Below are 72,089 nucleotides of genomic sequence, written 5' to 3' on the forward strand. Positions count from 1 at the left end.
TTACAGAAATAATCTGTGGCAAACAAGTTGCAGAAGATTTTTTTTCCCTCAGTCAGATCATATTCTTTCTTTCCAACACTGCATAATAATTTCCATGAAAAGAAGCTGTATAATGTAGCTCTGATCATTGTTTTGAGTTGGTAAGAGCGAATGGCAAGGAAAAACCATAAGGTTGGGGAACATAACCACCTCCGAATATGATTGTTATAAAGAAGATGGTCTCACTGTTCTCTGGGCTCAGTAAGAGAAGAAATCAGACTAATTTTCAGGAAAGAGAGGTGTAGTTTTTGTATCCGTTGGGAAAATAGAAAAAATATGGATAGTGAAAAGGTGAAACTATGGAGCTACCTCAGGAGGTTGTGGAATTTCCATCAGTGGATGATTTTAGGAACAGAGGGTAAATGAATGTGTAGGAATAGCCTAGGTATGTGGTTGCCCAACTTGCCCACAGTGCCACAAGGATCTGGGAGGGACTGTGAAAGGTGGCTGAGGAGACAAGTTTGTATGTGTTACATCGCAGCCCATTTCGGGGAAGTCTAAAGTGGCCGCATCTCCCCTGGAAAAAAGCATGGCAAGGTCCAGAGATTTTGGAAGATTTTTAAAGTGCTTGATCCTGCATCAGGGCACAACATGGAGGAGATGACCCCAAAGTCCCTTCTGACCCTACAGTTCTGTCGCTCTATAAAGTAACTTATCAGAAATGTGTGTTTGGATATGAGTGCATTGGTAATCCACGGGAATTATTAAAAAAGAGACAAATATTTAGACTATTCCTATATAGTATTGCTAAACACTTTTGCAACAACATTTCAAAACACATTTTTCAGGAGCACTGGAAAATAGTATTAGACAGTTTTTGAAAAAGGTTTTAGTAACATTTTCTTGTTTATGGTGGTGGTATGAACAGTGTTTACATTGAACAGTCTAACTTCTTAGCTTCCAGAGCTTATGTTAATCACACGTACTTTAAAGATCATAAAACCTTTGTCAAAGTACAGCTTTTAAACGGACAGTTTCTAAGCATAACAAACTACTTAACAGTATTCACTAGACTCATGATCTAGCAACAGATGAAAGAAATGCAAAAGCACTGTGGACTTGAGTTGGGCATATATAAATAAAACCAGTATTCTTGTATTCGTCATAACCATCCTGATTCAGCAAAGCACTTAGATACCTACGTTCTCTAGATATCACAGGGACATAAGCATCTGAGTATTCAAGTATTCAAGCATGCCTGCCATTTAGGACTCAAGACCATGTCTTAAACTCCAGTTTTAGTTCCTAATAAGAGAGGCTTGAAATGACAGAAGAGGCAGCATAAATCTGTGGTAGAAAGAGATCAAACAGCAGAGAATCCCATCACTACATCCTGGTGATCAGTTAAAAATCTGCATGTTATTAATAAGGCTGATACTTGAACTGCTAAGAAGTTGAAGAAAATCAGAACTGAGGTTCTCTGAGGGACCTAGGCTCTCCTTCTGGCTCCCACACTCAGTCTTCCAGAGTTTCCCATGACATGGTAAGATGGAGAAGGGATTGGCATTTTTTCTGCAGAGAAACTGAAACTTTTCTCTAAACCGTTACTGCCTCAAAACACTAGCTGTATTTACGTGTACACATAACACTTTCCTATTAATATGTCCTTTGCTGCTTCATAAGAGAACAAACCAGTATCATTATGGCGTATCATGGTACACTTGGGCACAGTGCAGGGTAAAGAACATCCTTCTTGTACTGGGGAATGCAGTCTGCCTTTGATAACCTTGGGATGACTAACATGGGATTGGAAAAGCTAAGAGCAATGATACAGGAATAGCAGAAATGGTGTGGCTGCAGCTCTGGGCTCAATAGGATTTTAGGGCAAAGAGAAGCAGGTCATCTCCTCGTCACAGTGAAAACAAGCATGAATTTCAGAAAGGGTAAAGACAAGGGAAAACTGAAGAGGAAAAGCTGGAACAGGTGCCACAGGTCAGAGGTGCAGGAGGTCACCATGTCAAACAGTACCAGAGAGAAACTTGAGTTAAACCAACTGTGGCACAGGACAATGGCACACAGAGGTTTGAAGCCCAGCTCTGAAAAAGAAGAACCAGGGAAAGTATTCAGAAGAGTCAGGGATGTGTGACATGACTGCAACAGGCTTTTGAGTGTGCCACCGTAAAATGTTGCCAGCCTGTTATTATAGCAAATGAATCTGTGTGTCTGCCTGTTTTGTCCTCAGAAATGGTTGTGTGGATTTTCTTCAGCTTCAGCACATGGAGCCACACACATGCATGCCCACACACATGTCCTTTCTGAACTAAAAAGAAGTATGAGCAATGTCATCCCTCGAGTGTTCCTTTTAAAAAGCTTTAAACCGCTTAAATTAGGTTCCTAAATGACAAAGTAGTCTCAAGAGTAGAGTTGGTAGATTAAAGGTAGCGTGGAGTGCAGGATAATAACTGAATAATTGCAAAGTTGGAAATGTATCCAAAGAAGCCAGGATTTATTAGAGAATTCTTTTTTTCTTTTGCTTACACAAACTTTATAATAGCTGTTTTCTCTGACTGTCCTTTTGCATGAACTGGGAGCAGCCTCTGGGCTGCTCTCAAATTTACTTTGGCTTCTGCAATAGCAATTAAGAATTACTGGAACTGTGCAGTCTCTGGCCATGCCTTCAGTGTTGTCGGAGGCCGGGGCACAGAGCCATCCCGCTCCCTTGGGCAGCGGTGGGGCTGCTCCCTCCAACCACCTGCTCGGTCCCTGCCTACTCCCAGCTGGGGGGGGCCGCACGCTGCTCACGGGGAGGGATGAAGCTTGCACGAAGCCCTTGCTCCAGCGGAGCAAGCAACTTCACCCTCAGCCATTAAACTAACATATGAAGGGCTTAGGTTTTTTAAAAGAAATTATGTTATGTAAATCAAATGGCTAAAAGTTTTCATAGAATTGAAAATACTTAAGCAATGAGAAATTCCACGTGAAAGGGCAGTATTTTCTGCCTAAGTTTTACTTCACGTAGCGGGATTGGAGTATGAACTGCTGTGTATGACCTGATGTGTCTTGCCCAGAGACATCACCCTGTATGTGTAAGGGCACAGCAGTCTGCGGGCATGCTGAATATTACAGTCTCGACACCTTGAAATGAAAATGTCCTCTGAATTTGGGCACTGTATTTACAGAAAAGAAAATACAATTGCCCTGTGGTAAAGTGCTTTAGCATTAAAGTGCTCCAATGCTAACAATGCAAAGGAGAGCAAAGGGGAAAATTCTTGTACCCAGATGTGGGTATGTAAACATATTTTAAACTAAGTATACATTTATATACAATGCATCCACTGTTTACAGTTATTTTAAAGTGCCATATGTAATTAAAATTATGCAAATATTTGTAAAAATACCTTAGCCTGGGTAAGGTATGTACCGCACTTAATATTTCAATAAGTGTGCATGCAGTGCTTGTATAGCAGTGCCAAACATAACATTTTGAAAAATGAACCTTTAGTAAAACCGTCAGACGCAGAGTGGTGAGTTCTGTGGAGGATATCACTGGGAGAAGCGACACAATACTGGGGTCTCTATCTGGATTAACCAAGGAACTTGTGAAAAATTTAACATCAGCTCAGTATTGATGGGTTTCCTAGTCAGTAATCTGCTGGACTGGCAATAGCTATTTTGAGCCCTTTCCGTTCTGGGCAAGGGAGTTTCACTTGCACAAAGCGGATGGGCAGGTGCCCTTCAATCTGTCGTCAAAGGGCTCGTGGCCCGGCGGGTCCCGCAGAGGCGATGCCGGGTGCTCCGCACCGCTGCCCCGCTCCGGCCCCGCCGCTGGGCGGGGGGAGACGCCCCCGCGCCCCGCCTGCGCTCGCAGTATTTGCCGTTTACCTGCAAATCGCAGACGGTGGAGCCATGAAAGCCCGAGCGCTGCTTATAAACGCATAAAGCATGGAGGGAAGGCAGCATGTCTGAGGGCGGGCGGCGGGCGCTGCTGCGGCGAGCGGGCTGGCAGGCTCGCCCGTGGCGGATCGGGGCGCCGAGGAGGTGAGGGGGGAACAGGGTCTGGGGGAAACCATCGCCTTCCCAGCACCTCTCCGCGCTGGCCGTGCCCGGGGGAACGGGGCGGGGGCTGCCCACCCGTGGGCTTTAGTGGGACACTGCCGGGGCAGGGGGGGGGGCGCAGCGACCCCACCCCCGCGGTGAGCTCAGGAAAAAAAAAAACAGCAAACAAACCAAACAAAAAACCGTCGGGGTGTGGGTGGGAAAAACCCTTCATTGTTGCCGTGGCTGCTCCTCACCTCCCAGGCGGCGCTCCGCGGTGCCAGGATTTCCCTGCAGCCCGGCCGCCCCGCCGGCAGCGCCGCCTCCCCGCGGCTCCGCTCGCCGCCCGCGGCCCCGCGCCGCGCCCCCGGGACACGGGGCGCCGCCGCCGCCGCCCGCGCACTGACAGGCGCTCACAGGTGCCGCGCTCGACCCGAGTCGCGGAGGGGCGGCCCCGCTGCCCTCCCGGCTCCGCACCGGCGGGAGGGAGGTAGCTCGGGAGGGAGGAGCGGCGGGGGAGCAGCCGGCAGCGCCGTAAGTCGGGGAGCGGGGGCGGCGTGTGCGCCGAGCGGGGCGCGGAGTGGAGCGGGGCCCGGCACGGCCCCTCGTCCCCTGCGGAGCGGCGGCGGGGCCGCACCGCGCCCGCTCGGCGGGCAGGGAGGGAGCCTCCGGGGGAGCGGGGGCACCTGGGGGTGGCCGGGGAGAGCATCCATTAATGCGCGTGTTCGGCGGCGGGGGGATTTGTACCGGAGCCATCGCATCGCCAAGACGGTCTGGGGGTGTTCCTACATCCCTGAAACCCCCAGCTGAAACTCGCCCCTCGGCTTAAATTTTCTTCCTGTCGTGTTGTGACCTACGTGATTCCGTGCCCTCGCCTGGGAGGCGGAAGGCATACGTACCTACATCGCCCCGAAACAGCGCGGCGGTTCTAATGCGGGATGTCCCCTCCTGCCGCGCCTTTCTGCGTGGGTTTAAAAATAGCCGGGGGGCTGCGGGGGCCGCACCTGGGGCGGGCAGGGGGCTGGGGGCAGGCAGCGGCCCCCGGTGCTGCTGGGTGCCGAACAAAGAGTTCCGAGTCGGGAAGTCAAATACGAATTTGTATTGGGTTGCTAATGAAGACATGCGGGCGGTATGTTAATAAGAGGGACTTGATTTATTTTCGCCTGAAATTAAAAAGAGGCCAGAATAGAGGAAGTAATTAATTTAGGACTTGCGTCACTGTAGATTGTTGTTACGTTTTAAAAATAGGAAGAGGGCTTATTATGAAATGTTTAATGTAACAAATACGATCCTGATCTCTTACTTTCCTTTGTAAAATATCTGGGGGAGGAAGGCAAAGGAGAGCTCCCGGGAGTGTAATTACTCACGCATGGACCATTATGTTTGGTTACATACAGCCTATAAGTATGTAACGTTGTTCAGCGAAGCACAGGGGAAAAAATCTGAGGCTTTAAGGTATGAAAATCTAAAGCCGAACAATTCTTAAGATGGACGGTACCAGAAATCTTATAATCCATGTGCTGTGGTTCAGACGTGTAGAGGAATGACAGAGATACCAAAAAAGGCATCATGATACTCAGCTCAATTCCAGGAGCAGAATTTTCTCCTTCCCTAACAGAAAAGGAAAGCCCATTTCTGGAAGCAAGAAGTGACAGATGTGGCATCTCAGCAGCTGGCTAAACATAAAAGCATGTATCAGTAGGTGATTACTGTTGCATGGATTTATTTTTAAAGTGTCTTTTACTGAAAGGATCCAGCCTTTTTTAGTGTTAGCATTAAGATTTACTTTAGCTCTATGGCACGTTAAAAATAGTCTTTCAGCAGAAGCATTCAGAAAAGTAAGGGAAAACGCCTATGTTCAAGACACTCTTGCTTTGAACGTTTGTTTTTTGTTACAGCATGCAGAGGAGAGGAATGAGCAGGTTCTTCAGTTGGCAGGATAATACTGAAGGGAATGATTTTTCCTGGCCTCAGCATAAGCCAACGGTATCTGGGAAGGAAACAATGTGGCCTATCTCCTCCTTAGATTAGAGATAATCATAGTTACTGTTCTCTCAGGGACACCTTGTGCATCCACAGAAGTGAAAATCAGGCTGCAGAAACTACCTCTGTGGTTCTGCCTCTTCAGTGATGGGTAAAGCCAGCCAGAATCACCAGGAGGTGGCCTGGGTGAATTTCAGAAAGGAAAGAGATGATATCACCTAAGAGGCAGCCCAGAGCCATTCTTTCCCTGAGGCAGCGCGGCTCTGCTCTGTCCCTATTTGACTGTTGTGGCTAAATGTCACATTGACTTCAAAGAGGCGTCTAAAACTGTTCCAAACCACTTATATCAGCTTTACTGTAACCAAAGAAAGCCACGGTTCATGGCAAAACATGTTTTGTGCTCAGCTTTTCATAATTGGGTATGCTGCTTTGGTTTATAGTCTTCTAAGCTAGATTACTTCTTATAGAAGAAATTCTGATGCTCTGCCCAAGTCTTGAGAAATAGTTTGGAGTAGGAGAGGGAAATGGCATTGAAGAACAAATATCCCTGTGCCATGCAGAATTTACCATCAAGTTATCCTTCTCTTCTTGCCAGTGACCTCTATCCTAGGGGCTCAGTAATGCTCTCTGACCAGTTCTTTTCCTCCTATTCCTCACCCTCACTGACAGAATTGCAGTGGATCAAGTCTGGTCCCTTTTTGGGGGGATCACCTGGTGCCCGTTTTGGCCTTTCACAATGATGTAAAACACCACAGGCTTTGGCTCTCCTGCATGTAAATGTTACTTTTTGAAAACAAATAAAAAGCATAGCTTCTTTACTACTCCCCCCCAACCCGCCCCCATTATGATCAAGGCAGAGCAAATGTATTTTCTCAAGATCTGAACCATCTTGGGAAGAACTGACAGCCTCTCCCTCCCCCAGCAGTAAAACTGAACTTGTTGGGTGGTCTGTGCCTAATAGGCGCAGCCATGCTGCAGATATTGTATCCCCAGGGGTACAGCCCTCACAGGGGGTGGCAGTTGGCTGAAGGTGTATCTTGTGATGGGTTGGTTGGTTTTCTGTGTGATAGCAAGGTGAATTTCCCAAATAAATTCAAGTCTGAGCTTACATGGGGATGTGGGGAGTATTGTATTCAGGTGTTGGATGGCGAACTTTTTAAATTATTTCCTCTCGCTGCAAAGCAGACTTGTTACCAGCTTGTGAAAGTAGCTAGCTGGTGCTGATGGATGTGCCTGGGTAGAGCAGTGAGAGCAGATTCAAAGCACCACCTATGCAGGGGAGGGTTTTGTGTGAAGCAGAATGGCAGGCTGAGGTGCAACTACTGAGTACAAGCTCAGGTGAAGTTCACGCTGAAGAAGAGATTTACTTCTAGTGCTATGTTAAATAAGATTTCTGGATGATGTTCATGAAGATAAACATTGCTTACAGTATTTTACAATGTTCCGTATTTACATTTGTAATGTTATTGAGCAAAGATATTGATCCAGTGTGGTGGCTGGTGTGGGGAGGTGAGTATAACTGCAGCAGCTGGAACTGGCTGACAAGAAGACTAGCTTCCTCATAGTTTAAGGGTTAAATCAAGATATGCAGTAAAGCTTCAGGAAACACACTGCCAAGATAAAATGAGATGATTACAAATGGACAGAGTTGGCCAGGGTGACCAAGATATATTTATACCTTTACTTGGGTTTCATTGACATTTATGGAATAGTCGGGTGTAGAAACAGATGTTTGTCTTACAGTTCTGCCACTATTTAAGGCCGCAAGAGCACAGTTAGTTAATAGTTTTTGTAAGCAACTCTAAGATTTCTCTTTTGAGAGGCTAGTGAACTGTTGAATGTGTCTTACTCCTTTTTGTTTGTGTTGTGGGTTTTGTTTTTATTTTGGGTGTCTAATTTTTTAAGGAGGGAGGTAAGCTGTTTACAGCCTTCTGAGTGGCACATTTTAATGCCTAAAGCTCTGACAATGTGAAAGCAATAGCTGAATACTCAAACTAAATTGTATCTTCATGACCATAGTAGCTTTTTATGTGAGAGCATTTATTGAAAGGTACGTTTAGCAAAAGTAATTTGAAATAGTTATCTTAGAAATTATACAAGTTGCGCAATACTCAAGCAAAACCTGATGACTAGTATCTCATGAATGCCAGGGAGCCACATTAAGGGTTTCAACCCCCACTATGTGTGGGACCACAACATACAACTTAACTATGTAAATGTGTTAATGTTGTTTACTTGCACTGAATAATAGAAGGCGGCTCACAGAGTCTGATACACTGCTTTGATTTCTATCATAAAGGTCAACAGGGAACAAGTTAGATAAGAAACTAAATGGACTGATATAGTAAGTTATTGTGCTGGGGCTTATTTTGAATGAGCTAAGTGAACTTTTCTGTGATTATGTGTAAATAGCAGCTGACCTTCTGCAGAGATACAAGTGCTGATGGTGAGCTGTGGTCACTGAAACTAGGCATGAGTTGCTTAGTCAGGCCTGCAGACTTGTTTAGATCCATTTAGATAGCAATTAATTATTTTTTCTTTTTTAGGACATCTGTAGAGAACTTTCTAAAAATAAATACTTCTTCATGTCTTTGCTTGGAAGATCTAAAACGTAGAGCCTGGTGTATTTTTTTAATTCTGTCCTTTGAAATACCAGATGTTTCAATTCCAGTTCTCATTGTTTTGCTGTAGAAGTTTTAGGTGTATCTGAATATTTGTGTTGTGCCTTAAACAAAGGAAATGGGTGTTGAGTCTTCATTCCAAATGTTTTTTCACATTAGAATATTAGGAATGACCATAAAATAGTAAATAAAAGCAAACTATTAGCTTTTTATAAAAAATAGACTTCAGACTAACTCTTTAAAAGGTCTGTGCTGTGTAACAGTAAAGTTAGGCAAACCCCAAAACCTAAAGCCTGTTTTGCTGGCAAAATCAAGTATCTGTAAGTTGGAAAAATGCCTGTAGAAAATGGTGATATATATGTAAGTGCATTATGGTCACATTATTTCTCATAGCCCTCTTGCCTCAAACAGTATGTGGGGCAAATGAGATGAGAAGTAACAAAAAGAGAGGATCTGTTTGAAATTCTGTGCCAAAGCTGAAGGTCCTGCTCTGTCATAGTCCTTTTGTTTGGTGCCGAGCAACATTGTAATACAGGTGGTAAAGGAACCAAATAATGGTTGCACGAGTAATGTAATCTTGGGATTTCCTAACTTTGCATTCTTTGACTTTTCAACCTTAGTGTTCCACATACGATATTTCTAATTATGGGGTTCAGAATTCTCAGTGATACTCTGCAAGGAAGATCAAAGGTGCTTTGCTGCCACCACAGTCAGCATGTATGAAGCACTTCTCCAAAGAGGTTGTGAAACAAGCTTTCTGGCCGGCAGAGCTCTGTCATGATCTTCACAGAGTGAAGCCCTGAAAGAGTATGAGTAATATTATTTCAGATCTTCAGCAGAAAGCAAGGAAGAGTCAGGAAGGAGGTGGTAGACAAAATTTGAGGCTTAAGTCTTTAGTGAAGAACAGGCTGATGGATCTTGTTGCTTTGACAAAGACTTTCTATTTCTTCTATTCTAGTTAAGCTACTTACTGACTTCTAAGAAGGTGGTTTTCCCAAGCCATACAACTGGGTCAGCTCCTGTGTAGTAGACAGTGTTTTGTTTGGTTGGTTTGTCTAGTGCTTGAGTGGAGCACTAGTACTATGTGATGTACAGCAATATAATGCCAGTGTTACTGGGGATTTCCTCCCCCACATTTACATTCTTGCCTTTTTGTTTATTTTTTCCCTTAATTCATTTACATTGTCAGAAATTACATGACATCACTAATGGATTCCTCTCATCAAGAAAGTTTTTAAATTTTACAAAAATCAATATTTCAGTAACTTAGAAGCTTAAAAAGATTTCCTTGTGATACCAGAACAATTTTTGAATGTTCGTCTTCAATCTAATACTTACTAAATCTAACCTTTCAAATTGTATTCATTGAGATATTGTGGTCAGAAACAAGTTCCATTCTCTCTCCCTTCTGTGTGTATCTCCAGTTCTAGTCAAGTAAAACCTAAACCATGTGTTTACATATATCTTTTTTCATGAAGGCCTAAGTATTTTCTAGAAACCTCTAACTTCACCTTTTTCCTTCTGTTAATATGGTTCGGTGTATACTTTGATCTAGTTTGACTTTAATTCTGTTTATTCATGAGATTGGATACATTAGATCTGAAACTCTGGCAAAAATTACTTCAAGATGTGGTGGAGTTTAAGGTGAATGTTTTGGTTTGTTTTTTCTCTCCCCTTTTCTGTGCTTGAGATGCACACCATAAATATCCTGTCTTCAATGTGACAGACCACCATTAAGGAACGGCATTGTGTTCAGGAACTCTTGCCACTGCTTCTAATGATGAATTCTGTTGGGGAATGGTCACCAGTATTATTTTTTTGGCCTTTATTTTTGTATTATTTGGTAAACTGCCTTTTTGAAACTGAAGCATAGTTTCAATTTGGTTAAAATTTATCTCCAGAGAATGGTCAGGCCAATCTTTTCAATGTTCAGGTTTGAAATGATAACTTAATCTATTTTAATTTTACAAGCTCTCAGTCATTTGAAGCATTAATGTGACTCATTGATTCTTTGAAAGTACACATTTCTGTAACCACAAAGAATAAAACCAAAAGCATCTCTGACACCCGACACTAAAAGCTACATGTGCCACAGTTAAGGGTGAAGGAAAAAGGAAATGCAGGTTCTGCCTTTTGTAGTCTGATGTAAAGGCCAGCCACACCATTTCTCCCCAGCTCTGCAGTCCTTGCAAAGGCACTGTTCTGTAGCTTTTCCTTGAGTTTTCTGTATTCATTTGGAGAATGGTATGTGGCTGTGTAGTCTTTGGTGTTTCCCTTTTAAGGTTGCATGGCTTCTTCAAATAATGTTAGGGGTTAGCCCAGTTTAAGGAAGACTTAAACAGTAGGAAAGCTACATGTTGAGTGAAAGAGTGACAAGGAGAGAATAGTGCCATTGATTGTCCTGCATGTCAGATGCAGCTCACATGTTCTTGCTCCAGATACAAAAGATTACTGCTCTTCATCAAGTTTAAGCTGGTTCTTTGCTTGCTTATGGCTCTCTAGCAGATGACCTTGGAAGAATAACCACAGTTCATGAAAGGGTAAGATGCAGTGTATCTGGGGATCGCTTCTGCTTGGATGTTAAAAAAACATATGGGAATATGAAGGTAAAGAATGGAGTAGTGTGTTGACGCATAGGCTGTATATATGGCACAAAGAATTGTATTTTACTTCAGTCCAAACGCTTGGAGTGGAAAGCTGAAATAGGAGGGAGGTGGTGCTCACAATAGTTACAATTCTGTTGCAAAGGTAACAGCACTCTCTTCCCCAAAAGACGCAACAACTGGAAATATTTTTTGTGAGATTCTGCTGTTGTTGTTTTATGTCTGCATAATTCTTAGTATACTAGGTACTTGGCTTGTGATTAGGTCTTCTGATGCTACAATAGTACAAATTTATAGTAATACATTGCTCAGTTTGGTCATCTTGCCTGGAAGTAAATTGCAGAATCTAGTCAGTTTGAAGAAAACCTTAAATGAAAAGGTTGGATTGGTAATGTTATCATATCTGTTTTAAACTTGTTTCTTATTAATGATATGCAAAGTAATTAGTGGTACAGAGAAGTCCTACAGACTGAATAGAAAATCTGTTGTTAGGAACAACATAGTGGACTGAGCAGACAAGTAATTTGTATGGCAGCTGCTCTGTTCCTGTATGTCCCTGTCCCACTTGCACAGCATGATTCTTAGTGAGGAGGGAGGCTATGTTTCTTCTGATTTTGTCTGTATGCACTCTCTGGCATGATGAACACCCATCTCAATCTCCAGAGTCTTTTAGATAAGATCCGCTAAGGTCAAAAGCATAGAATCATAAAACTGTTTTGGTTGGAAAAGACCTTTAAGATCATCAAGTCCAACCCTTAGACAACAAAATTATCCATTTTGTGGCAGTGGGCTGAACAACTCTCTTAAAAATACATATTTCTAGTTCCAAAGAAGAAAAGTTGTAATAGCAAAAGCCCAAGTAGGTTAGGAATCTGTAGGAGTTCCTAAAGGAATTTGTGAGGACAAAAATTAAACACACCTTTCCAAATGAAAGCAATGAACAATCAAGCAGTTTATGCTGCAGACAGCTTTCAGATTTTTGTCTAAGAATTAATTTCACTTTTAGTTGCAGTAGTTATTTTAACTTGAGACTACAACAGTACCTCAATACTTTGGCAGAGGACTATGCAACAGTATAACAGTTGAGTTGCTGAGATATGCTCTGACAACTTATAGGAAGAAGAGACAGGAGTAGTATCTAATGAAGCAACAGCAGAGAAGTTGGAAGCTTTTTTACACTGGCTTTGGTAAGAACAGTATATCCATTGAAATGTAAATCCTTAAGTGTATTCAAGTGATCACTGAAAATACAGTTATAATCAACACAAAACTGATGAAACTGTAAGGAAAGAAGTAGGCCTCAATGTCCAAATGAGCAGTCTAAACATGAAATTAACTCCTGTTGCTGAATTCCAGCTAATTTTCATGCATCAAGCCTGCTTACCTGTCTTTCTCCCTTGCATCTATGCATAAGGGTCTATGACTTAGCCACTTCCACTGTCCTCCATCTCTACATCCCTATGCAGAGGTTCTGTCCTTCCTCTGAATTTAGGTTGATGGTTATTCCTTTGTGTTGAGTTGTTTGTGGGTATAGAGCAATGTAAGCAGGAGGGGTGGTATTTTTAATGGAGAGGGGATTTTGGAAGACTAGCTGGCAGACATGAAGCTACTGAATCTCACAAAAATTATAGTTAAAAAACCTCAAAACTGACTGTCCTGGTAATTCACAGTGACAGGAAAAGACACATTCCCAGACACAAATTTGAATGTCAGGACTAGCTTTAACAGCACAGAAGTGTCAGAACATTTTAGTAAGGCTGTGAATTTTGATGGGTGATGTATGCATAGGAGTAAAAGCTGTTACAGTAGACCAGGGGAGTAGAAATAAGTAATTTTGGTTTGTCTCAGTAGAGGAACAGTTTAACAACTTCAGTTAAAATTCTCCCACCTGTTTATAATCTTCCCAATAAACAAACATATACAGATTGCTGCAGATGAAAGGTAGAAAGTGTTGGCTTGAATGGCATAGTCTGATATTTACAAACAACTCTGAAAATGAGCTTTAAAATGGAAGCTTCCAAGACATCTGAAGAGTAGGTGGACATGTTAAAAAGGCATCATTTAAGAAATTGTGTGTATACTCTCTGTAATAAAACAGTGTGGTATCTGTGGAAGTAGGAGCAGCTGTGTGTGTATGTTAAAAAATCTGTGTACGTTAAAAATCCTCGTCTGAAATGGTACCAGATAATTTTTCAGGTGCTCTGATTCAGTGTGTTTTTTCAGTCCATCTGGCGAAGTAGCTGTCTTGGCTTTCTGCATTTCAGAGTTTGTAGGTTTTGGGTTAATGTCCTGAATGTACAAATATGGTCCCAAAGTCAAGTTTAACGATAGAAATAATATATAGATGTGGCTTGAAAAGAAAGGATAGAGTATTATCAAATTCAAGAACTATGTCAATTTCTGTTGAGTAAAAGGGAATGAAGCCACATGACATTTTTTCATTGTGCTTTTCTTCGAAAGTAAGTACCTGAAGTTGGACACTGGATTCTGCTCAGTCATGGATTTGAGATACCATTGTTAGAAAGTTGTACTTTAAAATGTCTGTAACTTAAATTTAGTCTACCTTGTTCACTAACCAGGCTAAGTTGTTGTGAAATGTGTGCCCTTCTGCTTGCACAGCATCAGAAGAGAAACAGCTTTTAAAGCTTGCAGATCTCAAACTGTTCGTGGCAATTTGACAGGAAAGAGTTTATTCAGTTCTACATGCAGGATGTGAAGTAGTGTCAAACATAGATATCTATTTTTTTTTCTTTCTATTTGGTGCTGAAAGACAAGAATTCTCCAAACACAACAGTTTAGATCAGAGCTCTATTTTGCTAACTTCCAGGAGATTTGCCCTTTCAACCTTTGTAACCATCTTGATGGCCAAGAAAACAATCTGTGGACAAAAGGACTCTAAAAATTTAGTATGGCTTTCCCTAGATAAAAATGTTTTTCAAAATATTATTAAGAGAAATGTCACATATTTGGGGAAGAATACTGTTTATATCTTGAATGATAAAAGCCAGAATAGACCATTGGGAACTTGCCTGTCACGAGTTTTAGGCCTTTTCTAAATTGTTACCCAGTTCTGTCAGTACATCTGATTCAAACAATTCAGGCAGAGCTAGGAGTCAATGGGCAGGTTTTAGATGTTTTGTTGGGGTTTTTTAACAAAAATCCAAATAACACAGAATCCATCACAAGCCTTGGTAAATTGTTCTACTGTCAAGAAAAAGTACATTTTCTTTCTTACCCTGCTTTGTTTAGCTTCAGTCTAGCAGACATAAATGATAGTATTGGTCTTGTGGCTCTTCTGAAAATTATTTTTTTTTTTTTGGTGACATTCTCCTGGAATTGTGGCTACCAGGACTGGACATGGTGATGGCCAAACACAGAATTGCTGGACCTTACCTTTTCCTTGTCAGTACCCTCTTATGCAGCAGGGAATTGCAATAGCCTCCTGTGACTACAGCACAAAACCATGAGGTGTAACACCAAGTGACTCAAGCAGTTAATCTTTATTGTTTTTTAAGCTATCAGAAAAGTGTCATTAGTAGCCGTCAAGTGCTATAATGTTTTGACATGTTAATTTTGTTTCATTCTTGCTTCCTGCATCTACTATTGGAATACTCTAGGAAAAAGAACAGAAATAGGAGTTCATTGTACTTCCTGGGGTGAGGGCTGTTGCTTTCCAAATGCAGCGTGCATACCAAGATGTTCATTATATGGGTAAAACCCTTTTTTGCACTCTGCTGAGGGCATGAATGCTAAGTTTGACCAAGGAGCAAATTGCTATATCCAGGTGCCTAGTAAATGACAGCCTTTCAGTGAAAAGTCCAAGAAGAACATTTTGGTGTCTGGAAAGACATATCAGAAAAATTTCTGTATCTTCTGCATAAGAACGATGACTAGCAAAAGGCATAATTTATTAAGCTTAATCAAGTTCTAAATCAGTCCTTGGTTCATCTTGTTGAATAGTAAGCCACTGGGAATGTAACAGCCAAAATGCAAGGCAGATTAAGAGCCTCTCTGGATTTTTCAGGTATTTTCGATTTTCAGGTATTCATAATACTTTTGTTTTTAAAGTTGAGATTTCACTTTAAGATGTAATGCTCTTTCAGCCTGTATTGGCACCCTGGGTGAAACTGCCTGCCTCCTTTCAGACAGTCTGAAATATTCACTTTGGGAGCTGTGAACTTTCTTAATCAGCAGCTGCTAACCTGGGAACCTGGCGACTATTAAAAGTTAACTGTTCTACTGCAAGCTGCTAATGTGTTGTATTTGGAGAGTTTTGGTTTACTAATTAGGTGCAGATTTTTTTTTCTTTTCATTGTTGCTTGGGCCTTTCTTCCAATGCTAAATGTCTCTGCCTTCCCACTTTTGTTCTCTAAAGTGAATGGATTATGGTCTTTTCAGGAACGGCAAGAGTTTAACAGTAGTTAGGGTGGCAGGATTTTTGTTTCAGAAAATGTATATATTTAACTTGAATTATTGCAGGATAACCTATATTTAGTGTTCTGCGTTTGAGATTTTAGACTAACAAAACAGCAACAAAATCCCATTTTTCCCCAAGAGTTTAACTTAAGAAGCATAGGACTATAGCAATAGGAGTGTTGACGAATTATTTCCAACATGGATCTTTGTAGCTGTTGGTGAACAGTTTAACAATTTCCTCCAGTAAGGATCTCCTTGGGCTCCTTCCTTGGAGCCCAAGTATGCTGCCCCACTGCTTCCGCAACCAGAAGGAGCATAAGTCTGGTGAATCCTGGTAGCGCCCATGTACAGAGGAGAAGGAATGTCAGTTTGGTAATATCATCGTCCTTTTAGAACTTACTGTAGATGCCTTTTGCTAGGACTGTGTTTCAAAGAATTTTGGTTATGATATTTCTATTCCTTCCCATGTGAGCTATATCCAGAGAGCCAATAATTTCTTCCCATCCAGTACTGAAGGAGCAACACTGAGATGTTGATGCCCTCCTTGGATGCAAGTTCCCTCTTGAATTTCTTGTGTGTACTGTCTCTGGCCATGTGCTCTTCTGTAATTCAGGGAGCTGAAGTGTGTTGCTTCCCTGCATTTTGACAGAGGCTATCTCTGCTAAAGAAACAATATGGACTTTTACAAGAGAAGAGATCCCCACACTATGCCTTAAATTAATGCAATCCGGGTACATTGTTGCTGTATTAAGTGTGTGTGTGTGTTTCTGAATATGGATTGGATTTGCACTTGGGCAATTGACCTCAGTTTTGCTCCCCTTGCCTACTAAGGAGAGCAGGACTAGCTGGCCACTTCTGTGGCTTGGATTCTGACCATCTTTACATTGGTATTGTTTTCAGAGTTGGTGGGATCTTTTTGTCACAGTTATTGTGGTTTTTTGTTTGTTTGTTTTTTGTTCAAGCTGGTGGTTTGTGTTATTTTAGCTTTGATTCCCTCCCCCCAGCCTCGTTTGAACAGAGGTTTTTGTCAGCATTGCAAGTGTCTGTCCTGGGCTGTACAATGTGTGTGTCACTTTTCCTTAAATTTCCAAAGGATGGTAAACCACGCTAATCAACATATCGCTCCTACCATGACTTGAATTCTGACTTCCTGAAGCTTGCAAGAGCCATTAGAAACTTGTTTTAAATAACCTTCATTAAAGCCAGAAGTTAATATTATCTACTTACTGAAGTATTAAGTAAATAAATGTGCCATTTACACAGGAAAGCAGGTCCCCAAATTATGTTCTTCTGTTTTTCTGCCTACACTCCACTGCCTTCCACACTAGCTGTATGAATTAGTACACAAAAGACTTGAGCATGTGGTAACAGCTCATTCTTGGTCAAGACGGAGGTGCACCCATGCCCAAAGGGATTGCTGCACCTCGTTTCTGTACTGCTAGAGTTGTATAAATAAGACATGTGATGACCAAGCAGAGTTAGAACAGTCTAGCAGCAAGTGTCACAATACAGTGTAAGGTCTTGGCATGTGTGTGCTTTGTTTCAGAACTGGCTTCTCTCAACTCTGAAGTAATTAGTGCAACACAGATAAGGTATAGGCTTAGTATATTTAGCTGGTGTTGGTCTAGTCAGACCTAAATATAACTTTTGCCCTGTGCAACTGATTGATTCTCCTATGTGTCCCCCAGTACTCTGTAGCATGAGGGGCAAAATGTCTGAGATTTCCAAGAGGTAAGCTACGGCATTGCTGAAAAGCCAGGTGATTGTTAAATTATGGTTGAATTTGGCTGTTGGACACCTGGTATAGGTCTCCTCAATATCCTGGGAGTGGAGTGTCACTGGTGATCTGTCTTAATTCTGTGGACAATGGTTTTGGCAATGGATTTTATATTTAATGGTCAGCTTCAGGATCTCTCTCCCCTTTGATCTATCTCTGTTGTTGGAAGTAGCATAAGGAACACAGTAACTGGTGCTGAGGAGTAAAAGGGAGTGAAAGGGACCTGCAAATGCAGAGCTGTGCTTCTGAGGTAGGAGCGAGGGAAAAGAGTTGTCTTGTTGAACTTGATGATCTTAAAGGTTTTTTCCAATGTAAATGAGTCTATGCTTCTATTTGGCCTGTGAGGGTTGCAGAGAGGTGCAGCTGCGTGTTGTCATTTGTTACCTAATGTCTAGCCTAGTTTCTGTTGAAATATCTGATTAATTTTGGGGGTTTTATTAATGTGGGTTTTGGAACAAATTAAATGTGACCAAGATCCCAGCAAGGATCTGAAATCTTTCTGCTAAAGAACTCTTTATACAAATTAACACCAATTTGCATCATTAAGCGCACGCTTCACTTGGGCTGCCCAACAGGATTGAACACTGAGACAGAAATTGCCTCTTGCAGTGCCTTTCTTATAAGGTGACAGCCACTCAGGCCCAGGTTGTGCTTTGGCGAGCACGTGCGTGTTCTTTTGCAGCCTTTCTGAGGAGGGGGTAGTTGCTTTACAGCAGTCTGAGTTTGCTGCGATCCTCCTCAAAAGGGCCATGTATCTTCAATTTCTTCAGATACTGACTAGCAGTTGGATATTCCGTGCCTCTCCTTATGTGCCCCGAGGGATTTACAGTGTTTTAAGGTGTGTGAGAAGGTTTGTTCAGGTAGGAGAGCTCATCATAAAAAGTTGTAACTTGTTTCTTGCAACAAAGGCAAGTTGTTGTTTTGGTTGAGTATGGTATTACACCACTGTGTGTGTCAGTGTCAATTTATGCCAGGCTTTAAATAGGATACTTTGTAATGAGTTTGTTTTCTGGTAGCCTGTAATCCTTTCAGGCTAGCTAACATTAATGAGCGGCAGCATTACTGTGGCTGGTTTTCGTTTGATCATGCACAGCCCTAGTCAGGAAATGGGTGAGGAGCATGAGTCATGATTACATTACCCTAATGTGACTGCCTACTTGAAGTTTTCTTTTTGCCGCCAATACGCTTTCCCTTGACACTACTTCTGAAAACAAAATGTCCATTTTGGAGCACTTTGAAATATTGACCTTTAAACAGAGGGATTTATGTTCTCTTGCAGTCCCAAGGCAAAGTTCTAAGTGGGAGCCCCTGCAGAGTGCAGAGAGGACACGAACGTTTGCAAAATGCTTTTCCAAAAAGCTGCAAAGGACAGGACTTGACTTGCAGTACATTAGGTCTGCTTGGGTTCATTGGATCCAGCATGTTTCTCTGACCCATTTAATTATTCTGTCATGTTGCCTGCACATGCAAGCTTGAGGTCCGGTCTTCTCTACACACAGATGCTGTCATCTCATTCACCGTTTGGGTAAGCTGTGTCTTAGAGATGTACTTATCTTTTGAAATATGGCTGCAGTGACGGGAAGATAAGTGCTGAGTGCTGGCTGAGGTAAACCCCTGAGTGTTGAGGAGGTAGCTTTAGTGGGATTTGAGACAGCAGCATTTCAGACAGTTTAATTAAATACATGGGGCTTACAGTTTAAAAGAAATATCAACGGCTAATCAGTAAACTAGCTTTAGCACTGAATTGTCACTGTGCCAATCTGAATATTCAGACAGTATACCTCTGTACAAGTGCTGAGTATATTGATTTCTTTCAAATTAAACTGATCAACTCTGCCTAGTTTTAAGACCAGTATGTGAAACACGACTGTTGGCACAGAGAGTGAATGCACTCTGATACTGCTTGATATATTTCAGAAAAAAAGAAGTCTGATCAATCTGGGACAAGCAACTCAAGTTAACAGAACCAAGCATCTGTGGCAGAGAGATCTCAGGAGGAAATGGGGACCCCTGCGCTGCTGTCCAGCATGATGTGTCCCTATCAGCTGGGGCATGTCACAGGTGCCACTGACATGCTGCGGAGCAAAGCCAGAATATGAGATGTGTTTCAGTTGTCACTTATTCCTCCAGATTCTTACTTCCCTCAAATGGTGCCTTCAAATAGTGAAGTTGTTTTGTTAGGAGTTACACTATAAACTCACAGTGAAGATGGAATTTCTATTGTTTTTCCTTTTGTTTCATATCAGGGTGATAAAACAGTTACTTTAGTTGTATTGGCAATCTACTTCAAATTGCATATAGATTAAAAAAAAAAATAGAAGCTGTATTTACTCCATGATTTCATCCCCATTCCTAGAAGTGGGCATAAGTTGGACCAAAAAAAGAAATTATGTGAAGATTTTTGTAACTCATTGAAGAATCTCCTTTTTTCCATCTACCCCAACCCCATGCTCTTTGATCTCATTTTGATGACCATTCAACTCTCTGAAGGAGGTAAACTGCAACAGAGCAGAGGATTCATCCTTTTTCTATGTAATAAAACAAATGAGTCCTGTGCAACCCTATATTTTTCTGTAGCTTTGTACCTCTACCTGACTGTTAGCCTTCGCATATTGAGGGCTCTTTGGCCTTCAAGTTTGTTTTAAAAATAGTTTATCAGCCACTTCAAGATGGTAAATACTTATTTCAATGGAAGCACTTTGAGAACTGAATAATGGGAGAACTGGTGATTATAATATGCCTATGTCACTTGTGTGTTTCAAGGGGATGATAAAGAATATTTGACTTGGAGATGAAGGGTATTTGAGAGTTGGAGGTGGGGAGTTCAGGGTAGGGGTTCTGGGGGTTTTTTGGTTGGTGGGTTTTTTTGGGTTTTATTTTTTATTGAGATCTTGCAATATGATTTTATTTTAGATTACCTTTTGCCAGGAGCTACTAGTTAAGGTAATGTTAAGCTAGAGATCCTTTTAAAAAAAAAAGTAATAGTATCATCTTAGATATGGTTCAAAAAACTTTCTCAACGTGACAGCAGCCTTGGGAACTGTAAGGCGGAAGCTACTGGACATACCAAGCCATTTTTACAACAGAAGTGAGTGAAATCTGGCTGTAATTCCGTGGACATTTTTTCTTGCAGAAGAGTTGATTAAGAATTGCCCATCCATTCTGCCAGAACTCCATGCTCTCAAAGGGTGGTGTCTCATGAGACAGCTTCATGAGCTTGTTGCAGCTCAAAGTAGCAGTCTTACTCCTAGCCTTGTGATTTTACACCCGTTTCCTATTTAGTTTTCACCCAGTTCAGTGTGCTGAACTGGCTTATAAGGGGTCAAGTGTGTGCATGCAGTAGGGGGGGAAAATGCCTTTCTGACTGCAGCAGTTATATTGAGCTTGAACTCCTTGAAGGATTGCCTTCAGTCACACTGCAGCTGTCAGTAAGCTTTTACTGTAAACTGAGTCAGTGGGGAGAACTGCTGCTGTGAGTGGTTTGCAGCGTGGCTTGTAGGTCTGCCTGGCCACAGAGGGTACAAGGAACTGCGGTGCAGAACTGGGAACCAGCAGCGAGGAGTGAGGAATCCAGGGTGGGAACTCCTTAAACCAGCCTTGAGAGCAGAGCTGGGTTGGGGAACTACACCCTCTGTGTCAAAAGAGAAAGCCATCTATGCTAACCTGCTCAGAACTAAAAAGTGTGTGGATTCATAATCCACTTAAACTGATATGAGTTCTGGCTGACATCAAAAGGGGCAGCACTGCCTGTCTCAATCCACATCTTCCTAAGTTCTTCCATATGACAATACCATCACTTACATGAACATGGCTTGAGCTGCGTCAGGCAGCTGTGCTGGCTAAAAACTGTTCCTTTCTTCTCTCTCAGCAGTTGAGATTTTTCAACCAGAGCAGCCACCTAACCTTTTAGGTGGCACATAAGCTCAGGTTATAGTTGGGGGTGTGGGTGTGCATTGGGGGTGTTCCAGATTTCACAATTGTTTTCCTTTGGCCCAAGAGAACTGATGGACATCTTTTTAAGCCTCTCCATCATGTGACTTATGAGTTTATGGTCCCCAGCTATTTGCTCCTCTAGTCTGCTGGCTTTGTAGGAGGAAAAGTGTGACTGCTTCACTGTACAGTCTGACGTAGCATAACCTCACCTTCAGCGGTTGCATTAGTTAAGGTGCTAGACTTTGTACTGACATGTACCTATGCCTAAATCTGCATGGTCTTGCACTCAGCCAGTTTTTGAAAGCCAATGATAAAACTGAACTATATGGTATTAAATCTGTATATATGAATGTACCAGCCAACAAAGCTAAGGAGAAGGTAATAAAGAGGGACCTTTTTTGGTCCATGGAGCTGAACAACACAATACAGTGAGTTCATTAAATTCCTATCTCTGGAGAAGAGAAAGGGTTTTATTATTCTGGAAAACATGCTAACTGTTAGAAGCTGAAAGAAAGCTGTGACTGAAACCTGATGGAAGGTGAAAAAAATGTTTGCTTGATTAAAAAAAAAAAAAAAGGAATTATTTAAGACATCCTAATAAGTGGTCAAAAGCACAACTGGAAAAGACGACTATAAGGCATTTGACTTAATACTGCATCACAGCCAGTTTTTTAGAATGTTAGTCCTCTGCAGTGGCAACAAAGCAAGTATTAAAAAGCATTTAGAATCTCAGAGTACATATCAGAAAGAAGTCAGTATTAGAGGGACATATTTCTATTGAAATAATGCAGAGGTCTTTTTATACAGCATTGAGCTGCATAGTATTTTTATGAGCTGCCTGTAAATAAGTGTAAAATTGTTGCAGTACAAAGTTGCAGGTGGTCGAGATTGGTGAGGAAGTATCTTCATGAGGAAGATGGAGAAATCTCAACTGATTTATTGATTGACAGCTTGAGCACGTTCAAGTATGATGTTTTCTCTTTCTGAAGTATGGCCTTGCTTTTTATCCTAAACAATATAAATCTAGCTTATTTTCTGGAGAACAATAGCTTGGAAAGCTTTCTTCCCCCAAGGAATAGAGTCTTACTGGATAAACAGTATAATATGAGCACTACCATTGGCTGTGCTGGCAAAGTTTGTTGATTAAATGAATAAATGTGTGTATTCATCCTAAAAAAATAGAATGGGGAAGTCCACTCAGACCTGAGAAATGGTAGTGATAACAACTTTCTGCTTTTGCCAATGTAGTTTATTCTGCTTGGAGAACTCATTTTTGTTACACCAGCGTAAGAACTCTTAAGTGGCTTGTAATATTATCCTAACTTGTAAATACAGGAAAATTCCTGTTGTAAGATGGTGAGGATAAAAGCAGAAATATGATCTTGTTTATAAACAAGGCAGCAATGATGAGAAGAAAGAAGTGATTTTTATCTGTGTATAAGCTGTTAGGGAGAATGATACTGAAATGTTGTCGCTAATTCTGATGTTCTCTCAAAAGGATGTTGGAAAATTGGAAAGGGTTCAAAGGAGGGAGAGAGGGAGGGAGGGAAAAGTATTTGAAGGCTTAAAATTACTTCCCAGCATCACCACATGAGGAATTCCCCCTGTTCACTTCTATCAAAAATGATGACTGAGAAACAACTCGATTAGTATTCAAGTACCTTAACAGGCATGAAGGTTACTGGTTGATAAAAGGCCTTTGTAATCTCACAGACTGATACAGAATAAAATAATAACTGCAGACTGGGGCCAGTTGCTCAAATTAGACAGCAGCCCCAAATTAGATAACTTCAGCAGCTCCCTCCTGCTGTGTTGGTACAGCTGTCTGAAGGATATAATGAACCATGAAAAAGATTTTTGTTTTTCTTTTTCAAACCAGGTTGGCTTTGTTTCATTTCTTTTTCTTGTAAGGTAAAATGAAAACTCTTAAATAGGTGGAATACCTCCTTCATTTCAATATAATGCACAAGTACTTTAATGGTTTAGAGCTGAAAGTGTTCCCTGATTAATATAATTTACTCTGGCTTTGTCCATTTGAAAGGGTATTATGCAGGGAAAGGTAGCAATATTTAAAGGAGTCAACAATTAAAAATAATTTCAGGAACTTGTTTTTTCTTCATTCATGAACCTAGGTTTTAGCGGGGAAGAGGAGGGTGCTGGAGAAAGGGAAGATACCTGGAGAGAAAGTCACTGGATGCAGCCTGCCCCTGTCTGTGCATTACACTTAATGACAATTAATACTTCAGGTGGACTGCTCAGAGCTAGTGTACTATTTATCTCTGATTTACGTGGGAAAAAGTGTTTGTAGCAAGGGTGATGAAAATGTATCCTTATATGATTTTTCTTACATTTCCCGTTCACTTTCCCTTCTAAAGATGACTGATAATGAATTAATTACTTTGCTTTATTATTATTATTATTTCTCCCCAGCTAGTGTATAGCTGAAGTTTTCCAAGCCTTTCTTGTCATTCGTTAATACACTTGTATTATGGAGCATATTCACATTTTCTTAGTTATCCTGAGCAGACAATTGTTTCAACAATTCAAGCTGCTTCAAATAGCAGTATCTTGGAGTATTTAGCTGCTGTTAATCTGGAAAGATATATCAGGTGGAACTCTGCAGGGCTATCTTCCATCTCTCTTATTTCACAATATTTTCATGAATGATTTCACTGTATGCTTATTACATCAACAGATGATGCTAAAACTGTATGCTGTAGAGGCCCAGATTAAAATTCCAAGTGATCCTGACCATTTGAAGTGTTTGAAATTAATAGAATGCAATACAGTGAGTATGGAGGCTTTGTTACAGGGGCATAGCCAAGAACAAGATGTAGAATAACTGGCTAGACAACAGTTCTTCACTAAAGGAGCTAGGTTTTCAATGGACCACAAACTAAATATAAGCCAACGACATTGTGATGTTGAAAGAAAAATGCAGACACTCTATTAAGAGAGAAATTGAAACCTCTGCTTGAATATTGTGTTTGCTTTTGGTTGTATTTGAAGAAAGATTTGAGCTGAGGGGAGGAAGACCAGAAAAGGAGGTTGAGGGGAAGCAAACTGAGTTCCAGAAAACATGACCTGTGTTGAAAGACTGAAATCTTTGTGGTGTTTAATCTGAAGAAGAAAAGGCTGAAAGGAGATGCATAAAATAATGAACTGCATTCATCAGGGCACAGATTGGAGGGACAAATTGGACAGGGGAGACTTTAGGTGAATCTTGTCTGATGACTAGCCCCTGTGAAGTAAATTAATGTGTGCAGTCTGCAGCTGTAGGGAATTTTAAGAGGAGGGTGGACAAACATCTTCCAGGACTAGCAGAAAGTACCTGAGTCTGCAGGATGACGGAGAAATGAATGAACTGCATCATAGGGTACCCTCTTGACCTGTGTTTCTGGGGACTAGGGATTTTATTTTTTTTTCCTTCACTTTCTGAAAACTGTATATGATAGTGGGATAAAATAGGTTAGATTTGATCTAGGAAAGTAGGTTGAGTGCAGCCTGAGAAAATGAGTTGAAGTGTGATTAACCTGATTTTTTTTTTAAAAGTAATTAAATCTGCAGCTTTAATCAGAAAGGCAAATTCTTTGATGGAGGGAGAAACAAAGGGGTGATGACTTCTAATCTGATCAGGGGAGTTGACTTTAATACAGATGAATTCAAAGGCTGGGCCTCTTATAAACAAGGTACATTTAGATGAACAGTCTGGAGGGAGAAGTGTTACCACCTGGTTAGGTTAAAGTTACTCAGAAGGTGGTGGCTCTATAAGCACAGGCTCGCTGTGGCCTGTCTACAAGCAGCCTTTCATCTTCAGAGGCTGCCAGTTGATAAGGACACTTAAGTCCACAGGAACATGAGAGGCAAGCTCTATGGTGCATCATCTGTTGCTTTTTTCCTACCTGAACACTTGGTTATACTGGGAGTTTGTTTCACCAGCATTCAGGAATTGTGACCGCGTAAGTTCAAGGCTTTTTTAGAAAAACAATAAAAACATGGTTTGCACTGATGTTGTGTCAGGCATAGTGAAAGTAACAGCACTGACAAGGATGTTCTCAACACTATGCTGCTTGAAGGTTACTGGTACCTAAAACGAACCCCTAAAGCCTAATTCTTCTGTGCTTGCAGGTATTTCATTGCATAGAAAAGTTGCAGCAGCTTGTTGCATAGTTTGTGTCTGCCTCTTGCTGTGTTACTGTATTCTCATTTGGATATTTGTATAATGTACATACTTTTTTTTCTTACTGACTAGCACCACAAGATAATTCAATGTTATTTTAAACAATGCTTTGGAAATGAGTTCCTCTGAAGTTCACATGCTTCTACCCATGATGCCTAAGACAAAGCCCAAGGGCTTCTCAGAGCACAGATTTTCTAGTGGTCCTGCTCTGTGGAAACAGGATTTTCTTTCTATCATTTCTGCTTAAGGTTCTAAGCCTCTTGGGATTTGTGCAAAAATAAAATTTTGCACCTTGACCCTCATTTGACTCTGGCTTTGTAAGCTTGGCTGTTGAGATATTTGCTGATAGTTTGTCCTTTTAAAATGGACTGTGGAATAAACTAAGGCATCCATGGAAAACTTTAAGCTGTTTGGAAGGCGATGACTGCTGAGTGGACAGAAGGTTTGTAAGGCAGATTGAGAAGTGCCTCTGAAAATATTAGTCTTTGTTACCAAGCAAAACACTTATGTGAGAGTGTGAAGTGATAGGAATGAAAACGAGCAAGTGTTACAGCCAAACTAAAACTTTAATTTTCACTGGGTTGAAACTTCTCTGACTTGGCACATGCTTGGATCTTGTCAGGAGAGGGTTATGTCTTCAACTGGAATAAAATTAATTTCATGTTGTTTTTCTCTTAAGTTAAGGTTTTCTACTGTAGGCTGGCAGTCTACCATGGACTTTTGGTTATGCATTTGGTTTTCTGGTAATTTCTCATTCAGCTTTCCAGTTTGACTATACATTCCCTTGGTTACTGAGCTGAAATTAGTCAAAACAGAGACTTAGTAGCAAGATCAGAAAAAGGTCTCATTTTCAGACAAAGTGAACTTTACTTTGTGGCCTAGTATCAAGATTGTAGTGTGTTTTGTCCCTTCCCTTAGCCCACGTGTACTGGTGCTTCCATTAAATCTTGCTGAATGGAGGCAGTGTGTAAGGTTCCTGTGAAAATTTTGTGGACTAGTTTTTTCGTTTTGCAGGAGTTGAGCTCTAGGCTTAGTCTCATTAAGCCTTTCTTCATTTGCCAAAGTTGGACTTTTTTCTACTAAAAGCTTTTTTTTTTTTTTTTTTTAAACCATATGTTATATTGATATAGGTTCTTCCTTATTTAATTGTAAATGAAATATGAGTAACAACAGTATTTTAGGCTAAGTGAATATTTCCAGAGTTATGATATATTTCAGCTGTTCAGAGTAGCTTGGAATCTGTACTCCTTTGGACAGTAGTTGACAAAGAGGATAGATATGCAGAAACAAAGTACAGTTGCTCTGAAGCCTATTATGCTGTATGTGGAAATCTTGCTCATATATGAGGGAACCTTTATCTTTTATTTACAAGATGTAATTTGTAGATGTTCACTAAGGTGGCTAGTGAAATCTGCAACAAGGTAGCCTTTGTTTCCAGCAGAGAAAATGGTGCCTGTAGTAAGCATGTAATTGTGAAAGTTCTCTTCTAGTGTAAAGCCTCTTGCACTGGCCAAATGGAAGGCAAGGCTTTCACAGTTGCTGGGACTACTGTATGCAGAGGGATTATTTTTTGACACTGGAGTTTCTTGCAGCATCCTTTAAGGTAGGGTGGTTTTACACTGCCCCTTACTGGGGTGCTCTCATAGTGCAAGAACAAAAGGAGATTTGGATGCCCAAAAAGTTGCTGTGTTTTGGGTGTTTGCATATTCCCCACCCCGAGCTATGAGCTAAATAAACCACAGCGGTCGTCTTGTGTGTCAAAATGGATTATTTATATTTAAAGTTATGTTATGCTTGATTTTAATATTTCTTGATGTTCAGATGTTTCATTATGTCCTTCAGGTTTTTTTGAAACTCTGTGGAGTTTAGTGATAATGGGTGCTGATACACATCGAAACTGGTGGAAGCCACAAAAGCTTTGAATGAACTAGGATTTGTCTTTCATTCTAAACTACTGACCAGCAGGCATGACTCTGAACCACACTGACACTACATTGCCATTCATTCCAGATTAAAAGATCTGAAAGAATGAAGAATTAGAATTAGAAGGAATTTGACTTGTTATTCATGGGAAGTGAGATAGAGCTGGGTTCACTACATAAGCATAAAACAACTTTGCCATTTGGCTGTGTTTGCCAAGATTAGTCTTCTCTTTAGAGTCGAGGACATTTTGTTTAACTAAATGGGTTACTTGGGTAGATTGATAATCAGGGGGAGAAACAATGCAATGATTTTTTCAGCTTAAAACTGAAAGGTAACCCAGTTGATTAACCAGTTCTGTTGCCATTGTGTGTGGCACAAGTACAGATCTTATTTAGGACTGACTTTTGTATCTTACAGTACTGACATTGAGTTAAGATGGTGGAGTTTTGGTACATAATGTGAATCTCCTAATATTCTGTAGATCCTAATAAAATACCATTTTATTGTCTAGAAGGAAGATTTGAAGTGCTTTTGACTGGTTGATGCAATCAATTGTATTTTCGAAATTGAGTTTAGAAGTATAAAATGTCCTCATAACTCATTGAACAGCAAGTTTATTTTGTATGACAGCTTTCATCTGTCTATATCTGTTGTACTTTTGGGGGGAGGGCTTTTCAGTGATATCTGAAGTGTGGTAGATATCTGGTGGGAACCAAAAGAACAAAATACTAACCTGGCTAGATTCCCAGCTCCCCTTGTGATGCACAGTTAAGTAGTCAGCGGTAGGAGCTAATTACTAAGGTTAAAGGATTTGTGAAAATGCTTAAATACTTCTTGACAATCTGGCTGTATAGCCGTACAGTACGAAGCTTTTGAACTGGTGATTTTTACTGGGCTTAATTTGATGAAAGGAAATATCTGCTGGGGCATGGATAAAAGGCAGCAAAAGTAGCTGTTGTTACAGACAGCTTCCCTTCACTTATTGTGTGGAACAGTTTTTCCGTGCAGAAACTACAACCTCCTTTACAGAATATGAATGGTGATGGACAGAGTGTGAGGGACTTGTGTCTGAGTATTCTGGTGAGGAGGAGTGACCTGTAATGCTCTGGCGCTCTATGGACTTAATAGGGGAAAGCACAAAAACACCCAGGAGAAAAAGGCATTTATCCTGGGATTGCTGATAAGTCAGGAACTGGTACTGTAAGGAAGAAATACACCATTAAAGCATTAATGAAGAGTGGTTTGGGTGTGTGTGTAGTGTCCATAACTTTTTGACCCAATAGCCTGTTAACCCTTGTGGACTGCTTTATCAGGCTTTTCAGAAACCACGTTCTAATAGGACAACTTGGTTTGCAAACACTGTTTTGTTTGGTTGCACGGAGCAACTCTTAAGTCATCGTGGCCTCATGGCCTACATAATTCATGAACTAGTCTATAACTAATTGTTATGAAGAATTCCTGTAGTCTAAAGACTGTAGTCACAAGAATCAGTTTCTTTTAAAGACGCCTGCATTTGGCTATTATTAACTAATTGTAAAGACCTGGGCTAGCACTTTTCCAAGTACCTAAACTATCCTATTAAATAGGCAAAATTATCAGAAATGTCGTGGATGACATTTGAGAGTTTCAGGACTGAATGGGGGTATCTGAAGTTCTCTAATCCAAGATGGCCCACTCCATTTCCAAAAACATTTCCAAAAAGGCTCTGTCAGTCTTCCTCAGTCTACCAAAAGCTCAATGTTGTTGATTTGTTATAAATGCGTTTCTGCATGTGCTCTCAAAGGCCAGCATTTTGAATGCCAGAAAAAGGAGAAGAAAGGTTGAGATGGTGATACTTATCAAATGAATTGTGCTCAGCCATTGTATCTAAGGAACTCTGACTTCAAAAAAAGCTATGAAGTCAGAGAAAGGTTAGCTAGCCCTTGTTAATCTAAACTCTTTTATCCTGACTAATGAAGGGAAACAATATCATAAAGCTAATCTGCAGGCTGGAACTGTCAGTACCATTGCTAATAATTTTTTTTGTTTGTAAAACAAAATTGAATTAACCATGACAAAAAAAAAAAAATCAATGATAACCTGATTTTGTATCCCATGCAGGTTTCCTGAAGTTCTGGAAGTAGCAGGGCATTTTGGTTGCTAACTGACCTGAAACTTGCTCTATCTTGAAAAGATCTGCAGTGGGTGACGTTCACTTTCACATACCCCACAGTTCTTTGCATCAGAAGAAAGAGACCTTGTGTGCAAGAGTGGTTCAAGATGATGATGTAATGCTGATAACACTGAAGGACTCCTGAGAATAACTGACTTTGTAAGAGGCTTCTCCCTCCCCTTCCCTTTTTTTTGTTTTGTTTTGTTTTTTTAGTAACTTCTCTCAGAAACTACAAGCAAGATGCCAGCCAAAACACCCATCTACTTGAAAGCTGCTAACAATAAGAAAGGGAAGAAATTCAAACTGAGGGATATCTTATCTCCCGATATGATCAGTCCACCACTTGGAGATTTTCGTCACACCATACACATTGGAAAAGAGGGACAACATGATGTTTTTGGAGACATCTCCTTTTTGCAGGGCAACTATGAGTTATTGCCTGGAAATGAAGGAGAAACCAGAATTAGCCAGTCTGGTGGTCACAATGAATTCTTAAGGGCAAACAGCACTTCTGAATCCATGTTTACAGAAACTCCATCACCAGTGCTCAAAAATGCTATTTCCCTTCCTGCCATTGGGGGTTCTCAAGCCCTTACATTGCCCTTATTGTCACCAGTGACATTTAATTCAAAGCAAGAATCCATCAGGTCATCAAGAAATCCTAGGCTTAGCTGTGAGCCAGTAATAGAAGAAAAATTGCAGGAGAAAAGTAAACAGATGGAGGATGGAGAAACATATAAAGATGACATATGGGAGCAAAATGGTTCCTCTTCGCATTTTATTAATGGTAGAGACAGTCACTCATCCAGCTTTTCTGAACGATGCACTGATTGGCAAACAGTTGATTTATTTGATGACAGTCAACTTTCATGTGAACTAACCAAGACAAAGACTAAGTCAGAAGAATCCCTTTCAGATCTTGCAGGCTCTCTTCTCTCATTACAACTTGACTTGGGACCCTCACTTTTGGATGAGGTCCTCAATGTAATGGACAAGAATAAATCTTAGAACTGGTACTCCCTTGCTTCTTTGTAAGTGATTCACTTAAACAAAAACAAATTAAAAAACACAGTTCAAAAGCAGACACTTAAAAATCAGCTGTATTTGCAGTTGTTTTGACGGGTTTTCTAAAAATATTCTTAAAATACTATTTTTTTACCTATTGTTTTTCATGATTTTTATTACACTAAATTCTCATAGCAGGAAGGTAAATTTTAATAACAGTTTTCAGCATTTTAATAACAGTTTTCAGCAAATATAAAATGTTCTTAAGTACCAGTATTAATGATCAGAAACTTAACAGAGTTAGAGGATGATACTGATTGTGACATTTGGTTAGTTCACTTCTATGGGCTTCTGAATTTATGAGAATCTCTTAAGTGTCAGAAAGGAGACTGATATTAATTATTCACTTTTATAAATTATTACAACATCACTTTACATGTAGGCCTCTTTCTAGAACCTTGTGTTTGAGGGTTTGATAGTGTTTTTCTTCATTTTCCGTAGTACCATTTCTGTTATACCTTCACCGTAACTACTTTCTTGGTCTTAGCCTACCACTCTGTATTCATATGTGAACAGTTTGAAGCCTTTTTCAGCTTGAACACCTGGTCCAGAGTCTCAGCTGCTTTGAATGAGTATGCACAAATTTACACAAGTTGAGACTTGGGCCTGACATTGTATGTGAAATGATATGTTGTAAACAGGTGACACATGCAAGATATTATAGTTAAATTATTTTAAAGTTGAAATATATTTTCTGTGTGCATATTGGCTTTTTATTGCAGAGCCTACACATACAGTATCTCATCAAAATAGTTGCTTGGCATTATTGGTGCTCTTCTGAAAATTGTATATTTGTGTGTTTGAAAAGAATTATGTATTGATACGCCTTGCTGGTTTTTTTCTTCATTTATTGCCACAACATGCTTAAACTTGCAACTGATTATTTTAATTTTTGAAGAAGGCACTGGTTATTCACAATGCTTGTGATGTGTGCTGCAACAGGCAATGTTTTGGGAAATGTCAATCCTTTAATACAGTACCTACATGGATTGCATAGATATCTTGTGCAATACAATAAAAAAACCCCAAACTTTAAATTGCTATGTCTTTGTGATTCAGTACATAGCTTCACCAAAACACAGAGGTTTGTTTTATGCTGTAATGAAACAGACTGCAGTAGAATTGCAGAAATATGGGACCAAGGGGCAGATAAATTCTACTATCTTAATTCAGTTGACTTCTCCAATTAGGTTTACTTCCTGAGGTTTTAAGGGCAAACTCCAAGAAGGTAGGACCCTCTGGGATAAATGCTGATTTTAAGTAACTGGGGACGAGAGGGTAATACTTTGGTGCTAGTGAAATTAATGGCAAAGTTCCAGCAGCTTTCACTGAAGTCTTTAGGTAAAATCCTGACACAGTTTGTAGACTGTTCTTCATTAGATAACCTCATTTTTCTTCCTATCAAAACATGTAAGTCATGGATGATTTAATATATATTTATCCTTAAAATTTTTAGGGAGTCAGTGCCAACTAATTCCCTTCTGTCAATGTGTTTTAGAAAGACAGCCATCACTCCTGTTTCTGCTTAAGCTTATATTGTTGTGCATTAATGAGAGAAGCAGCTAGAGTCTCCCATATTATTCCTGTAAATGAGGAACTGAGATGTAGAATGGCCAAGAACTGTGGTAATTTTTAAGATAATGCTTAATTGCCTTGGATTTCATATTCTCTGTGTATAAGCCTAGGTCAAATTTCCAGTGCATTCATTATCCAAGAAGAATGGTGGTTCTGTGGCTATAGTGCTTTTGGTCTTTTAGAAAGCAGGTTTTCAAGGCTTGGCTTGGCCACATGTTTCTTATGGGATCTGGGGATTTAGAACCTGATGAGAATTTAGGCCAAAACTTTCACTGGAAAGTTTGGGTGAGATGGGGAAGTAGACATTTTCTGTGTAGACCCTTCGAATACTACAATTAGAACATTAAAAGTATTTGCTGAATGGAAAGTCATTATCTTGCAGGACTCTTCAAGTAAGCATTCTCTAGAAAGCAGAAACAGACTCTTAGAGCAGCTATTGCAGTCATGTTATTTTTGCTTTGTTGTGTTTTGTACTTGATTTCCTGGCTTAGTCTGCTGAAAAATGTCTCACTACTGCAGGATTTTTTAGTCTGTATTATCCTTCCTTATGTGATTGCTTTTCTAAATTTGTAAATCCTTAGGTCTTGTGATGAGGGTGGGTGGTCTGAACTAAAATAATAACCATTGCTCCAGGCAAAAACAACTACTGTTTTGTGGAAGAGAAACTTTTCTCAAGTCAAGAACAGGACTTTTACACTGGGAAAGTATTTTTCATATTTCTTTAAAGTCTTCTTGTTACTTCCCTCAAAGCTGGATCCTTCAAATGTTCAGATCTGCTCAGTCTTACATGTGAAGACCTAGGAGATGCAAAGTTGAAATGTGCTCAGCTTCTGTTCTGACATGGTCTTCTGTAAAATACTGCTTTGTGTAAGCTGATCTGGCATCTCAGCTGTTACAATACAGCTTGTCAGATCAAAACCTTGAATTTCTGGTTTGTGAGAAATTCTGCTTTCCTGAAACCTTCATGAAATCCTTAACAAATTAGAATTTCCAAGGAGCATATATTTACACAGCAGTTTCCTGAAAACCAAGATACTGCTGCAAGTTGGCTTTCTGGCTGGAACAGAGGACTGGAAGGAGTTGCCTTGGATATCACATCGTTTTTCTCTGGCCATGGGGAAAAGTATGCTAACTGTACAACTGCCCAGAAAGTTCCACAGATGCTTCACAAGTCTTCCAGTATGCCAGAAAACTCTTCCTCATATCTTCTACTACCTGAAGTATAGTGAAGACCTAAAGATGTAATCTAAATGTGCCAAAGTTAGAAAGCATGTGTCTAGTTTCTGCATGAGTATTTGCTAAATTCCTCATCTGTACAGTCCTGCAAGCTGGGGTATGCACAATACAAAAATATACCAGAAAGTCTAACAATCATCCAATTCAAGAACCCTTGAACCCCTGTCCCAGTACCCCTGCCAGCCTGACTGAAGTGGGAGGTAAAAAGCAGGTCAAATGCTGGAAACTGCACAACCCCATTTTGATCTCTGTCTTTTTCTAACAAGGACCAAATCCAATGCCTTAGAGGAAACAGAAAAGCAAAACAAACCTCCCAGCTAGATCACCACTGACGGATGGAAAACAGAGCTGGGTTTGGCACAAACACAGTTTGTCTTGAAAGTCCCTTGTATAGGTACATAAAGTAATTAATGACTTCCACGGTAACCTTATTTTCCTCTCCACATTGACAAAGCTTTATTATGTTAATAAAAATTGCTCATCAGTGACATTTACTGGAATTCACACTCTTGAAACTTTAATGTACTGAAGGTATGCATTTAATTTCACTGGTTTACCCATATCACCACAAAGTAAGTAAACGTGACAGAAAAGGGCAGAAAATAATAAAAAAAATTTAAATCTGAAGAGAGTCAGAAGCAATACCTTCTTTAAGGATGATTTTACTTTACAGTCCTTTTTCCTTTTTGCATTTACTGGTGTTAGCAAGGAAGCTAGCCATCAGGGTTAGAGCTGAAGGGCATTCTTCAATTTGTGTAGGAAATTCTCAACAAGCAACAAGAATAGGCTGAGACCAAGTTTCAGAGAAACATAGAAGGAATATCAGATCAAATTTTTTTTTCATTCCTGCTAGAATTAGTGAGAGAAGGGACAGTTTGGGTGGCTGCCTTTTTGACAATGTCAGACCAGAATTGGAAGCAGCTGTTTGATATGTCAAATATTAATAACCCAGATACATGCCTAGCAGGAAAGGTGTTGGACCTAGCACAGTGAGACCAAACAAAATTCAGATGATGCAAGAAACTAAGAAAGAGACACACAAGACTTTATTCCAAGGAAAGAAATTAATGCTTGTAAACAAATGAATTAAATTAGCAGTGACCTAACTGCAAATGTTTGCATCCATTTACTTTTTGTATGAACACAAAGTATGTTAGTACATCTGTTTCCTATAAACACTTCCATTTTATGTGTTTTTTTAAGGGGTTTCCAAATGAAAGGCTGGATCCATCACTAACTGCTGCTTTCTAGTTAGCATTTTCTAAGTATGAGAAAATCAAGGAAGCACCTAATACATTCTGTTTGCTTTTGAATATTGCAAGCTATTTTCTCCCTATAACAATTATAAGAGAACTGATTTTCTCCTGGTATAAATTAACATCATTCCAATAAAATCACAGATTCTGATTTATACCAGAGTATTGCCAGAAAGAAATACGTTTCCCAGAATATTTACACCAGAGAGAACATTTCTTTTCACAGGTACATTGCAGTATGACCCTACACATTCTTCAAGTTATTTCTTTTCCTCATTGTCTAAAACAAATCTTTCTTAGGTTATGCTCAAAGAAACTAGGACTTTAGCTTTTTGGTTGGGTGACTTTTAGCTTGTGCTATGTTTCGTTTGCTTCTTGAGATATTCATATATTTAGGAACCTTTCTTCTGTTAGAACCTCCTGTTTGGGTGCATGTGAACCATGGCAGAGGTGGAGACCAGCACTCGTATGGCATCATTAGGGCAGGGACTGAAGGCTCTGTGCTGAGCTGAAATGGGGCTCTTGAGCCCATGGACAGGGGTGGGATCCCACCTAAGAACCCTGACACCTCTGGCAGATTTTTGTGGGTAATACTTTTGACCTGAGAGATGAACCCTAATTGTATCTTCAGTAAGTCATAAATAGTCACAGAAGCCATCTAACAAACTATGAGATTTTGGTTCAGTACAAATGAAGGAGCCTTGGGCTGCTCCCTGTTTGCTACATAGGCTGGAACCATCCCACAAGGAAAAGTCAAAGCCATTGCTCATTTAGCAAATTGCTAATGCCGTTCCAGGGCACCTAACTGTCTTATTAAAAAAATGCTGCAGTTTTAGAAGACAAAGTGCTGATCAATAAAACTACTTCTCAAGAAGGAAGTTGCTCCCATGTATTGCAGAGGTAGCTATATATTTTGGTAAAATTCACACCAAGTTAGATAACATATGTCTGCAGTTAGCCAAGTGGATTTTTTGCCAATCCTTTCTTGACTCCTTTCAGCTATAAGTGCTTTGAGGTCATAGTCCCCAGATATTCCGTAGAGATGGTCACATCACACTATAAGATACTGTCTCATGCACTTACGAAAGATCAGTGGACCCTGGCCTTTCCCTGCTTCTTGCCAGACTCCATATATACTGTCAGCTCTGTTGCGCCTAATGAAAGCAAGTCAGACCCAGACCCAACCCAAAGCCAGAACTAGCCATAGTGGAAACTACTCACCATAATTTGGTCCCTAGGAGCTATCTGCTGCAGTCTCAACTGGAGTCAGACCAGCTGGGACTTCTGGGAGGAGACATCCAGGAATGGGCCCATCACTGGAAAGGAGAAGAATAAATCCATCTATTGTGCCAAACACATGAGGCACATATGCCTGAGGACATAGACCTAAGAAGGACCGTGGCTAGCCCTTCAAGATTCACCCTCAGGAAAGCCATAGGGAATAATAGCTGTCCTCAGTGTGTGAGTGTATTAGCTCTACCATCAATTGTGTACTTGGTCGGGAAGCAGATTCAGGCTTTGAATACAAGGGACAGATGAGTGAGCATCAGGGAGGAGCCTTTGTTCAAGACAAATCCAGTCTTCCAAGGCAGGGGACCAAGGTCAAAGCAATGGGTGATCAGACAGACAATAGGTCACTGGGAAGCAAGAGTGGAGGCGAAGCAAAAGAGAAGTCCGGGAACAAGTCTAGTTGGAAGGCACAAGACCAAGAACCTCACATGAACAGCACTGCTACAGATTAGGAGTCCTGCCTTACAAACTGGTTTGTCAACTGTGAAGGGTTTGGTTTTCTTCCTCTGGGTATGCTTACAGCTCCCAGGGGCTTTGCCAAAGGGAAGTCTGGCTCTCCGGCTCTGTGGACTGCACCTTTTGCCATATACTGGCTAGTTGTGCTTGTCACAGTTTGGCCAACACCAGGTTTCCACCTGGCGCACGGAAGTTCCCCACATCCAACAACTTTATGCTGCCAGGACATTGTCCCCACATCCTCCCCCTCCCAGGCTTATGTTGCCTGAATCCCATGGGAGAATTGTAAAAGCGAATGAGACACAGTCATCAAAGTGCAGTAAAGTTAGGTTCAACCAGGCTCAATCTCTCCACCTGGCCCAACAAATGATAAATAACTATGTGTCAAATTTCAGAAAATGACTTGGTGGTTATAAATCTGAACTACAGCCCCAATAGTAGAGTAACTTTGTGAGAAGTATTTCCCAGGATAGCAGACATCTCCACTGACCTTTCATAGTGTCTATAAACACAGCTTCACCAGGGAATATTTAGCTTGGCTTCCACCCTCATCTTGTGGGAACAGGTAATTTTCTAGGTCTGAAGTGACACTGATCACAAGAACATAAGATGAGCTGTACTGGATCACATCAAACTCCATCTAGCCAATATCCTGTTACCAGAGAGTGAGTGCTCAGGGAGCAATACTGGGCATAGAAGGCTGTTGGGTTGATGAGGCATAATTTCCCCTTTGTATATGCAAACTGACTACTCCTAATCACCTTCTTATCCTTCTTTTGTTTCAAAATGTTTTAAAGGATTATTTGCTCAATCACCTTCCCAGGGATTGTGGTGGGGCTGACAAGATCCTCCTTCCCCTTCTGAAAGACAGAAGTAACTTTTACTTTCTTCTAGTCCACAGGAAACTCTCCTGATCACCATGATCTTCCAAAGATTATCAAGAATGCCCTTGCAATAACATTTGCACTTGTGGTTGCATGCCATCAGACCCAATGGACTTCTATCCAAACAAAATGTCCATTTTGTTTAAATATTTCCTAACATGATCCTCCTCCACCCAGGCTAAGTCTTCCTTGCTCTAGACTCTCCCACTGGTCTTGGGAACCTGCGATGCTTGAAGACCAGTCTCACCAGTAAAGACTGTGGTGAAGGAGGCATCAAATACCTTAGCTCTTTCCACAACCTTTGTTACCAGGTTCCCTGCCCCTTTCAGCAGTGAGCACATATTTTCCCTACTGTGCTACTTATTGCTGCTGATGTACTTACACAAGCCTGTCTTGTTGCCCTTCACCATCTCTCACCATCACCTCATATTCAGCTCAGCGGGATTTGGCTTTCCTAACCTTGCCTCTGTATGCTTTAACAGTGTTTCTATATTCCTCTTGGGTCACTGGACGGAGTTTCCACCTCTTGCATACTTCCTATTTATACCTGACTTTAGTCAGGAGCTTCTTGTTTGTTCATGCAGGTCTCCTGCCACATTTACTTGATTTCCTTCTCATTGGGATGAGTCTTTCTTGAGTTTGGGGGAGGTGATCCTTGAAAATAAACCATCTTTCCTGGATCTCTCTTTTCTCCAAAGCTCTATATCATGGGATTCTTCCAAGCAGATCCCTGATAGGTTAGAGTCTACTCTCCTGAAGTCTGGGGTTGTGATCTTGCTTTTGCCTGGCTCCCTCCTCCCAAGATCCAGAATTCCACCATCTCATGTTCATTGCACTACAACAGAGGCTGCCCCCAGTTTTCAAATCTCCAACTGGTTGTGATCCATGTGGACTAAGAATGCATTGTATGTTATAGCATAGGCTAAGCCCTAGGTTACTCATTAGCTGCCAACAGATATCGTGCATTCTTAAAAAGAAAAATGTACACCAAGAATAATATTTAAGAAACCCATGCTCACTGCCACTGGAAGAAAAAAACACCTTAATTGAAAACATTTACTCCAGGCTCCTTAGGTACCTGCCTAAAGGCATTATCAGAATCAAAAGATTTTAAATGCTTGGAGTCCGAAACAGCTGTCATTGCCCTCTATTTTATAATGTAATAACTGGATGGCTCGTTTGTTTTCTAATATTTATTCTTTTTACAGGAAACAGTTTCAGCCATTACTTTCTGTTTCTGAATGATACTGCAGGGTGTTAGCCCTGTCTCTCAGGGTTTCCACCTATTCCTTTTTGACAAAGCACTCTGCTGCAATACAGAAAAATTTCTAGGGACGTATTCTGTTGCCCCCCCCCCCCCTTTAATTTCTGGTAAATTTTATCTAGTGGGTTGGAAAAATTGTGAGAATAGACTTAATCATAATATTTCTATTTCCTCTCCTGGCAGATGTGCATAACTGTAGTTCATGGTTCATGGATTTATGTTTAATCAAGTATTTTCTAAGTTCAGAAAAGCTTTACATCACTTGTTATTTTATCCAAACTGCTCTCACTAGAAAAATGCAGATGGAGACAGCAACTTAACAAGCTGACTGTAAATGTTGACCTTCTGCATCCACAGGGTTGCAAGAGTTTTCACTGCATTTGGTTTATGAAATCACTTTTGAATGTAAGCCACAAATGTACTAAATGTTAACCAGGATTCTACAGTGAGCCCTATATCCTGTGGCAGTGTTGAGGAAATCCCAACCACACTGAGGAATACCATTTCTCACACTGGAAGTAATATACTTTCCTACACTGATAGCTGTGGTTATACCGGTAGAGTGAAGGGAGTTTTCCCTAGCATTGCAGGGCAGACAACCAAGCTAATATGAAGAACAAAGAGAAAGGGAAAGATATGTCTGACTACAGCATTAACCTGAACATCTAGGCTCTCTTGGCTGTAGCACAGACTTGAACTGTGGCCATGAACTTGGGCAAATCATTTAATCTCTCCATAGCTGAGACCAACGTCTCTAGAATAAGACAGACAGCATTGTGCTTCTATCAACTTTTGCCTGTTCTGTCAAATTAGATGAAAAAATATTTAGGTAAATCATTTGGAGGGCAGTGCTTAGCCTAAGAGCATCAGGTGGGTTATCTACGGAATACAGTTATATGGAACTGCAGGGCTTCACTAGATTATACACAACAAGGTTTTGTAAATATGTATATTCAACAGACTGTGTAAGGTTTCAATGACAGATGCTTAAAATTATATATTCTATAAACTCCCATTAAAAACCATATAATCTGAAGAAAAACCCTAGGCTTTGCTCTCAGTTTGAACTATAATCAATCATAAGGCAAGCACTGGAACAGTGCCTAAGGGAAGTGGTTGAGTCACCTTCCCTGGAGGTATTTAAAAGACATGTAGACATGGTGCTTAGGGACATGGTTTAGTGGTGGACTTGGCAGTGTTAGGTTTGTGGTTGGAGCTGATGATCTTAAAGGTCTTTTCCAACCTAAATGATTCGTGATTCCATGATTACATGATTTGGAAAAGAGGGCAAGATGGGATAGTGATGGCTTCAGGAAATCTAATATTCAGGGATTACAATTAAGGCATTTAATTCATTAGTTTGACTATTATTGTTTGTCTTTTTGGAACTGTGCTGGGGAGCAAGGACTGTCTCATACTGTGTCTGGAGAGCAGTTAGAGTAACCTGGCTGTCACCACAGTTCAAGAAATAATACAGCACATGCCCAGCAACAGAAGGATGTTCACTGTGCTATGACATGTTAGCAGAAATGTCAGACAGAGGTCAAATTTGTGCAGAATCAGTTAAGTGTGAACAGGTGCGACCAGACCACCACGAAATAACTCTCTGGTTAAGTTGTTCTAAATGAGGCACAATACACTCTACCCTAGTGGTATTTGTAACCATAAACCATCCTGTAGCCACAGAGTATCTGACACTATTCCTAAAGCAAGCAAGCAAGCGAGAGAAATGGACATCCTTAATTACCACTGCATGATGTAAAAAATATTAGCCTGTTAATACTGTGGATTGCTCCCTGATGGGGGAGTAATCAAGGGATATTTTCCTTTCCTACTGTTATTGAATGAAAGTAAGAAAACTGTAAGTAGTCCACGCATGGGGTGGCATCCTTTCACCAGATTGTTTCATAAGGGGGGAGAGAGTCATATAGCAAGAAGATTACTTTGCACTCCATGGAAAATGGCTCTGACAGCCCAACATGTAGCTGTCCCACAATCCACAGGAAGCTGAGCCATTGCACACTAAGTCTCAGTGCCTTCACACCAATTAAAAAAGCCTCTAGGCTTTTCCACTTACCGTAGAAATTAGTTCATTCAGGCTGTGTTGGGATTGAGCAGTGGAGGCACAGTGCACACTGAGGCTAAGAACCTTCAGCGGAACAGCATCAAGATATAGCTAAAGCATGCCTAGCTCTCCTCTGCCCCATACGTTAAAGTTCCTTCTACTGAAAAATGAGCATCGGAATGAAAAATGTATGTCTGCTTGGGTCTTGCTCTAATCTTAGACAGGATGTTGCCAGGCCATACCCACAGCCAGAAGCCCAAGAACGCACCAGTTTATCCACAGTCCTAGTTTTCCCCTGCTGGAATTGTGGGCTTTGCCTTTTCACCATGCACCTTACAAAGCATCACTCAGATGAAAGTGTGCCCACTGTGCCTTGTTTTCTGTGTATTATATAACATGACAGCAAGAAAAATAGAAGTTACACACTTTTCCATTTGTGGGCTTCCTCTTGCAGTTCTGAAAACTGAATATGGATAAAATAAGTCCTACTGCCTCCCTCCCTTCATGATTAACTTGTATGTGCAAGGTGCATTCTGAAAGCTTCCTTACTACATTAAATCATAACCATTTAGCCCTTGGCATGTTGGAAGATCCATCATGCCAGTGGGCAAATCTGAGAGAAGAACATAAGTTAGTGACTGATTCACTGGGTAATGCAGCTTTTTCTGATATAGAATAAAACTCAAATTATAACATTATGTGTATATATATGCATATATGCTGTCACTACAGCATGAACACATATACAAATAAACCAGCATTGCTAATGCATCATGGTTTCTATGAGCTTTTATATCTCTGGGAGCAGGGGGAAATCCTGTTGTGTGGATTCTCTCATGTCTAAAAAAGTATCCTGTCATGATACAGCCTTTTCTGCATTGGAGGAGTATAAGCATACTAAAAGGGTCTTTCTCTGCTGCCTAGCTGCTTATTTTCATCAAATTTGTAGCAAACAGAACTGAGCCATTTACCTGTCCATCAACTCTAACTGAAACAGACCAAGGTTTCCAAAAGTACTTCAGGATCTCACACATATACCAACCTTTAATGTGATTTCCAAACTGTATTACTTTAGAAAGCCAGGCTAATTGTGTACTGTATTGTATCCCACACTGAAATCTAGGAAGTCAGGCAAAGTCAGGCTGAATTTGACTTTGAGTTTTGATATTCAGATGTGTGCTAAGTGCAAATAAATTTAAATACTATGGAGTCCAATTTGGGATTGTTTGTTCGTTGTTTCTTAACACATCTTTTAATCTGCTGTGGACAATTCTACCTCTTCCTTTTTAGGAAATGTCTTAAAGATGTAATTTAAACTATCTCATAAAATGTTCATCACTGTCAGGCAGAGATATGTACAACTGGGCTTGCACATGGCTATTTTTTGGATTCTGTGAACTGTTTCCTTTTAGGGGAAAATCTATTGACAGGGCAAAATTCCACTAGTCTTCGTTTAAGGGTGTTATTTGCATTCTATACCTGCTTGTTCATATCCATTATACTTTCTACCAAAATTAAATTTGTATTAAAATTACTAGTTGACACATGCCAGCTTTTCAGATCAGCCAGGTCTTTTCATTTATGTATGCAAAAAAGTCTGCACACGATGGAGTCAAAGTAGGGAAGACACACAATCTGAAATACTGAACTTTGACATTTTCCTTCTAAAATTCCTACAATAATCCATTCAATCACATTTCCTGCTTAAATTTACATTTCTTTTGAATATGTTTTCCTGTCCAGCTAGAGTGATTTTCTTGTTACAAATGTGTGTATGAGGTAGGAGAGTTCAAAAAGGTATGAAGCTTTTTTCAGAAAGCTGTGCTACTGGGAAATATCCCTATATTTTCTAACCTAATAAACCAAGAGTTCATAACTTCAGTTGCAAGAGAATAACTTGAAATGCAAAATATGACCGTTTTGGTGGTTTTCCATCTTTCTACAGTGTAAGATGTTGCTTTAAATAGGATTTCACATATGTTCTATAAAACTGAGCTATATCTGGACTTGATAAAGAAAAGGAAGAAAAGAAACAAGGAGATATCTCAAATCTACCAATAAAGCTGTAACAAATTATACCTGTGAGGGATTCTCACAGTACCAATTAGGCTTGAGGAAATTAGGTTTCCTCTACTGTGAAACTGTTTAAAAAGCTGAAAGCTATAGATCTGACCTGAGGATAAGAAAAGTCCGTAGTGCCCTGTGAATTTTATTGTGGAATATCCTTCAGGTCATTTTTACAGTGAAGCAAGATTTAGCTCCTGTAGAATGAAGAATTATCACTTTAAAATGTATTGTCTATAGATCTGAATGGTTGTCAGAAAGCAAACGGAAAACAGAGCTGTCTGTAGGAAGCTATATGAGTTTATAATGCTCCAGTGGTTCCAGGTTTGCCCCCTTCCTCTTCCCCCCTAGTTCCTTGCAACAAGGCCACAGTAAAGTACTAAATGTGTCTTTCTTCTGGCCAACACCCCTTGACCAGTCTAAAGTACAAGAAATGTATGCAGAAATGAATACTGTGTTGGGAAATCCTTCACAGAATCCCCACTTATATTTCCAGTAATACATAGGTGGCCTTGGAAGTTTCCCATTCAGCCCAGTTTAGATCATGGATCTGAAATGTAACCACAACAGGATCCTACTCTGGAATAACATGATTCAGTGTTCCTCAGAAAGAATCAGGTATCTCTTGAACTCATAGATAATCAGCACTTGTTTTCTATGGTAACTTATTCCTGATGTTTATCTTGGGGGAATTTCAAGATGATCTCACAAATCCTCTTCATCTTACCCATTTATAGGATTGTTTTTCCTTTCTCTTATTTGCACTGCTAGATCCAACTGGCCCAAACTCTCCCTACAGTAACTGCTTTACACCAGAGATAATTTTTTTATTATGTTTTATAAATAAATAGCTTAGATATTTTGGTAAGATTACCCGCTAGCTGAATATGCTGAAAGAGAATAACTGTTATTTTTATAGTCTGCCTCCAAGTACTTACTATACTAATTGAACAGTTTCTTCTGATCAGACAAATTATAATGAGGTGTTTAAAACCAGCAAACCTAAACATGATCATAAAGACATGTGGCTCTAATGCTTTGCTTCTAAATGTCTGTTTAAGACCTGTGAAGAGGAGGCAGTCATGTTAAGACAAGCCACACACCCAAGAAAGGCCTCATCAAGTTGCATGGAAACATGGCAGCCCAGCAGACACCTGTGGGTCTTTCTTCAGCAACAGGACAGGAAAAAAACAGATTGTCTTTAGGGACCCTTTTTATCAGTTTTGACTAGAGGCACAGAAGGACTTTCATGGATAGCATGAGATTACAAGGCCATGACAAAAGTCTAAGAAGCGGTGTATAGTCTCCAGATGTAGTACAACAGAAGAATTGTAGGAACAGTCATAAGCCTGTTCATATGTAAAGTCAAAGTCTTTTTGCCAAGTTATTTATTAATACAGTACTGCAAAACTTAAAGTAGCTCTGAAATGATTTTTCTAAATTCGTAAGATGTCTAAGAATACATAACCTAGAAGAAACTGCTCTAAGGAAATGGTGAAGAATCCTTCATTAAAGTTAGGCACCTGCCTATGTTTCTCAAAAAAATTCTAAAAATAATTATTTTATAACATCTATGAAAATTACAGCCACAATTTTCCCCACTCGCTGTCTCCCCCACTTGTAGAAATAATGAAAATATCATTAAAATCAGAACGTGTCCATGTGCCTATAAAGCTTACTGTAGGAAATCAAGCAAATTAGTTTTATATTTAGTTATGAATACAGTGAGATCTGAAACTCATCCTTAGTTCTACAAGTAACATATTCCAAATGTCAAAAAGCCAAGTCCCTGTCTCTCTTGCTCATGAGGGAGCCTGGACTCATTTCATTGTTCTTGTGGAATGCAGCTGCTGTGTGAAGGTCCTGCTCACAGCTGGAGATGCAATGGCTGAAGTTATTTCAGTACATGTTTGTTTGTAGACTGGGTCTTAAAAAGATAAAACTGCATTAAGTACCGCAGTTATCAAGACCAATCTCCCACATCCTAGCTAGTTCCATGATACAGACCCTTTCATAGCTAGGTCAAACTCCATCTTAAACCTTTGTTTCCACTGCTGTTGTCACGACTCCAGCAATTCACTCTTGCAGCAACCTTCTCCCCGTTTTTCCAGTCTAAAGTCATTAAGAGTCAGTTTGTACCCTTGTGCCAGTGCTGTCTTTTATCCTAAATAGCTTTTCCACCTAGTGTTCACCCCTCTTCACCAGTGTATTTGTTGACAGCATTCATTTTCTCCCTCAATCTCCATTTTGCTAGACTAAACAAGCTGTTCTATTTAAATCTCTTAAAAGGCCTTTCATTCAATAATGATCCTTCCAGCTTTTTTATGCAAACATTCCAGTTTAAGTTCCTCCTTCCTGTACGTAGATAATTACGCAGTTTACCAAAAGTGATTTCACTAGTGCCTGTACTTCCCAACTTGTACCGGAAGAGCCTACTACAGTCTTGAGCCCTGATTAGCATTAGACATTCCCTATATCCTGCATGAAATGAGAAGCCACTACAGACTGCAAAGCAGTGAAGTGAGATACTGGTGCTGGCTTTCGTTGCTAAGTAGAAAGCCTGCCATGCAGTGAAACAGTTAGAGGCTACAGTAGCATATATGTGTTTATTCCTAGCCAAGTGTTATGGTAACGTAGTCCTGAATTCCTGAACTTACAGATCACTGTGGTCAGGCCTACTTCTGAAAGGGAAGTCCAGGCTTAGGCATAAGTAGGCATTATGTGGATACCTAATAGCACTGAAATGCTTGAAAGAACCAAAAAGTTGTTGAGCACTTGTGTGAATTAGATGTATTTCCACAGTACTTCCCCCTTTTTGCTACAAGGCCATATTTTTGTCCTCCTCATGTCCAGCTGGCTGTTCTCAAAGCAGTGGTTGATTTTGCTTTGATAGAAAGCTGGAGGGTTGTGCCATGTGCCTTTGAAAGGAAGACCCTGTAGACCTGGATGCTATCCACCCACTATTAGTACTGTATGCTGCCTTGCCACCCACCCTCCTGAATCATGATCCAGACTGGAGCAACGAAAGAGTTCATTCTCTGCAGGGCTGTTACAGAGCACAGAGCTGTTGTCACCAGTAAATTGTCATGAGGTAAAAGGATGCACCTAAGCTATACCCCTCCTGCACATTTGTGGTAGCAAGAAGTCTCAGAGAGTTTTCATGAAGTTTCCTTCTCATCCTTTATTGAGAAGGTGTTTTGGGGTCCCAGAGATCTGGGAAGGCTGAAATATGACACAGCTGAACCACCACTGAGGGTCATCCTCAGAACTGGGCCAAATGGAAGCATACCACAGAGGTAGCTCTCAACCTTCCTAGAAACAGTGGCTATGAGTATATTGTGTGGATATGATTCTCAATTTCTGAGAAAATTTCTCATCCTTTCATGCCATTGTGAAGGGGGAAAAGATCCATCTTTTGTGTATCTAGACCAATCCAGTTGCAAAATCTGGTGAAAATTTGGTGTCATTTAAAGTTAATGGCAAAACTTTTTTACTTTCGTTGGGCCGAGATGGCCTGGATGTTAACCGTAAGGTATAATATCACAGCTTCTCTTTGTTACTCCATTTGGTAAAGCAAAAAATTCTGCACATGGCTTATTTTTAATGAATTTTAATAGCTGTAATGCAAATATTATTGCAGAGAAGGTGAATTATAGCAATATGTGACAACTAAGCAAGACAGCCTCAGCTGCTGAGAATTGTCACAGTTTAGCTGAAAACACATAATGTTACCAAAGAATGTTCCCCACACATTTAAAATACAGGAATAGTGAAGGTGTTAGGAACATGTGGGAAGCAACTCAATGACTCACTTTGGTTTAGTGTTGGGAAGCCCCAGCTTCATGTATTGCAGAACTTCTCCAGACTATTTTAGAGAAACTAAATAACATACTGAGAATGTAAAACATATCAACTTTGAAAGAAATGAAACCATTGTTGTATATTACTGGCTGCAAGCACAGACCTACAAGCAAAGAAGTAATGTGGAAAAATTACTGGAAACTTGTATTTAAAATATGATACCTTCCAAAATAATTTCTACAAGCAGTAAGAATTAATGCATTGTGAACAAAACAGTGCTTTCACTATAAGCTTTTAAAAAGGAAAAAGGTTCAGCACAAAAATTCTGCATTAAATCTCTGATGATTTAGGCTTCTTCTTTTTAAAGTGTTAATAATTTAGCAAGAAGCTATGGGTTTTTAGAAGAATAACTCCATGCTTACTTATTTTGAAGCAACTTTGGGTTTTTCCTTTTGTTTTCGATTTGTTCTAGTTTGCAATCCTTCTAAGTGGGAAAAATAAACCAAGTATTTCTAAGATATAAATAGTTTAGGATGAGATGACTAATTAAATGAGAAGAAACCAGAGTTGATTGGTGATAGATCTAAGTGACATTCCAATGAAATTTCATTCTTTCCTACTAGGTCAGCATTAAGGAGGTGATGATTTTATCGTACAATGCTCCATAAAAAGACAATGTATTGCAGAATGTTATTATACCTCCCCCCCAAAAGAAAAAGTAACATCAAAAACTAAATATTAAAATTACCTTTTAGTTTATAAAAGACATGAAAACTGTGACACATGAGATGATTTCAGGAGTTTTTTCCAGGTGTTCTTGCTGCAATATTGGACCTTGGGAAACTAGCCAACCTCACACTAAATAAGCCTTACTTTTCTCCAGCTGTCACCTGCTCTCACTCACCTGCCTGCTTTGGAACCTGCTCTTTCTCAGCAGTAGGAATAGTAGCTGCTACAAAGTGGGCACATTTTTCACAGTTTGGCACCCTTCTTATTACACCTTTAATATTTTGGTTTTCTTCCCTCAAAGCATAAGAGTACAAAGGAAAAGACCTTCAAAGAATCAAACATTTTATGCCTTCTGTTTACTCTGAAGTTAATAATGCTCATATTCCTCTAACAGAATCAGTAAATAGATGTAAAGACATGTGAAATGTAAATACATGTATTTGCTTTACTGAATTGGTTATTTAGAGATGTTATTTTAGTCTCTTCTTAAAGAATTATAAATAGACAATGATTGAAATAAAATACATTTGCTCTACATTGTCTTGCCATGCTCCATTTTACTTATACTTCCCTGTAGACTGAGTATTAATGTGTCTGTTATGGTGAAATAAAAGAGTTTAAATGAACAGAAAAAAAACGATTAAGGCTTCCTGAATCCTCTTTTGCCATCCACCTACTCAACATGCTTAAATTTTCCTGCAGCGTGAAAGATCTGTGCTATTCAAGTATATACTGCAAGTCACTTTGCATCACTGATGGCCAGAGTATTTTAAAGGTTAAAGATTAAAAAGTGAGTTGTAAATTAAAGGAGCAGGTGCCAAGCAAAGAACATAACATACCATTGTTACCGGAGAAGGGAGTCACATTCACTTCACCTGATAGAAGAATGAAGCTCATTGATAAAAACTGTGTGCCCTTACTCTGTATTGTACAACAGCTTTGTAAAGTTAGGTTCAGGGAACAGGGGAAGGGCTTATTGTTTATTATTCCTAGATGAGCCATAAGATTGCTAGGGGAGCCTTATCTACACTAAATTTACTGCTATAAGGTTTTACAGAATTTCCTTAGCGCAGATGAACATGCTTATTCAAAACCAGCTATACTAGCTACTTCACCGTAATGTATTTACGTATGGGTGTCCACCCAACAGCCTTACCTGCATATAACTATTTTGGTAAAACAGTACACTTCTAATCAAAACAGTAATAACAGTAAAATTTTTTAAAGTATATCAGATTTGAATGACCTTTTGATTCTCAATAGTCCCACAGTTCTCTCTCTTCCTTTTTAGGAAACATTCATCAAGATTAATTTATCTCTTTGAAAGATCATCATGGGGAAACAATAGATTGGACAATAGAGGTCTTGCAACCTCAGTCACACAACTGATGTGAATGTCAAATCTATTGATACATAAGTCAAGATGAAAAAACATAAAATTATCACAACTGGGAATGTTGGAAGGTTAAATGTAAAAATAGTTATTTTAAGCTCTAAAACAAGCCAAATATTTGTGCAACTTAGAAGCACCATTGAAACTATTCAGTGACACAGGAGCACTATCTGGGGTAATGCAAGCTTAGGTTCATTTATACTACCTCCTGTTACTGTAAAAGAATACTGTTAAAGAATATACAGATGGTGCTGAGTTTAGAGTGATTACCTGCTGAACTTCTAATAGAAGGACTATGCCTAGCTGGAGAGTAGTTCCTTAGGAAAGCTTGTGCTCTCCTTGCATTTCTGCTAGTAGTAAGGTGTCATGTCCTCGTCATTCACAGCAACATTTTCTTTCTCATCTGAAATGAAGATGACTGCAAAAGAAAGGGAAAAATCGTAAGGTTACCAACTTTTGTCAGTAGGAGCAAGAATAGTAGTTGAAAAGGGCCTTGTAAGTGGGTTTCTGTGCTCTATCCTGACTATGACTCCACAGCACGTGCTTCTCCTTTGTGTTAGTAACAGAAATATTGTGTATATGTCAACTAGTCCATCCCACAGGCTCATTGAAGCAAAAGAGGTCTCCTTAGCAACAACCTCTGAGGAGGAAATTCCCCCATTTCTCCGACCTGGAGGCTCAAACCCTCCCTCTGGGGATCAGCTGCTGTCTTTTGTCTCTAGCTTCATTTTTAAAACATTTTAGCTTTGAACTGTGTTTATATTGACAAGAATCTGTATAAAATAAATGAGGCAAGTTCAATTGTATAAACCTGCAGGCTGCCTCAGCAAGAGCAGGAAGCAACAATGCTGAAGATAGAAATCTTCAACATATTCCATTAACGTATAGAGACAAGTAAACTGGCATTATTGCTGTCTTCAGTAGCTCTTACAATAAAGTCAAAGTATGTACTTCCACATGGACAGACAGCAAAGCCACTTACATTCTCTTTTCTATGCAGACCTATGGTTTTATTGGACCTGACTTCAACAGCAGTCCTGCAAATATTAACTTGTGGTTAATTTCAAATATATGAGAAATCTATTTAAGCTAGGTGACATTTGTAAAACTTTGCAAGATCAGGGCACCTATCATATCTGTCTGTTATATCCATGCCAACCTACTGCAATATGAGGAACCACATTAACATACCAGTTCTGCTGCTTGCTGCCTTTTTATGTGGAAAAAGTTAGTAGGTCATCGAATTACCACTTTTCTGCAGCTGCAGTGCAAAAAGCGCCTGAGGAAGCAAGTGTAAATCAAAAAATTCACACTGTCATGCTCTGGGAAAGACTTTTAAGAAACAGGGATGAATCCTACCTGTATCTATCCAGTTAGCTCCCAGCTGGCAAAAAAGGATGTGGCTTGAAGAGCAGTTGCTGCTGTTGCTCACAGAAATACTCTAGTCCAAGGAATGCTGTCAGGATTATGGTCCTGGCTGAGTGACCAAACAGGCTGATGGTACCTCCTAACAAAGTGGCAATAGAAGTTTTGACACAGAGTCCTAGTTGTTGCCTTTTGCTAGGATTTCTTTCAATGTTAAACTATATACCACTAATAAATGGGAACAATATGCTATCTCTAGTCATAGTTTGATGATGCATTGCACTGGCTGGCTTACATGGCAATGAAGAGCCTGGTTCAGTGCCAAGCTTGATGGAAATTTCTTGTGCATATACATGTTTATACTCTGGTTTGGTTTCTGCCCCAACAAGTGACTGAGTGAGCCAATGACTAGGATCAAGTTTGTTTCCCTTGGTGGGAGCACAGCAGCAACACTCAATGTACTTCTTGTCTCATTCTGCTATTGCTTCACTGCCTGAGAAGTCCTATAGAACATGCTAGTTTATGGACCTGCTTTTAACTCCATTTCTTCCTACACTGTTATTCATGAGGTGGGAACACAAGGCGACTTATACAAATATTCCACTATGTAAATTAGTCTAGCCCTAAAACTGAATGCTAAAATGCAATTGTAAATAAGCACATCTAAAACTGATATTGAAGTGGAATTACTGCTCTGCTCTGAAATGGATTTGTTAAGAACACAAACAAGTGAGTGTTAGCTTGAGACATTTTCATCTATTACTTTATTTGTAAGAAAAAGAAAACATGCTAGTAGTGTTAGCAAACATTAGAGCTAAGCAATTTCATAGGGTGATTATACAGCAGAGTTCTGGAAACCTTCTTGTCTACTACAGCTCCTAGATATTAACACAAGCAGCAGACTAAACATTTGTACCCTGTTTGTACTGTCAGCTGACAAATGAAGGTAATTAATGGGCAGCTATAAGGTGGAAGAGTCTGGAAAATACCAAAACTTGTCATCCTGAAATGTATAGCACTGATGCCAAAATATTGATTTAACTACATTCCTGTTGCCAAGTAATCTTGTAAAGTTTTACATTATGTATTGATGTTTACAGCTTATTATTTGTTCATATTTATTTTCTATCAGATTTTCCCTTTGAACATTTATTGCTATCTGGACACTAGACAAAAAAAATATCCCATATCAAGTGCAGCTATTCAAGTAAACTGGTAATAGGACTTGACACGTCAGGATTTTTTGAAGTTAGGTTTCAAGTCTCTTTTTGTAGCATGGACTCTGCTAGTGGATAATTACAGTGAAGGCGCTTAGTGAAATCAAAATCAATGACACCCGTGTCTTTGCTCTTTAAGGAAATTGCCAATATAGGCAAGAAAGATTTTCCAAATACTTTTTTGGAAGTGGCCATACTAAATGAAAACGGGAATTGAAAATGCATGCCAGTATACCCCTTGCATTATTCTGGGTTGATTCTCTAAAATCCATAGTCATGTAAGGTGAACTAATTGTATTTGACCTTAACTGCAGAGTAGTCTCCAAATCCAGAGTTCTCTGCAGGCCACTCAGGGCATCTACTCTTCAGTGGAACCAGGGAAGGAACACTCCAGCTTCAGCTTTCAAATCAGCTTTGTTAGAAAATGTACTGCTTGTCTGGAAGGCTATCAGCCTATGGCTTGTTAGGTACAGAGGATGATAATCATGGTTTGTAGTAAAAAGGGATGGTTATAATAGTCTGTCCTGTCCTGATCTCCTACCTATCCTATCCGGCAATTTGTGTGGTTACCCCAAAAACTTCACTAGAAAATATCTCTTTATAAAGACAGCCAATTCAAATTTAAGAAGTGCAAAACATGCTGAGTTTTCCATGCCTGTGGTAAACTGCTCCAGTACCTCAGTGTTCAAAATATATTTTATTTCCTGTTTAAAATTGGCTAATTTAAACTTCAACCACTGCATTTTGCTATGCCTGTATCTTTATACTAGAAACTCTTTAATCTGTCTTCAGCATTGATAAAAACTGTTCTGTGGGGTGGGAAGAGGGATAAGAGTAAAGCTAAAAAGCCATGGATTTACTCTCTCCAGTTTTCCAGGAGAGGCATAAAAAGATATGTTTCATTAATTGCTAAATTTTATCACACCCAAGTGAGCTTGCCAAGATTGTGCCAATATGAACACATGATTAGATCATGTTATTAGATTAATCCATATGCAGATTATAATGCTTTCTTCTGCACAGCATTTTTCTCATGGTTGTATTGTGTGATTTTATAGAATATTAACATACCACTTTAGAAAACTTACAGGTATTTGTATGAGTGCATTGGCTTGCACAGAGGAAGATAACATTACCCTCTAGAAGGATGTTTCTCTGAAAAAAACCTTGGGGATGTGCACATTCAAGCATTGTGGCAGTTCTATTTTTCATGCATGAAAGGGGCTCAGGCTGCATTTCAGCCATTGTAGCATAACAGTAAAATCAGTTCCTAAATATTATAAAAGTAATTCCTGTCCTAGGATTTTTTAATGTATTTTTTTTTGTTGTTGTTATAGGAAGGAGACCACTCATCGCTGGTAGCCCTTGTGAGCAGTGAGAAGAGCAGTGATGGCTGCTTGAGCCAGGTCCCAAAATGGTGGCAGCACTCCACTGGCACACACCAGTGACTGAGGGGAAAGGCCTGACAATGCCAGGCTGATATGCCTGGGTTTCAGACTTCAAATAAAACAAAGACTGAAATTCAATAAATTGATCAAACACAATCAAGAGGAGACTTAATCTCTCCCCTGTCCTCTTCCCAGGCCTCTGCCGCTGGCTACGCGTACCTTTCTCACACCTGCTCTGGCACACCCTGGGCCCTGCTGTGATCTAATTTAACTCATTAGTATGGCAGAGATCTATTCAGGTTTTCATTGTGGGTGTTTTGGGTGGTTTTTTTGCTATTTTAGGTAATGGAATTAGCATGTAAGGAGGGCTCTGGCAAGTGCCAGCACCAGCCTGACAGTAAGGAGGGGATAGGAGGTGGGTGAGCGCATGCACCCTTTTTGGCGGCAGTGACCTTTAGACCGGCCTGCTGTGCCTTTTGAAACCACACTCTTAAGTAAGTTTTCATCAAAATACATCTAATACCTTGAAACGAAGAGACCTGTTGCAGACCTGGGGGGCAGCAGAGCGGTGAGAGCCTGGAGAAGCTGGGGCTGCCTGAAGCAAGGGGAGTGGGAGAGCAGAGGGTTTCTCTCAGGGCTCCCGCCTTCTCTGCCAGGGCCCTGAGTGGATCACCCGCCCCTTCCTGCACACTGAGGCGAAGCAGATGCAGTTTCGAAGCAGCCCCGTGCACAGATACAGCTTTGAAGCTGCCCCGTGCACGGCAGCAGCCCACTAGTGCGAAGGCCGCTGCGAGGACACCACCGTGGTGGCTGCCCCAGGGCTGGGGCACAGCGCCCTGAGGAGACCTTCACCCTCTGCCCGGGCCGCTGAGGCGCTGGGTGAGGTGCTGGGCCAGCCCAAATCCGGGGGTTGCCCACTACAGGCAGCGAGGGTGGCTGAGGGAGGGAAGACAGCCCTGGACCCTGGCAACCTCAGAAGTGGGAGCCCCTGGAAGACATCACATCAGTAAGAATCTTTAAAAAATATTTTTTTTTTAATTCCTTTGAATTTACATTCTCCTTTCCTTCATTCACTTTTGAATGCTGTGGGTGTCTACCTACACCTTGGGCAGTGAGGGGAAAGCATTCTTCCTGAGGTAGGGTGACAGGATGAAAGAGGGCCCTGCCACACGGCTCGCAGGGGCAAAGCAACAGGTCCCACTGCGGCGTGGCTGGCCTGCGTGCCCCGGCTGGCCCAGGTGCTCCGGCGTGTCCCTGTGCGGCATGGCCGTGCCTTCAGCCCAGCAGAGGGGCTGCCCGAGCCTGCTGCTGCGCCATGTTGGGGCCCAGCTGCTGCCCCAGGGCCCGGCCGAAGCATGCTGGCACTCAGAGCTATGTTTTACCGTACAGCAAACAGCCAAAATGTCTGCAGCTGGTGCGCGTGTGTCAGATCTGCAAATGGAAGCTTGAAAGATGAACATTGTTCAGACCTCATGCATGGTATGCTGACAGCCCGAACATCACATAGGGTCTGAGGTGCTTTGCCAGCATGTCTGGATTTTAGTGATAGATTCAGTCACACACAAAGAAATTGTAGAAATTGATTCTGACTTGAGGCATTTATTTTTATCTTATGTTTATCACGTTGACCTGCCGGGTAAAAAAATAGCGGTTATTACAAGAAACACATAGTTGTATAATTTATATATGATTCCAAAAATCAGCCCATGCTATACATGCAGCTATTACAGAAAGACTGTCAGATTGAATTGGGAAAATAAAAATTATATACACCAACTGCAGCAAGCTTTTCTGTGTGTCTTCTTGCTTCTGTTCTCTTGCTCTCGCATGCTTAAATTGAAGACTGACATTCCTGGGCATTTTTCATTTTCTTCCTACTCTCCTTTGTGCTGTTACTTATTTTTGTCAGTCTGCTGCATTAACTTAATGCTTTTGAGGTAAAAAAATATTACCATTCACTGTCACTTGATATTTTCATAACTGTCACTTGGCAGATTAAGATTGATTAATCATATTTAAAAGTGTCTATAACCACAACTTTGTTGTAGCAGAGGAAAAATCCTAATTATAATATCCTATATAAATACTTTGATGCAGTACAGTAGCTCTAAGTCATGTGTAAAACGGCTGCTATTCAGTTGTGTGGGTCAGGTGATGAAAGAAACCATGAAGGTGACTAAAACTGGAAATAAGAGAGAATAGTAAGTATTCTTATGTCAGTTTCGATACAGCTGACAAAAAGATATGGTTTTGCTTACAGAGCTAAACCTTCACCCTTCCTTGTTTACTGATGTACTCAATGCCCTTTTCGCCACAGTGCTGCTGCTCTTGCAGTGCATGTTTCACTAGTATTTGCAACCCACCTCCATAAGATTTCTAATGATTTTTAAAAGTCGAAATACCAGAGTATTAGACTTTAAATCCAAATTTATCTCTGTTAAATAGAAAATGAACTTTATAAACCCAAAAGCTGCTAGTGAGCAGTCAGAGATCAGCTAACATTTATTTTAAATGTTATTTTCAAAGCAGTGGCCATTTTTTATTTTCTAAGTTGAAGAGTAAGTATGTGACTACTACGGTGTTTTCTATTGTCAAAGTAACGGACAGACACTAAAGAAAAAGGCCAGGTTGATGGAGAGTTGAGGCTGTTGTAGCAAGTCAAACAATTCTGTGAGGTGCTGGCAGGCCTGCCTGAACAAGGCTCAGGTGAACTGGGTTTGGCTTTGTAATCATGTGAGCTTAAAACTGGTGATTCTTTTCATCTGTCCAGTTATGTTCTCAGGCTTTAGTGTATGTGTTTTCAAGGTTTTCTTTGCAGTCATGAGGGATATAAACGTAAGGAAAAGAAAGGTAAAAGTGCATATATTACAGTATAGTAAATGACTCCAGGAGTTAGGACTTAAACCACCTTTCATGTATGGAAGGACTTACAATAAAAGTTATGAGAGCTGGCAGTGTTGGTGAATGGTCTATTCAATTCAAAATCTTTTGCAATGACAGGAAAGGCCGTCCAGGTAATGCTCTTTACCTAGCTCTGTTCTTAGCTGCTATTGCTATCACCAGGTAGGTAATGTAGTATATGGTAGGGAAAAGGATTCTAAGGGAATACAGGTTGCAAATGGCTACTGCTTCTATGAAATGTTGCTACAAGAGCAGCACCTGTGTACAGAGTCCTGCACGAGCTTCAGTTTCTGGGCTGGGGCACAAATTGTTTGTTTTGTGTTTCCTTACCAATGTTTTTGTAGCCTTTTCCACGTGCTGAGTATGTCTTTAGGATCTTTCCTAAAGATCTTTTCATCTTTCAAAGCCTGGCATGAGTCTTAATTTACTATTCACTTGCTCTTCTAATTCTTTGGAAACAAAATGTGATCATCAGCATAGATATTTTAATGTCACATACTTCTGTACTCATTTTGTGGTTTTAAAAGGTTCAGTAAATCATTTTGGACCTTTTGAGCAGTCTCTGATTCCCATCTTATTGTGCCTGTTTTTTCTTACATGTTCCATGAGCGCAGTGTGCAACCAAACAGAAAGACTATAATTTATCTCTTGCCATTAGTGGAGTAAATAAAGGGTAAAATTATTTGTAATCTAACCACCTTGTACACACCTGCATTTAAAACCACACACACCTCTGCTAGTCAAGCGAGTTCCTCAGTTGCAACCTGTAGGAACTCAGGGAGGGAAGGAGGGAAAGGGTATAGCAGGGCATTTATCATGTCATGCCTGCGTCGCTTTTGTGTTCTTCTGTAGAAAAGCACTATTTAGTGCTGGCAGAGATGGCTTTCTGTGCTAAGGAGACAGTCGATCTGGCCCAGTATGGCCATTCTTATGCTTAAAGATTGAGGGCATTCTGGCCTTCAATAAGATATTTTTTAATACCAGAATAAATACTCACTACACAGTTAACCTGAAAGAGTTAAGTTTAGTTTAGCTTCTTTTACAAAGTGCTTCTTAAAGGCTTTTCTGTTTGCTCATCTCCACTGGATCTTAAACAGAGACATTGTGTTGCTAAGGAAAGTAGTAAGCAAGCAATAACAAATGCTTCCTCACAGAAGCAAAGCACCCTGTTAACCATCAGCCATGCAGATATGACTGAGAGTGGAAAAGAAAATATGGGGGAAAATATGAAACCAGTTCCAGCTTTCATTCTGTCCTTAAGTGAAATACGACCTCATTTTCTTCTTTCAGCACAGCACAGTGGCATTCATGTGATCCTGGAGAAGAAGGTCATTTGCTGATAGCAATTTTATTATTCGAGGATATCCACCACAGTCATGAGCATCGGTCTGAAACAAGATTTTGAAAAGCCTTGCCTGAGTTACACTTCACATATGCATGTCTTATAATAAGCCAAAAAGAATAAGGGATTTTTAGTTCTGTGATTTTCTTAGCCCCAAGAAATTTCTTCGTGAGACATATGTGGGAATATAATACCTTCAATCCAGTCAGACTTTGTCTGCCTCCAGACTCTGAAAGCATTAGAGAAATATAAATTAGAAAAAATTGGCATTGGCCTTGATCTTTGCTTTGCCACCTAAGATGCTTTCCAGGGTCAGCCTTGAAATTCAACACAACACCATTCTGTTGGAAGAAAGCAAAAGTTGCATAGTAGAGCTATTTTATTTTTAAAAATATGACTGTTATAGCTTAATTTTTTTAAATGGCCACATAGGACCCAACCTATTTTTAAACAACTGAATCTTTTCATTCTAAAGTCTCTGCCTTTTTTCCATCTATCTGCAGTTTTCTTTTTATAATGTTCTTGACTAAGCAAAGTTAAAGTCAATATTCATACAGCATACTGAAGCTGACATTGTAGGCCTTTGTTTCAAGAGGCCATTTGTGTTGTGACAGGCTAAGAACAAACTACAGTTACACTGCTGTTCTTACCAAAGACAGGCAAAACCAGGCCAAATCCTATAGGACTTACTCAAGCAGAACTCCAAATAACAATTTGCCTCAATTCAGCTAAGAACAGTCAGAAAGGGAGTTTAGCAGTTCCATGTTTTTCACAGTGTACTCTGAAAAACCCAGGTAACGCTTTTTGCAGCTGTTGCTCATGCATGGTTCAAAAATGTCTCATTCAAATGTAAAAACTCAGCTAAAAATATATATCAGAATTTCCTTTGATATAAAGTTCCAATTATATGTGAGATGAAACCTAGTAAATAGAAGATTTCCCACTAGCTGAAATTAAGCTAATTTGTGTTAACAATGAGCAGTGAATAAGATGGTCTGAAAAATGCTCACTGCCTTGTGAACTTAATCTGCAACAGCAATTGCACATTAGTCTCCTTGAATTGGCAACATATCTATTTGTCAAAAGAATTAAATCATAAAATCCAGAGTATTTTGTTACATGTGTTTTCTTAGTCTTTTTCTAGTTGTAGATGCTCATGTAAATCTTCTATCAGGAGGCTGCATTACTTTTTAAGGAGTGCAATAATTCACTTATGCACATAAACTTTTTATGGTAATACATCCCCATTTCATCTACATTTTCCAAGAACTTTAACTTATTCAAAGAACATTCAGGTTGTATATGGAGGGCAGCATCCACAATGCTTATTTTTTTTCCCCAATTTCTAGCTACATTACCTGAAGCAGATGAGGTCTTGGGATATGCCCATGATTATGTTTTGAGTCAGTGCATGAAGCAGGATTAATACACCACTCTGTAAACAGAAATTATTCCCAGTGAGTGATTGAGACTAAGTTCAGGGTTATAAGGTTGACTCCTTTAATTCAGTTTCCTGCACCAGAAAAATAAAGTACTCGTTATTACTTACCAGGAAGGTAATGTACCTGCAACATAACAAGGTGATCCTGCAGAGAAAGTAACATAGACTTCTCTGGACATCAAAAACATGCAATAATATTTTATTTCTCCCTTGGTAGGGAATCAAAGAGAGCCTTGGGTACTCCAGTTCAAACCACATCACAGCTGAAGTGTCCAAAGAGAATCTAAAGTTTCAGATTCAACCACTGCTATGTAAAACAATGCCACAGCAACATTCCCATGTCAAACCCACAATTTTTATAGCCAGCTGAATAGCTCTTTCAGGCAACGAGCAACCAGTTCAAATATATACCTTATTCCAACTAAAACAGAGATCCACTGTATATCTGTTCATGGAGAGTACTTAGCCTAGACTCTAATCTCTAGAAATTGGCATAATTTGAAGGCACTCAAGAGAAAAAATACTCAAATTACAGACTGTTAAAATAGGAAATATGCTGGAGTTCTATTGGCATGCTTCATTGGACACTTTTCCAGTTATGTTGCTGTCCAAATATAACTGCTTTGTGTATTAGTTTGAAAGGCATTAGGGGTCACATTTTCTGTACATGAGCTGAGATGAGGGCTGCAGATCTAACTTGCAAAAATAAAGATGACAGGTCTCAAGAGTACTCCCCCTAATCCTGTGTATGGAAAGCTCTTTTATGGGTCTACTGTGACAGATATAGGGACAGAGCTGGCTTTATATGGAGGAGGGGTAGAGATAGGATCTCTGTGTTCTGTTGATGTCTTAGGCTGCTTCCTACTTTTCCTCCTTTTATAGCTTCAGGAGATTACCCTAGCTATCCCAAAAAACAGTTTAGCTCCAGATGGGGACAAAGCAGGACAGAATAATAGTATTGTCTCCTTCAGTCCCTAGAAAAGCTGAGCTTGTGTGAAGACAGCTCACACCGATAACAACTCATACAAGCTTGCTCTTTCTTTCTGTCTTCTCCTATTGCAAGCAAAAGATGTTCCAGACTGTGCAAAGCAGGATGAATATCAAAGCATCCCATGACTGATGGCTCTGTCCTCCAGTTTCCTGAGTTTTGTTCACAACTGAATAGGAAAATATTTATTCTTAGAGTCCTTGCCCTGCAAAGCAGCTGAGGTTCCTCTTTCCAACACTGTTCTGAATCACTTAGAACAGGCTTAAACAGTCTGTGGAGCTGACAGTACTAAGGTGAGGAGAAAAAATAAGTTGACTTTGAAGTTCTGTATTTTCCCCAAGACAAGGAAGAAGGGAGAAGCCTAGTATCTCACTAGTAAAGGTGATCACATTCTTCAGTACTGTGTTGTTTTTTAAAAGTTTGTATCTAGCCATCTCTTACAGTTTCTGAGGCCTGATTTCACTGTGAGTTCACAACACCAGGAATATTTTAGGAACCTACTGCTTGTGTTTAGACCTCCAAATGCCTTGAAAAGAACCTGTCCAGAATAGAGAGCAAAAGGTTTAACTTTATGTACTTGAGCATAAAACTGAAGAATCATTTAAAAATCCTTTATTTTCTCAAATATTCCGTAATGGTGTCCTTGACCCCTTTTGCCTCAGGACATACAAGAACTCCAGTTTTAACTTATTGTGTTATCCTTTGTGAGGCTGAAAACACAGGATGTTTTCTCCCCAGTTACATCAGTCTAATTGTGGACTTGACTTACAGACATATTTTAGAGCAACTTTTCAGTTATCTGTTCTCAAAATGAATTATCTAAATCAAATAACACATTAAAATATAAAACAAATTATTGTTGTCTTTACGTTGGTTTGAATTCACATCTCAGGCTGTACAGAAAAAATACCTTTCTTGCATAGATAGGGTCTCTGAATGTAAATATCTAGCAATGATAAATATATAATTATATTTTATATATTTATATATAAATGTATATATATAAATTAAAAATTAAATAATTATAAATAAAAAATAAAAGTGTCTGATTTACTTCTAAAACCTCACAGTTTGGGAAAAGTCACTAAAAATGGTTAAAGGCCTTGAACTTTGCTGACTAGCACTCTGCAGTTTCTGATGGAAGTTCCATGGAAGGAAACAAACATGTCCCTGTCCTTTGGGTACCAGAGGAGGAATTTATGGGCTGACTTTCCTTCATGTAAAGCTGCACTCCCAATCCTCACACAGAAATGTCTACTGCTAGAAAAAGCTGTTTGAATGGTGTTTCAGTAATTTTGAATAATTCAGGCCTGCACATTCACCTGGACTCCAGAGCAATCTGAGGCTTGGAACTGGGACATTAGAGCTAAAATAACATAAATGGAATTACATATATGACCTTCTAGGATCTGGAAGCCTGCTGCTCTCCAGGTCCCTAGCTTATTCAGGAAATTATCTTCTTTATAATGTTGACATTCACATACACAAATGGAAATCTGTAGTGTTTCCCGGACCTGACACTGAAACCCACACAAAAGGGAGCAGCAGGCTCAGGATGAAATGAAGTGCTAAAGGAAATAAGAATAATAATCTTGAATTTCATTTATTGTTCTTCTTTAAATCTTTGTTTGGCAATGTTTCTATGAAAAGATTGAAGTTTAGTGTTTCACACATATTTAACACCTGGTTAAACACTGTGTAAACCCATGGCCGTGGCCAAATACACCTCATTAAGGAAAACTTGTGACTACTGTCCTAATTAAGTCCCAGACTTTTCTATGTGCTATCCTGAATTGGTTCTCTAGAAGCTTTTTTAATAAAGCACCTATCCCAATTAAATGTGTCCAAATTAAGGGAAATACATTTTATTGAAATAACCACCGCCATCTGTGATTCTTTATATGGTTTGAAAATGTGTTTCTAATAATGCTGTTTGCAGGACAGCAGAGGGCAAATGTTTTTACAAAGTAAAACAAAAACATTGAATTGTAAAAGAGAATTCTTCTTGACACCTGTCAGTATTTTGTCCTGTGGCTGATATGTCCCTCGCTTTCTTGACTTCCTTCATGTACTGACTCACTCTCACCAGCGTCTCGGCAACATTCTGGCTTTGTATCTTCTGCAGAGTGCTACAGGCCAAGTATCTTTTACCTCCCTTCTTTCACCCCCAGAGGTCAGAAGTTCATTTACATTGATTTGGAGCAGCCAGCTTCAGCAACAATTTGTGAAATAACATTATATTAAAGAAAGCATGGTTGATTATGTTAGAAACTAGAGGGAAGAATTAAATGATGCAAAAGTTGAACAGGACAACCTTTCCTGTGTCTGGCAACTGCACAAAATCTAGCTCACCAGGTTACAATCTCATAGTTATTACTGATGCATTCAAGCACACTAGAAAAATGTATCAGTGCTTATCTGACCTTTCTTCTCATAATATGGCCCACAGATCCGTTACAACAGGAACTGCAGCCAGAAGCAGCTTCAGGGAAGTACAGTTCTGGCAGTCATGAGCAGCAGGGAAATGTTTCACCTTTTGAAGCTCCCCTCAGCTGAGAAAACTCTCCCTTGTTAGGATAACTGAAATAAAATTTTTTTAAGTCATAGGTTTTGTTAAATATATTTTGAGGACACAAAAAACAAGCAACTGTTTTGCTGACTGCAGAACATTGCTAATTCTACTCAGTGATGACAGCATTTCCAAACCTTTGCATGGCAATTCCAGCTTTCTGCTAGATGTGTCAGAATATGTTGTCCGTATGAACTGATAAAAGGAAATCTTCAGCTTAGCCCACACACATTTTTGCATTTCTCTTTTTGGAAGCGCCACTGATCTGTCACTGGGGAAATGCGTTCCTCAAAGGAGAAGAAACAGAATTATTTTTTCAATACAGTAATTCAAAATTAAGTATACTGTATTTAAGTATGTCTTCTGCAGGCAAAGACTCCTGCTATAAGACAGAAAACTGCACAGTCTGAGGCTGGCTTGTCAGTGTGCAGAATCTGATGTACTTGGTACATTGTAGTCTTTAATAAAAAAGACAAGGATACCCCGCTTCAGATCGTCACCATTTTTAAAACTGGTCTTAGATGCCTCACAGAGTTCAATATTACTTGAATTTCTTTAGTCAGTAGCTGCCAGAAAGTTTGAAAAAAATTGTCAGAATTAAGAGTTAGTAAGAATAATAGTTGGTATCATTATAGAAATCTGTCAACTTCAGGTTCAAAAGCCTATCACACTGAAGAAAAAACTGTCATTGATAAGCATAAATCATGGATCAGAAGTGCAAGGGCACCAATTGCAGTGTTTCAGTCTGTGCATGGCGCAGTCTGTTTGAAACTTCGCACCATGCGAGTAATGTTCGTGGCCTAGGAAATTCTTTAATACCAATACATGAACAAAACTGTTCAGAACAGAGAAATCCACCTCTACCACAGGGATGCATTCATGGGATGTGTTCGTGTTCGTCCTGATTAGTAAATCAAATTGTCACATTCAACACCAGTCTCTAATCGACTGGAGGAGCTGTGCTCTCTCTTTCCAGTGCTTGTTCTAAGAATGGAAGAGCATCAGTTTCCTCAAAATGTCTCATTTCCCACGTGTCAATTGTGAGAGCACATAATATGTAACCAGAACTGACAGGAGTCAACAGCCATATCGAGAAAAGTGTGACGCAGTGTTTTGAAAGAGGAATGGAGGGCCAGAGGCGAGAGCAAGGAAGAGCAGGCATGACAGCCTTGAGGCAGCCTGAAACAAGGGAGGAGAGCCATGGAAACAGTGTCAGACAAGGAGCCGGAAACTAAAAACAGGGAACAGAAACTAATCACTATATTTAGGGAGGGATTCAAAGACAGTAGAACCAGGAAAAAAAGACATATGAGAGTGAGACGGTTATGAAAATAAGGTTAGAAGTGGTATAATAGAAAACTGCTCTAGAGGAAGTAGAGTGAGCTAGGGGAGATTAGAGACTGAGGCAAATATCACTAAATATGAGGAATGGGTAAGGAAGGGAGAGTTTACCTGACACTTTAATTAACTGTTGATGAAAGCAAAAAGCAATAGAAACAGAGAATGAGGAAAACATTTGGGGAATGATAAGTAAAGAAGGAATGTGAAAACACTGGCACATAAGAAAGAGTAGACAAGAAAGGATACTCTAATGCAGGCAAAAATAAAAAATAATTCCAAACCCAAAATAAGCAAAAAAAAAATCAAAACCCAACTTTCTTGTCTTAAGCTATCAAGGTAGGAGAAAGAGAAGAGGTGATCCATTGTTCACATATCCTTTCCTTATACAAAAGACTGTACACTGCAAATGATAGAAATGGCAGAGTAACTTTTGTTACCACAGTGCATGTTGCTGCAAAACTAATCCTCTTCTGGATGCCCATGTGTGACCTTGTCATGCACAACTACATTGAAGAATCACTACAAATGCTTCCAAATGTATTAGAAAACTTCCATTTATCCTCCTAATGAGCTTTAGATTAGTCCTGTAATTGTAGTGACTTACACTTGCTTTGTCTGAAACCTTCCACAGTAAACCATTCTTCCTGGAAACCATTCACCAAACTTACCTGAACACACACCAGTATTAATTGGCACATTCATATGAAGTAACAGAGACATAAGCACAACATAAGCCTTGCAATGTGATGTAATCCTCAGTGTTACAGATGAAGAAGCTCTTAGAAAGACGTTTGGGGACAAAGGCGTTTTATTGTAGCGTAGAGATTCAAGCACATGTCTGTACTGCTTCTAATTATGATTTTGCCATCAACTGGATTCATTGTCCCAGGAGTTACTTTGCATTTCAGGTTAGTAGGTATATTTTGATTTCTACATATTTTATAGGAATGATGCAAATCTTTCCTAAATAGTAGCTTTATCCTGGAACAAGATAAGAAAATGCAACTTTTAAAGGAAAGTAAGAGTAATGTTAGAGAAAGTGTTTCTATAAAGAGCTCTAAAGATTTCTGTGTATTCACTGCCTATGCAAATCTCTCAGTCTCTCTCTGTTGATTTTAACAGGCATTGCATTAGACTGAAAGTTGAAGCATTCAGTTATAAAAATATGATGTAATCTGTGGACCACTGCATTCTCAACATTGTGATCAGGCCACAAAGAATGTAGCTTGAAACAAGTGCCAGACATTTTTGAAGAGAATGGGTGCAATTTCAAATCAGTTTAATGGAGCAGCCATTTCATGAAGCAGTTAAGCAGCTGCTCACATGTGTATTTCACTCATCTCAGCAAAATTGTTCAAATACTTGGTTTTCTACTACTCATATACAGAATTGCACTTTCAAATGGTCATGCTTTGCCTCTATTTAATCCATTCTTCCTTAGCTGTGCAAACACGTGATACTCATTGCAGGATGCTTACTATGTGGGAGGCCACAAAATGTGCAGCAAAGTTGCCTGGAACCTAATGTGTCCAAACACAGTAATACTATTTATAAAAAGTAAGCTGCAAAATGACAAATGAAAGAAAATTACTATAAACTGGGTGTAAGTATATGAACTATAAATTGGGTTAGAGGGAAAATGGGCTCAAATTTCCCCTTACTCTCCTTACCAAGCTACACAGAACTCAGTGAGGTAACTCAAGGTAGATGTAAATAATTTAGTTCCTAACTGAAGAATTGTATCTTATTGCTATTCATTCTTTCTAGGCATGGAACACATTTGTTTTTCCCTACTAGACTGTTTAGTAAACCACAGAGTTATCCAGTTAGTGATCAAACCTTATGTTGTGGTTTAACCCGGCAGGCGGCTAAGCACCACACAGCCACTCACTCACTTCCCCTCCCCCCAGTGGGATGGGGGAAAGAATTGGAAAAAACCCTAAAATTAGATTACTTACATGCCAAAATAACCACATTAATGGCAAATAATTTAGAAGGAAATCACAGGCACTGAAACCAGTTCCCTCTCTCATGGATGGGAGAGCAGCTGCCTCTCAGACCATGGCTGTGCCAAGGACACTTTACGCTCTGCAGATGGTTCCCTTCCATTTCAAGTCTGAAGACAGAGGTGTGCTGAACCAGCCTTTTGTAACATTCTTATTGAAAAGTTAATAGCCAACAACCAAATTTGAACAAAAAAGCATGGTGGAATATTCCCCTTAAATATAAAAATGTATTGATGGTCTTTTAGCAACAGTAACTAATTTGGTATTTCCTAAACAAGGGCTTGATTGATGATACTTGGAAGGGATAATGTTTTTAAATGTTAGAACTGGAATGGAATTAAATCATTGTTGATTGTAGTGAATGCCTGCTCACACCAGTTATCATCCTCCGCCTGTCTGAAGATTAATACTCTGTATATATACTGTGAGGGGAGAAAGATGAAGCAAATTCCTTTCCTGCATTTTTTTAATTCAGTCGGATTTTTTTTTTTGTCTCTGGTAAAAGAATTTTATTCCCAGCATTTTATGTGCAGTAGCTGCAGGAAAATGAGTTGAAAAAACTGTGTCCATAATGTGTAGCACTTCTAGTCACAAAGATGTGAGCAGTGAAAGCCAGATCCTGTGCAAGCAGAAATTTTCTAGTGCCAGTCAGTGCCCAATGTGCAGGGCTGTGTGCTCTCTTGCAGAGGTATATTATAGTCAAATATATCACTGCAGCAAGCTTGGTGTACACCTCATGCAACAGGAACCTTTTGGGGATGGTATATAAGAATAATGAAAAGGCCTGACAACAGGATGTCCTTTCCCTGAGGAACTGAAAATAATCACCCCCTGAAGGCAGGAGAATTTTAACAGCTGTTTGTACAGGTTAATTTTTGTCTTCGTTTCTGATGACCATTTACAAACAAGTGTCATTGTGTAGCACAAATACTTCCTATGGCTTCGAAATTAAGCAGGTTTCTTTCAGCAATGAGAAACACACCACAACTGTGAAATGCCATTGCAGATCTTGCCAGCAGAAACAGGGAAAGAAATGTTCTTTAGCCTTCTGTATCAACAACTGTCTCTGTAAACTAATTTGTGCTTTGCTTAATGTTAAAATCACAGTTGGCTTTAAATAAATAGGTGGCACGAATGAAAGGGACTGGAGAATTCACATGGAGAGCAACAGAATGGAGTCTGAGGCAACTCCCTGTTCCTACAAGTTACTCCACACCACTCTCATTTGTCAACCCACAAAGAAATTAATGGAGCCTGCAAACTGCAGAACTCCAGACCATAAAGTCCTGCTGTTTGTACTTTATTTTACAGGTACTGAAGTGATTTCCTGGTAGGTATTCTTAGTAAGTTAAAATGGAATAATAGTTATAATGTGAAAGTAAACTAGTCTATGCTCCTCTGCAACATGTAGACCTAACTACTTTAGCATTGAGTAGATTCAATCCATATATAAGCAAGTGATACAGAGATGGCAGGATTTCAATTCTGAATTTGCTTTGCTGGTCTTTTCCAGCATTTTGTGGATATCCATTTCTTATCATTTATCCCTTTAGTATTATTTCTAATGAGGGCACTGCCTCTGCCAGATCTGCTTGTGTACTGTAAACTTTCATCAAATTGCCAAAATTATATCACTCTTCATTTGAGCCTTTCCCCACTCAATTTAGGAAAGATAAAGGCATCTCTGTTCTTATCTGCATACATACATACTGGGTTTTTTTTCATTATTTCTAACCATAAGGAGTATTTTTTGGATGAGATTTCAAAAATTTCCTTTCTGTCAGACCTTAGGGCAACTACAATCGTAGATGTAAACTGACAGACACTAACATGTTTTTTTCAAATTAAAGCATCATGAAATGCTAAAATTGCCATATACATTCCCTTCAGATAACTCACTTTGGGTAAGAAAGCGGTTCTGCCTCTAAAATGTAATAATATGCAAAGCAATGTCTTGTCATAGTATCTAAAAAAATTGTGTAAACTGCTCCCCTTCTCAGTGCCATAAGATAGGATCTCCTCTAATGTTTCAGAAGTCATAAGAAAGGCTTTTGCTAATAGCCCCCCAAAGCAAAAGGGATATGAGAAGCATCATTCCAAATCTGTGAGTAAGCACTTAGCATATTTTGCATATATATTACAGAGTAGACCTCTAAGATAGACATAAATTTTACTACTTCTTATTGGCTGTGATCTGAGACTAGCAGCCAAACTTTTAATATGAGTACAAAGTAGCACCTGTTTCTTTAATAGTATCATTTCTTGACCCACAGTGAAATTTTGATTCTGCCTCTTTTAAAAACATTTTGGCTCTATACCTGTGGATGTTTTTTTCAAGTGACTGCTTTATGAGACGTGGTCAGTGTATTTAGTGCATTAATGAGCTGCATGTCCCAGCCTTTGTAGGCAATTGTTCAATAGTGTAAATCTCAGTTTTCCTTTTCCAGAATCATACATGGAGAAGGCAGCAATGGGAGTTGCTCCAGAATTACACCATTTAGACAAGATAAGACTGCTTCTGGCTTTATTCTAGACTAAGTTTCCCCATGTGTAGGATAGCACATGGTGAGGGGGAGGTTCATAATAAGTTGCACACTTCAGAGGACAAGGTAAAAATATTTTTTTTCTCATTTGCAAATTATGTTTGTGTCTCATTGGCAAAATCCCATCTCTGTAATGTTACACAATTACATATTTCTAGCTGAATGCTGGGTAGAGCACTCACCAAATCAGTCATCTATAAAGATACTTGGCAATCACTAAAAATCAGAATAGAACACCCAGAGGGTGAACATACTTCAATTTAGATATTTCAAATTAAGAAACACATTCTTGTTCTGTTTTGGTTTTCAGGATGCCAAAGAACATGTTCTGGGCATGATTTGTATGAAAACTAGAGAAAATTCCACTTTCTCCTATCCCACAAACCTGCTAATCATTTATAGATAAGATCATCAGAGCAAGCTCAAGTCAGGATGTAAATCTTTGTGTCATTAGTCAACCATTTATGAAAATGTTTTTAAAAGCTCTGTCATAAGTAATAAAATCAATTCTAACACTGTGTCCTTGTTTTCTTTATTTTTTCTTTTAAAAAGGGCCAGTGAAAAGAAAGGTTAATTAAAAGTCTATTCTTTAAAAATGTCTTTATAAGACATAAACCTATTTTCCAAACAATGCCTATCACACAAGAAATATTCCAGAAAGCTGATTTTTTGTAATTATGTAAAAGTCAACTTGTTCAGAACTCCCCACAATTATCGCTCCCAATCTATGGAACAGCAAAAATTATTAAGTAGCTAGAGTAGCTTTGTTACGAAAAACATAGCAACTTTTGCACAAGCTATATATATATATATATCTGTATGCATGCACATGCACAAACACAGGCACAGCAAAAGAGGTGTCCAGCATTTGTGCTTTTATCCTGTATTTGAGATAAATAGAAATCTCTGATTTAATTTATTGGGAGTACCAGCCTAAATTTTTAAAAATTGACTAATTAGCTGAATTCAAGGCACTAAGAAGATTTTGATTTTCAGAGGGAAGTTCAGTTTGAAAATTAAGCTATGACCATTTTTTATGGGAGCCACCTCTTCAAAGTGCAAATGCCAAAAATATATCTGAATCAGGCATTAAAAATAAGGCCTGTGAGTGAAAGCTCTGATGCACAAAGCTCAGAATTTTGACATAGTCTAGGAGAAAAATTAGACATATGGGTACTTTGATGCCAGAGAGAATTACAACAATACCATTAAAATATGAATACAAAAATAATTTTCATCCAAAATCCAGCTACAATGAAAATGTAACTGTAAAAAGTCTTCTACCAGAAGTCCTCGCTTCATTTTAAAGCTCTTCTTAAAAATATTATTCTCTGAAAGATCTCTAGATTAAGAAAAAAGAGAGTAGTTTTAACCAACCAGTATCTATACCATTATCTTTTCCATCACATCTTATTTCATACACTCTCTGTCCATTAAACAAAACTTATTCTGTCTTCCTATTTCTATTCAGCAGCCAAAATCAGAACATACAAATCAAATAATATACAGCAAGTTTCCATTCTTCAATAAGAAGCCAGGCTATTCTCTAGGCTATAATATTCCTGACAGCATGCGGTGTGAAGGCCCAGCCCTATCTGCTGCTGCAAAATAAGAGCTCAACTGACACTAAGAAATACTGGCTGTTGCCAGACTCTTAGACAAACATTTTAGGGAAAAAGGAGCTTACACATACGTCCTGAGTCTTTGGTCTTAAGTAGCTTGTTGCCTGCATGGTCCAGCACTTCTGTGTCTGTTGTGGATACTCAGTACCACAAGTGCTGTCTTTACCCCAAGGCTGAAGGAGAAGCAGCTCTATTTTTTTCCTTTTTCCATACCAGTGAAAAAAAGGCTTTCCATTTGAAGATAGCTGGTTAAGGATGCTATTGAGAGAAGTTTCGAACAAGAAGAAAGCTTCAGTGTCCTTCTCTGAATACAGTAGAATAAGTATAGCACTCAATTTTCTCATCGTTCCTGTGTAAGAATGGTGTGCGGTTTGGAGGATTAAAGCCAAATTCTGATCTCACTGATGTTAGATGAGATACCTCAGTGATGAATGTGGTTCTTGGCTTCCCAAGCAGCCGTCAGAGTCAATGTGTTTCTAATAAGATGGAGACTCAGTAGGGGCCAGGTGCTCTATTAGTTTAAACTGTTAGAGTAGCAGGAGTTGTGTAGAAGGTTAGTAGATGGAAAATGTTTTCTGCCTTCCCTAAACTCATACTTCTGGTCCAGAAATTCAATTGCTGAAGCCCAGCATTTGTACTGGCTGAGCTTCTGACTAAGGCTTATTTTATAAGCCTTTTATATAATAGTAATAAAGAAAATACTTGATGTTGTACAGTTGCAAGAGATCTCAGTTTCAACTAATTAATTTCTTGCTCATTTGGTTTGGGGCAGAATTCTACCTGTTCCTCTCCAAGTAATTATTTTCCTTGTATTTTCAAAAGTACTCTTGTACCTACTATTTACATAAATCTTTAGTTCAAAGGTAGCTGGTGTTCATTAAATGTGCTACTGAACAAAATATTTAATGCAAGCTAAACACAAAACCTGTGGCTGGGTAATAATGCTGTAATGGAACAAAATGTTGTATTACAAGATGAAAGTTAAGTGAAGCTTCACACAGTCAGACCTGAGTAATTTCAGACCACGGAGCTGTAAAAAGGCTGGCAAGCAGTGGTGTGATTTGCTGTTGTATTGATGGCTATCCTGACAGAGAGAGCCCAGTCACATCTTGTAATCATTCCATAAGCATTTCTGGCAGCCATGCAGCACCCTGAGGACCACTGCTGGGGTGTCCGCAACATCAGCCTTTTGGCACTGGGCTCTATTTCCAGAGCAGGGAAGCTGCTCACCAATAGTTAGACTTCAGAATAACGTGGTGTATGTGCTACTTGGCACAGCAGAGTGGGGTGTTTTGCTTTGACAGCACGTGCAGCAGTGCTCAGCACCTCTAATCCCTCAGCTATCCTCCCCAGAAAGCCAGGCTATGTGCATAAGCGATGCCATCGTCCTAACCCGCTCCTCTTCATAAATCCTGCCCATAAATCCCCAAAGCAATCCTGTACAGGAGAGAGAGACTGGGGAGAAAGCTGCAAGTATACCCATAGACAACACAAACTGAAAGAATCCCGGTTACCAGTAAACTCTTTTTCTTTGAGTGCGTATTTATACATGTATTTACACAGTACGTGACTTCAGGCAGTACCTCCAGCATACCACTGTGTAGCTGGAGAAGTGCCCTGGTGTCCTTTAAATGAATGAAGACAGAAGGACTCTTTTCTTCATGACAGAGCAGTCTTGTGCGTAAAAGTATCTGTATTTGTGTAGCTCAGTTACAGAGTGGGTGAATGGAGTCCAGATGGCAGCTTTGCAATTTGCAGAGATGAAAACATCCCACAGAGAGATCACTAGTACCATCTGAGCTGTAATGGAGGTTCAGATCATACTGTGCTGCCCTGCCTTACTGACACTTAACAGCTTTAAACATCATCTGTGACCTACTAAGTCTCTCTGGAGATAACTGACCCTTTACAAGCCTTGAGACACAAATTTCAGAAGACGGGTAAAATTTTGTGGTTTTCATCCTGTCCAGATTTTAAAAATATTTTAAAAGATCCATAGATTATATAGAACATGCAAGAGTAGTTTAGGCAATAAAAATCATAGATTAATTTTTCAACTAGGATGGAAACTGGACTTTATCTCAGAGAGACATCCAGGAGTAGTACTAAGCATGACATTTTCAGATTTTAAAAAGGGCTGTTTTCACTGAGATGAAGGAGGGAGCTCCATGCTGATCTGTGAGGGACAAATTCAGCTCCTTCAAGGACCAGGGACTGCTAATGTGGCAGAGGCACTCACTAACATATCAGGGAATGCCGTTGTAGTAAAGCAAGAAAGGCCAGAGCAGCCTCTTACTGTAAGAACTGCTTTTCTTACTGAAAAGATCCACTGACTGCTCCTTGCCTGGGCTGATGGCTTTGCTGTTCAGTCCCACATAACCATAGGCTAGGTGGTTTCATGGCAAAAATGTACCAAATGGAACATGAGATCAAGTTATCTTTTTAGGAATATAAATGTATAATCCTTTCTACTACTGTCAGCTAAAGCATTTGCCATATGAGGCGCTCATATGCTCTACATGTGAGAACTAACCTCACTGCCTTAACATATGAGGTGCTGCTGTTCAGAAGTGCGGGTGGTGAACCTGAACTGAGAAGGTCTGGTAGCAAGGATAGGAGCAGGATAAGCTGCCCATGTAATAGGAGAGGACAAGGAGGGTAAATGTTCTGACTACAAATTTTGGAA

General features: G+C 39.8%; 1 protein-coding gene across 2 annotated transcripts; it reads left to right on the forward strand.

Moving 5' to 3' along the window:
• The first annotated feature begins 3,865 nt into the window (after positions 1–3,865).
• CDC42EP3 (CDC42 effector protein 3) lies at positions 3,866–33,972 on the forward strand. 2 transcript variants are annotated; one of them, XM_055726066.1, is made up of 2 exons: positions 3,866–4,017; positions 29,551–33,972. In XM_055726066.1, exon 2 carries the CDS (start codon positions 29,843–29,845, stop codon positions 30,608–30,610), a length of 768 nt encoding a protein of 255 aa, XP_055582041.1. In that variant the 5' UTR covers positions 3,866–4,017; positions 29,551–29,842; the 3' UTR covers positions 30,611–33,972. The 2 variants fall into 2 exon arrangements, with proteins under 2 accessions (XP_055582041.1, XP_055582040.1); XM_055726065.1 differs by lacking the exon at positions 3,866–4,017 and adding an exon at positions 4,335–4,548.
• Positions 33,973–72,089: the final 38,117 nt, after the last annotated feature.

This window comes from Falco cherrug, chromosome 13 (genome assembly GCF_023634085.1).
Source record: "Falco cherrug isolate bFalChe1 chromosome 13, bFalChe1.pri, whole genome shotgun sequence".
NCBI lineage: Eukaryota > Metazoa > Chordata > Aves > Falconiformes > Falconidae > Falco > Falco cherrug.

What these genes read in the sequence shown, in the direction of transcription:
- CDC42EP3 (XM_055726066.1), top strand. Translation starts at nt 29,843, where the DNA reads ATGCCAGCCAAAACACCCATCTACTTGAAAGCTGCTAACAATAAGAAA.